The sequence below is a fragment of the Colius striatus genome, unplaced genomic scaffold, assembly GCF_028858725.1.
Source record: "Colius striatus isolate bColStr4 unplaced genomic scaffold, bColStr4.1.hap1 scaffold_44, whole genome shotgun sequence".
Classification (NCBI taxonomy): Eukaryota; Metazoa; Chordata; class Aves; order Coliiformes; family Coliidae; genus Colius; species Colius striatus.
In genome coordinates, this window is record NW_026908525.1 from 90,415 (window position 1) to 153,066 (window position 62,652).

General features: G+C 51.0%; 2 protein-coding genes across 2 annotated transcripts; one reads left to right on the top strand and one right to left on the bottom strand.

Moving 5' to 3' along the window:
* The first annotated feature begins 38,994 nt into the window (after positions 1 to 38,994).
* Positions 38,995 to 41,762, top strand: LOC133629427 (DNA-(apurinic or apyrimidinic site) endonuclease-like). Its single transcript, XM_062020067.1, has 3 exons — positions 38,995 to 39,031; positions 39,660 to 39,832; positions 41,181 to 41,762. The coding sequence occupies exons 1-3, from the start codon at positions 38,995 to 38,997 to the stop codon at positions 41,760 to 41,762; spliced, it is 792 nt and encodes a 263-aa protein (XP_061876051.1).
* Positions 41,763 to 46,356: 4,594 nt separating this feature from the next.
* On the bottom strand, positions 46,357 to 50,466 carry LOC133629412 (protein NDRG2-like). The gene is made up of 7 exons (XM_062020055.1): positions 50,450 to 50,466; positions 49,415 to 49,459; positions 48,654 to 48,704; positions 48,502 to 48,550; positions 47,943 to 47,978; positions 47,755 to 47,806; positions 46,357 to 46,493 (listed from the first exon to the last, which is right to left on the bottom strand). The coding sequence occupies exons 1-7, from the start codon at positions 50,464 to 50,466 to the stop codon at positions 46,357 to 46,359; spliced, it is 387 nt and encodes a 128-aa protein (XP_061876039.1).
* Positions 50,467 to 62,652: the final 12,186 nt, after the last annotated feature.

The following is a 62,652-nucleotide window of genomic DNA, read 5'->3' on the forward strand; positions in this document are numbered from 1 at the left end:
GATGGAAAACAGCATCACACATTCCAAAACACTAACTAACTGTACTCTTGGACAGGACCAAGCAGCCACAAGAGGCATGTCACGATCCTGAGATGGAGGGGTGGCCTTTCTGATGAACTTGTCCAGGCAATTCAAAAATAACCAACTCTTTAAGCAAAACTCACCTCTAAGTGAATCTCCTACCAACAAGGTTTTGGGAGAACAGGAGAATGCTGAGAGGAAACACTCATTGCATGGAGGGCTGTTACCTTCTAGTCAGTCTTCCCCAGAAGAATATTTGCCAGTGCCTTTATTACAGGCCAGGGAACTGACAGAACAATACAAACATGGCACTGACTAATATTTTCTTTTCAGGAAAACCTGAAGAGTTGACTCTGAGAAAACCAATAATTAAAACAATTTCTTCCCATGCCTGAGATTATTGCCATGAGAAGTTATCTCAGTTTACCACAGAATGGCTGTGGCTGGAATGGCCCTCTGGAGAGAATTTCATCCAAACTCCCTGCTCAAGCAGGGACACCTAGAATCATGTGCCCAGGACCACATCCTGGTTGCTTCTGCTTATTTCCAAGGACAGAGACTCTACAGTCTCTGAGAAACCTGTTCCAGGGGTCAGACGCCACCACAGTAAATTATCCAACAGTATTACCTGAATACCGTGTGGAATCAAATTGAACTTGGAACGGACAGAAGCAAAGAAAAGAACAGGTGCTCTTGGTAAAGGAGTTTAGATACAAATATTTTGTAATGCTGCAATTCTATACCTCCCATTGGGTCAATCCCAGTTTGTGTTTCCCAAGGTCAGTACTACTTTTGCTTTGTGTAGTTCTCCTTTAACTTTTTGATGAATAGAATTAGTTACCTAAGGAAAAAAAGTCACTGCACTTGAGGTGAATTCCAACGTAACTTTACAATAACTGCAATGAAACAAATCTTCCAAGCTTAAAAATGACACGAGTATTAAACAAATAAAACCAGATTTTGTTACTCATTAAGGAAGGAGCTTCCTGAATGGGACAGTACTCAAACACAGTTTCATTTACAGAGGCTACCCTTCCCCCGTTGAATCCCCACAGATGCAAAAGCAGCAATAACGTTTTCTGGAAGAAGATACTGAATTCAGAAGAATTGAAGAAAAAAAATCACATAAATCTCACTTGATTTTGCAGGAAAACAAACCAAGAAAACTGACTTCTCAGAATCTGGCCAATAGTAGATATTTCTTGTCAATACTAATGAGGAGTTAAATTTGAAAACTAACTTTGCAGTTCATTACTGCTTTCTTACAGAAAATAACACACAAAGAGAAATAAAAGAACATACCATTGAAAATCTGATAAATATTACCTTTGGGTTCCACTCAAGTTCATTACCAATGGGTGTCACTCTACAAATTCCCCAACCTGAGGTGGCAGACACTGAAACTTGGCAGGTGAGTGAAGCAGCTGGTAACTTTGGACTTGACATGTTCTGCCTTCATCTATATAGTTAATTTTGACACTACAGAACATATTTTCCTCCTCTTTTGGGGAAATATCTAGCACCTGAGCCCTTCAGAGTTGGAGAGGAAACAAAGAAGTATTATAGTTGTAAAGTTTCTTCACCTACTTGTGTCTAAAAAAGATTAAACTTTCACAGCACAATGTTCAGTGGTGTGTATGTGGAGCCATTCTGGCTTCCCTTCAGCACAGGCAGCATGGGAGAGCTTTTTAAAGAACAATTTGTACAGCAGAGATTTTTTTGCTAGTTTTCATGGTGGGTTAACTTTAACTTAGCAGTAAAAGTTCTAAATTACTTTGTATTAAAAAGTGCACATGAATAATTTAAACCAAAACAAATCCACATTTTTACCTGTGAACAACTGTTTTCTGACACAAACCATGAAATGCCAGCTTCTCCACATTTTTAACAGCAATCTTATTACCAGGTTCCTTAAAATACCCATTAATTCCTTCAGCAAGAATTGTATATTGGTCCTTCTGCTGATCTACTATTTGACCAAAGTAGTTTGTTGCATTTACAACGTGGAGAGGCAGAATCTGAAAGCATAAAATACGTTATAAAGACAACTGATGGTTTCTTAAGTTAATGAGACGTTTTCATGTTGAAGGTGACCTACCTCTTTCCAGCCTAAAGAGATGACAAATACTGCTGTACACATGCATTTCAGAAGATGATGACCTCTTATTACTCCAAAGATTAGGAATAATCCTGAATGAATGAATCCTTATGAATGGTAACTGTCCATAGCCCAGTCCAGACTGGACACAAGTTTATAGAGCAAGATCTATTAGGTCTTGGTGGTATTCCACTTAAATGAACACTAGTGAACTACAGTATTACCTGTCAAGCTACTAACCACTAAGGCATTTCACATCATCCAAGCTTAATTTTAAGTGTTCTCCAACCTTACAATGAGATTTAGAAGAACTGACTGGGGAAGCGTGACGCCTTCCCTCTTTTTGCACGGAAAATGCTTGACATAAGCTATCAAGAACACCAATTCACAAAATGCTGGGTGCATTTCATCCAAAGGCTCATGCTAGGCACAAGTACTGAGATACAGCTGAGTGTATGAGGCCAGACAGAAAAGAAGACCAGAAAGGTAATTTCCACTTACTAAAACCCTAAAACTCTCACAGTGCAACTAGAGATTCTTAAAGGAAAGCAACATGATACCGAGTTCTAAACAAAAGAGACTGTGAACACTTATCCAATTGACAATGGATTTGTAAGGCATATATCCAGGCTCTGCAGTCAGCAGAAGCAGAACTAGATGAGGAAAGAGGCCACAAGTGCTGTCTTGAGTGCACAAAAGGGAAGTACAAGTTTATAACAGGAGTATTATGAAATCTGTCCAGGTTTCAAGCACTCAAACTGTATCTATAGGTTATCAACGAGTTTCAACTACCAGCTGCCAACAAAAGCTTCTTTATTAGGCAGAAATGGAGTGACACCAAGGAATCCACCCAGTTTTTATTGTCTATTGTCACAACCTATGATTTTTGGGAATGGGGAACACCCATTGATTGCATGACTTGAGCACACCTGAATTCTAGCTAAAGACAGGACAGGAAGAAAGTGTAAGCAGCTCATCCAAAAAGGAAAGCACCAGCAGTTCTCAGATCCAAGTACTAACCTTGAAAGAAAGCACCAGTGTCTACACATTATCCAAGGTGGAGATGAGACAGACTCTACAGTACTGCTGTACAGGAAGACTATCTAGTAAAGTCGGGACTGAAAAGCCAAGTGAAGGGAGTTTTGACATACAAACTGTTACTGAGACGTGAAGAGCCACTATAGCAAAGTCAAACCAGTAACCAGGAAGGTTTCGTGACTATTTAACTACTAAAAATGGCAGTCTGAATGTAACAGGATTCTATCAAAACTGTTTTCAAAACCACAATGACACCTTAGTAGGAAGCAACTGCTCCATCTAGAAGAGAGAATTTATAGCCCATGTCTATGGACAGTGCAAACAGAGAAAATATTTGTTTTAATTGACAAGGCCAGAATATACTCATTTTTCAGGAAGTCTGCATCAACGTAACAGAGAAGGAAAAATCCTCCCTTCAACTCTTGTTAAACAGGCATGATCTTCCACTGCAATGTTTCTTCACTCCAGAGGATTGTGTTTGCTCTACTACAAAAATAATGACATTTACGGGACCTTTAATCTTTGCCTATTTTGGTTTATGTTCTAAATAGATAGAGGAAAGGAATAAACAGAACAAATGCCCTCTTCCCATAGAACATGAGGCTCCAATGCAGGAGAAAACCTAAGGTAAACTCAGAACCACCTACAAAACAATTTTAGGATTATGGGAAAATCTGACACACACTTAAGCAACAGAGAAACTAAAAAAGCTAAAAATATCCCACATCTCTTGGGTATTTGGGAGATGTACTACATTAACATGAAGGTAATATGCTAAGGAGGTATTTAAGATGTGTTCCTGGTACATCAAACCAAGGGAAAAAGCAATAACTGTAACTTACCATCAGATATCCAGGTGTTTGTGTCACTGTATCTGGGATATGCTGGGGCACGTCTATTTGTAAATTAACTTGACGACGATCCAGACACACTGTTCTGTTTCTACATATTTAAAAACTGGTTTTAGAACAAAGCCCTTTTACTTGTAAACTATTTTTGATGTGGCTTACAACATCTTTTAACACTAACATTTCATCAGCCCTCAGTATTCAATTTCTGCTTCAGGTAGCACCAATGACTGGAGATTAGACAGAAGTGGTCAAAAAGCTCTTGTTGGAAAAGTTTATACAATAAAACCAAAATCCACCAGGAAACTAGTTTCAGAATAAAACAAAGACTAACACTGAATTTTGTGTTACTCTCAACAAGGGTCATCCACACTAGAAGGAATATCTGAGGGCTTCATCCAAGGCCCTGTTAGAATCCAGTTAGACACAGCTCAGAGAAGTCATCTACTTACCTAATCTGGAGGGACAGAAGACAACAGAGGAGAGAGCAAAGCATAAGCCTTGGGCAATTATGGGCTAGAATCAAAAAAGAGCCTGAAGTTCCCTCAAGAACACTTGGGCAGGAATGATAATGAATTATGATATCTTGTCAGGCTACATGACATTGGTCTCCAGAAAATGTTGGTATTTTGATTTTCGTAGCAGTATCTAAGAAGAGTGAAACTGATGCAAAAGTAACCACAAGAAAAAGAGTCATGAGCAAAAAATGGTTTCATAAAAGTATCCAACAGGAAAATTGAGCAAGAAAACAGAAGCAGCCATCATTGAGGCATATACCACCTTCCTACACCAGTATGGGTGGTAAGAAAGCTTGGCAATTCCTTACCTGCAGGCCCCAAATGTTTTAAGATGGGTACACAGTGGCCTTGACAATTTCTGGTGTTCTTCATCTTTTAGCACCTTGGCAGTCAAACCAGGCAGTTCTGGGGGAACTTCAGCTTCTGCCTGCTGCAAATAGCGGAGGATCCCAAGTGCATCACACTCGTTGTTTTCTCTTAACAGAACGACTGACTTTGCCTTTGTGATCTCTTGGTCTACAGAAGAATCCTAAAACAAATACACACGTATTTTTAACAGCTTCTGTGTATCCACTACTTTGTGATCAAATGCACTATTAACCTGGTAACGCTTTGTCAAACCTTTATCGCATTACAGAAGTTGTCAGGCATGTTGTGTACACGATCAGCAAAGATTCTTGGAGAGGAAAACTGAAATGTGTCACACAAGTGGCATCTGTAGCTTCCAAAGACTGCATGCATTCAGCTGTTAAAGCTAAGCACACGGTTTATACACACTTGTAAGTGTACTGCTCGAAGCATGTGAAGTGTGACATCACTTTAACAGTGGCTGTTTCCATCTCTCCATCCACTGATTTAAGCATTAAGAAAAAAGGTCCTTCCCAAACCACTTTGTCATGGTTTGCCATGACAGCCTTTTCTGGTGAGGGGGAAGGGGCTGTAAAGATGGCTCCTGTAAGAAGCTGCTCGCAGCTCTCCCCAGCTCTGAGCCAGACCCACTGCTAGGGCTGAGCCAATGAGCCTCCATCATCACTTTTTAAGAGAAGCCTGAAGAGGAGGTTTCTTCCTCCATTCTTCTTTCTTCTGCCCTTTCTTCTTCTGGCTGGTGGTGGTGCAAGGAGTAGGAACAGTGAGAGAAACAACCATGCAGACTCCAAGGTCAGTGATGAAAGAGAGGAGGAGGTGTGCTGGAACAGAGACCTCCCTGCATTCTATGGAGAGAAGTGGGGAAGCTGAGGTTTGTTTGCATTTCTTTAAAGACCCTACAGCAGCGGTAGAGACTCATTTTGCTAAAGCTGGCCCCAGTCCAGGGGCAGCGATTCACTTCATTAATGGCCCCGAGCCAGGGGCAGTGATTTCCTTCTTTATCACTATGGCCAGAGCAGGCCGTGTCCCGAAGGAGGGACCAATATCCACAGCTGTAACTGTGGGGAGGAACCATATTGGGATTTATCAAAATGAGACAGAACATAGTTAAAAATGTCATCATGAATGCATTCTGTGTCAGACATTCTTGCTTCCTCAGATTTTCACACTTTTAGCTGCTTCTTTGTTCTGCCCAAGTATTAACAACATTGGATGAAGCTGCCTGGAGCATCTCTGGTATGTTTTCAGTAGCTCAAAAACAAGTTGTGCCTCCTTCCACACAGGACACAAGATAAGTGCTAGTGGCTAGGTGTGTATGTACAAAACAGTTACAGTAGAGCATGAGACAACTGTTTAGAATCTTAGTCATTGTACTATTTCAGAATTTAGGGCAAAACTAAAATCCGCAAAACAGGCCTTTCAATGCTTCAAACAGAAGCTTTTAACACCATATCACCTCTTCAATGCAGATGGTACAGGCCCGAGGAACCATGCACCAAGCTGGGGACAAATGGATGTGCAGCAACACACGGTGAAAGGTCCAAAAGTTTCATAGAAGCAGAAACATCTTGTCTTACTTGGAGCTGTGTGAGCCATTTTCAGTGGTCCCTTACAGCCTCAGTGAGTCTATGTTTCTGTGATCTAATGCATTAGAAAATGAATGACAATGTTTTAAAAATCAAACCAGACATTTCCATTTCACTATGTAACAGCCCCTTAAAAATCAAGCTTCATCGAGTATCAAAGTGATATGACATTGTCATGGTTTGACATGACAGCCTTTTCTGGTATGGGGGAAGGGGCTGCAAAGATGGCTCCTGCAAGAAGTTGCTCACAACTCTCCCCAGCTCAGAAAAGGCTCACTTCTGGGGCTGAGCCAATTAGACGCCTCCACGATCACTTTTTAAGAAGAAGCCGGAAGGGGAGGTGTCTTCCTCCATCTTCTTTCCTTTTTCTGCCCCTTCTTTTCCTTCTGGCTGGTGGTGGTGCAAGGAGTAGGAACAGTGAGAGAAACAACCATGCGGACTCCAAGGTCAGTGATGAAAGGGAGGAGGTGTACTGTAGCAGAGACTCCCTTGCATCCTATGGAGAGAACTGGTGAAGCTGAGATTTATTTTCATTTCTTTAAAGACCCCGCATCAGCGGTACAGACTCATTTTGATAATGAGCCCGCATCAGGGGCAGAGACTCATTTTGCTAAAGCTGACCCCGGACCAGGGGCAGCGATTCACTTCATTAAAGGCCCCAAGCCAGGGACAGTGATTTTGGCCGGAGGAGGCCTTGTCCCGAAGGAGGGGCCCTTTATCACTATGGCCGGAGCAGGCCCTGTCCCGAGGAAGGGACCCAATATCCACAGCTGCAACTGTGGGGAGGAACCCACGACAAAGCAGCTCATTAAACTTAGGCCCAGAAGAGGCCTTGTCCCGAGAGAGGGACCTTGCAACTGCAGAAACTGCAACCGCGGTGAAGAATCCATGTCAGAGATATTCACCAAGGACTGTGTCCCGTGTGAGGGAACCTGTATCGGCAGAAGCCGCAGCTGCTGGGAACAACCCACACCAGAGAAGTTTGTTAAGGACTGTGTTCCGGGGGAGGAACCCCGTGTTGGAGCAGGGGAAGAATGCCAGGAGTCATCCTCATCTGAGAAGACAGAAGCGGCAAAGCCCATCTGTGAGAGACTGACCGCATCCCCCACTCCCTACCCCCCTGAGCTGTTGCGGGGGGAGGAGGTAGAGATATCGGGAGCAGTGAGCTGGGCCCGGGAAGAAAGGAGGGATGGGGGACGGAGATCTTAAAGTGCTGGTTGTAATTTTCTCATCATCCTACTCCCTTTTTGCTTTTATTCTGTTCTGTTTCTTGTAGAATAAACTTTCCTACTTTCCTCTCTAAGTCGAGTACTGGAGTCTGTTTTGCCCAGAACCATAACTGGCAGTGAGCCCTCCCTGCCCTTGTCTCAATCCACAACAATCTTGCTTATCTTTTTACTCCCATTTCGCTGGGTCCTCCGCCATCTTAACGAGGGTGGGGGTGAATGGGGGCATCGAGCGAGAAACTGTCGTGGTGCTGTTGTGCTAGCTGGGCCAAACCACGACAGACATTAACCACTTGTTAGATATTACTTGATAAATAAGTTACAGACTGCCACACTCATGCAGTCCATCTCTGTCAATGTCTAAGCAGATGGCCTAAATAACCTGGGAAGCATCATGAAGACACTCTAAGACTACATCAGATGCACCCGTTCTCAACATGCACTACCTTTTGGATCATTCATTGACATTTGCACCTTAGAACACAAAACCTGCAGTACTCTAATATATACATCCTCCACTCCTGTTTCTCAAAGCTTTGTAGCAACTGCTCGACTGCAAAAGTGTAAGAATTGGTGGAATATACAAGAAAGGATTATTTCCCTGACATGAGACGGCAACTACATCACATCCTTGAGCTATTGGTGGCCAACAGTAAGATTCAGTGGAGTTAGGGCCTACAACTTTTTTCCAAGTAAGTTCCTACAGAAAGAGAAATAAAGAGTTCTACCTGAAAATCGTGTGCTTGAAACACCAACAAGGCAACACAAAGCACTGAGCAATTTAAAAGCCTTTGACCCACTGCATAATACATTTCCTTAACACACAATATGATAAGAGTTCTTCTGGGATGAGGAGTTAAATTCTTACATCTAATTCAAATGCCATCATTTGTAGCAGTGGTTGATAGATCAGATGAAACTGTACAATTCTACAGTCTCTCTGAAGCATAATTTACTCAACCGTATGAACAACCTCCTACACATTCCTCAATCAAAATTAGCTACTATAGTATTTAGTATCTGAAAGTTAAGGTATGATACTAGTCTTAAAAATACTAAATGTAATGTATAACATTAGCATTACCCGTTCCAGATGTTCAAGAAGTGGTGCTGTTTCCAGAATTGATGGTGGCTTCATTTTCTTGCCAAGAAAGACAAAGTTTCTTTCTTCAAGATTTTGAAAACTCTGAAACCATATGAAATAGATGACAAAGGCAATACTTAGTAGATGGGTTTGAGCTTACATCCAACTTAAAAACTATTTTTTTTGAGAAGAATTAGCCAAAGAAATGCTAAACACAAATGAAGTACAACTCACACACACGTCACACAGAACAGTGCTGAGACTCCTACTGTCCCCTGACTTGGCCATTGCCTCTGTTTCTTGCTTTTTTTCTTTTTGTCTCTTCCCCTGCATTTTTTTTTCCCTTCATATTTTCACAGAGGCACCATCAACTTTGCTGGCTTGCTGACCTTTGGTCTGGTCTTGTTGCTGATGTGGCTGGATTCGGTCCCTGATGTCCCTCCACAAAGACCACTCTTGTAGCCTCAACACTACCCACACCTTCCACATATATGACACATACCTGCAGAGGTTTAAATGGAAGTTATATCCTGGAATTACCTGTTGCTCATTTTCAGTTCTATGTGTCTTCAAAGGATCAGAATTTAAGCACTGCTGAAGCCTGAGAAATATACAAATATTAAATTCAATGTAAATGCAAAAGGAAAGTGTAATCGATAAATATCACCAATATTTCTAAAATGGCACGAAACAGTTCACCTACAAAATATCTCTGATGTATTACCTGTGCCAACAAAAACCCTCAAATATAAAAGAAGAAATCAAAAAGTACCATTTTGGATGTAAAATTTACTATTAGGTTTTAGGTATCTGAAAATAACCTGAAGGGTTTTTTAACCAAGACAATTGGTGGGTTCCTCAACTTCAGAAGAAAATCAGACTGGACTGCAGGAAAAAGGTGTCTTAAAGTTGCAAAAACATGAAACAATGTATCTTTGCAACAGTTAAAACTTGAATTAAAAACACCCCTCAGCTTGTTTACATATGCAGCAAGTGATTTGCAGCATAATAAAAGCCTTGCACAAATCAACTCAGTCAGATTTCATTCAGCTTGAAAACTTTATAAATCACACTAAGAATAAAAGAAGGCAACTGAATATGCTGAGTGTGCAGAAACGTACTGCCTCATCACAGCCTTGTTTTCAAGCTACTGTTTAGAAAGAATTGCTATTTTTACTGTGGTCTGGATAAGTATCAGCAGCTTCTAATGGCCTCCTTCCCCAATACCATGTGCACACATCTTGTCTTATCCTCTGTGCCGTGATTGAGAGACGGAGACATAGCTTGATGCAAGCAAATGTCCGATTTTATTGTACATGTTCGAGACATTTATACTTTTTACTGTCAACGCGTAACAAAATGATTGGTTACTAAAATAATCATCACATACATATTGCAAAAACTGAGCTCCTTATAGGTTGACTTAATTAGCTGATTTTTAACAAAAAGATCATTAATCTATAAGACAAGACAAGCCTCAAGATTTGTTTCTCAAGGTCATAACATCCTGTTAGTGAGCAGGCTGTTCTTGTTCCGCCACCGCAACTCCCTTGTTCTCTTGCCAAATCCCCGCTTCACCACATGTACTTCTTCATATCGATAATTTTCCACTGTCCTTCGGCATTCCCTCCTTATCTTATCCTGTAGGCCTAAAAAGACTCAAATCCCACTCAGTCATTAACACAGCACCACCCACATCTCCCCCTTTTTGTTTTAATCTTCAGCCATCTTCCAAGGTTTAAAATCAGCCTGCTTCTCCACATCAGGACCTTTCGTCGAATCTTGTCATACAAAAAAAATCTTATTAACAGAGGCGGTTAATGATTTCTGCAAACATTGCAAGATACATGGAATCATGATTATTATTACACAAACAATTATAACTATTACAATTCCTTGCTTAAGCAAATCTTTCAGCCATCCCGTGATTCCCCAGGAAGCTAGCCATCCATCAAATCCATCTATCCCTTCCTGTACATCATGAATTCTGTCCCTTAATTCAGCAATTTGCTTGTGGATACTCACAGAATGATCAGACAGATTCATACAACACATTCCTTCAAATTCCTGACACCCATGTCCGTGAGCTAGCAAAAGAAAATCTATAGCGGCCCGATTTTGCAACACGGCGTGTCGCAGACTATCTACATCTTGAGCTAATCCTGACAAAACGTCAGAAGTCGTATTGAATTCTTTGACAGCCCAACACGCCAATTTTTTTATGTTATTCCAATTTCCGGCAGCCTGAGCACCAGGCATAAAAAGAGATAGAGCCACAGTTGCTCCCAAAGTTCCAAGTTGGACACGGTCATCACAGTCTGGTCGTAAATACCGAAGCTCTCTTTTCGTTCTATCATGAGAACGGTTAATCAAATCTCTCATACGAGGTGCAAACAGGGTGAGTTTCCCAATATAACATGGTCCACCTATAGGTCGGGCAGGGATTCCCGGCCAGGCTCTATCTCCACAAATTAAAAAATACCCTTTTGGCAATCGCACCTGTCCGGGAATATTAGATACGTCACTAAACCCAAACCCTACATTCCTAGAGATGTTCCAATGGTCACACTTGCCTGTGATGTTCTGATAATATATTAATGAGTCCAATGTTTTCTTATCGCCACTCTGGATTAAAAATCTTTTCCATCCATCACCAAAATAAACTACTCCAGTCCCATTTACAGGTAGAATTGTGGGGCGCATACCGGTACAGTTTGTACGATTTGAAATGTCTTCCCATTCTCCTTGAGGAGGGAAGGATCCCCAAAGTGCAAGTTCTTGAAACGGCAATGGGTTAGAGACATTAAGCATCTGGATCAATCCTTGTTGAAACATAGCTCCCTGTATCACAGGCCAATAATTACTCTTTATACATTCTCCCTGATCATTGTTTCTTCGCCATTGCCGATAGGCGTTATTAAGGTTATTCGATAAATCAGAGTCGGTTACATAACCTAAAAAATCATCCAAGTTTACATAAGGGTAACCAATTAAACATGTTCTAAATGGATCACCAACCTGTGCTAGGGACAGGCAAAAGTCTGTAGTACCAGTGCGATTGGCCCATGTAAGCCACACATTGGTACGAGGGTCAATATGATGCAGATCAAATCCTGTTACAATGTTTACAGCCATACTCACAACAAGCCCAATTATTCTTCTATACATTTTAAACATGATATCAAAACAGAATGCTAGGCTTTATGCTTAATAACCTCCAAAACTGCCGTTACTCAGGGGTGATGTTCTCATCTTTGTTCATCAATTCTGAGGTTTCTTCTGACGGTTGCTGCTGCAATGTCTCTTTGAAGGGTCTCACACTTTTTGCTGGAATCCAACGAGGACCTCTTTCTGTGGAGACACAAGCATAACCTCTGCCCCATGTAATAAGGGGATAGGGTCCCATTATCTTACCTGATTCTGGATCTCGAACCAAAACTGGAGGTTTCACCCTGGGCTCAAAAAGGTTGTTTGTGCTAAAATGTCGAACTACCGGGGGATTGTTATCTAACAAAGAACAATTCAAAAAATTAAAAACGTATAAGGCTTTTTGTAATCTCTCCTCTGGAGTGTCAGTTCCTACTCCCCCTTTTTGTTTTTGTAAAAGCCGTTTGAGGGTTTGATGGGAACGCTCTATCAGAGCTTGACCCGTGGGGGAGTGAGGAATGCCAGTGGTATGTGAAACTCCCCAGGATACAAAAAAGTCAGTCAAAGATTTAGAGATATATGCAGGACCATTGTCTGTTTTTATCTGGGAGGGTACTCCCAGGGTAGCAAAAGCACGCATTAGATGTTTGCGTACATCTCGTGTCTTTTCTCCAGCATGACAAGAAGCAAACAGCATCCCAGAAAATGTATCAATAGAACAGTGAATATACTTTAAACGCCCAAATTCGGCAAAATGGGTAACATCTGTTTGCCATAATTGAAGGCTTTGCAAACCCCTGGGATTAACCCCTCCTGCTATAGAGGGAAAAGAATGTCTTTGACAGTCGGGACAAGTGGCAATAATGCTATTAGCCTGCTGAGGCGTAAGGTTAAACTGTCGTTTTAGGCCTCCGGCATTTTGGTGAAAAAAAGAATGGCTAAGTCGAGCTTGCGCTAAACGGTCAGGTAACACCTGTACAGGTAACGTAAGCACATCAGCTTGTCGGTTTCCTTCTGCAATAAACCCAGGTAAGGAGGTATGGGACCTAACATGCATAATAAAATAAGGATGATGACGAGAGTTCAAAAGAAAGATAAGTTCTTGTAACAAAGTGAATAAGGCGACATGAGAGACATCACGGAGTACCGAGGCCTCTGCTCGTTGAACAATTCCTGAAACATAAGCAGAGTCAGTAATTACATTGAGAGGAATAGACCATTTCCGAAAAACACGAACCACAGCCGACAATTCTGTTATTTGAGGAGAGCCCTGTACAGTTTCTACATCAGAGTCCCAACGTCCAGACTTATCATCCCACCAAAGAATGACAGACTTGTGGGTTTTTCCCGATCCATCTGTAAAAACAGTAAAAGCCTGCAGAGGCTGATCACTTCTTTTTGGCATCGGCAATAGGTGAAAATCAGCGTGTAACAGTTTATGAGAAGGTGGATGCGAAGTAAGTTGACCTGCATAGTTGACTAAAGCTGTCCCCAAAGCATCTGATTGTTGCAATAACCATTGCAAATAAACTGCTGTTACTGGTAAGCAAATAAGGGTAAAATCTGACCCTGTCAAAGTTAACAGTCTCTGTCGAGCCTTGATAACAAGGGATGCAAACATTTCATGCTGTGTCGAAATAGTTTTTGTAGCTTGGTTGGGTAGAAAAATCCACTCAATAATTAACAAAGGGTCCGGTTTCTGGTTGTCCCACTGAAAGATTAACGCATGAGGTTGCTGCACAGGGTTTAGAATGATGAGTTGAAAAGGCAACTCAGGTGCATACCGCTGCGCTTGTCTGCTGGTAATTGCTGTGGCAACCTTTTGTAACGCATCCATAGCTGCACTGTCAAGGCTTCGTGGAGCGCACAAGTTTGTGTCCCCTTTAAGCAGTTGGAACAATGGATTCAAATCTGCATTTGTAATACCAAGTAAAGGCCGCACCCAGTTAATTGTTCCCAACAATTTCTGTATATCGTGTAAATTTCTTACATTAGCTCGTATCTGCAAAGGCTGGGGAACAACAGTCTGTGCCCTAATACGCCATCCTAAATATTTCCAAGGTGGTAACTTTTGTACCTTTTCTGGCGCGACACAGAGGTCTGCTGATTTTACAGCAGCCATGACAAGGGCTACGGCTTCCTCCATGATTTCCTGGCGCTGAGCGGCCACTAGAATATCATCCATATAATGATACATTAATACTTCAGGCATTACAGTTCGAACAGGGCTAAGCACTTTTGCTACAAACCATTGACATATTGTGGGACTATTTTTCATTCCTTTTCATTTTCATGTGGCAGCACAACCCAGTGGTATCTCTGTAAAGGAGCTTGCATATTGATGCTAGGGACTGAAAAGGCAAATTTAGGGGCATCGTCTGGATGCAGTGGGATATTAAAAAAACAATCTTTTAGATCAATGACAGTTAAATGCCAATCACGAGGAATCATGGTTGGTGATGGCAGCCCGGGTTGTAGGGCTCCCATGTCCTCCATAGCATCATTAATTTTTCTCAAGTCATGGAGCAAGCGCCACTTGCCAGTCTGTTTTCGGATAACAAAAATTGGTGAATTCCAAGGACTCGTAGAGGGAACAATATGTCCCTCAGAGAGCTGTTCTGCAACTAATTCTTGGAGGGCGTGAAGTTTTTCTATAGGCAGGGGCCATTGATCGACCCAAACAGGAGAATCAGTTTTCCAAGTTAATTTTAGGGTTTCACGCCCTGCAATGGCCCCACCTAAAAAGGCTTTTGGGTAGTTTGAATAAACATTCCCCATTGAGATAACACGTCTCGTCCCCATAAAACCATAGGGACAGGCAAAACAAACGGTTTAACAGAAGCTGTTTGACCATTCGAATCCTGAATCTGAATCAAATCAGAGCTTTGTCGGCTAGTTCCATAGCCCCCTATCCCAGCCAGCGCCTGAGAAACATTTGCTAGTGGCCACTGTGGGGGCCACTTAGCTTGGGAAATGACTGTAACATCCGCCCCTGTATCAATGATCCCACTTAACACCACTCGGTGATTTCCGCGAACTAAAGTACAGCGACACATGGGGCGCTTCTGGGTGATAGATTGGACCCATAAAATCTCAGGCACTCCTGTAGAGCCAAAAGCTCCCTGTCTTTGTTTCGGCTGGCCATCAGACCGGAGGCTAGTTACTTTAGGGATTAAGATCAATTGTGCTATTTTACTATCTTTTGGTATGGTACAAGGTGGAAACGGAGTCCAAACCATGATTTTAATTTCCAATTCACTATCAGAGTCAATTACTCCTGGCAATACAAAAAGACCCGACAGGGTAGCAGACGACCTTCCTATTAATAATGCTTGAGTCTGTGGTGGTAAAGGGCCAGTAACTTCAGTAGATAACAGATGAACAGAGGAATCAAGTAAAGTTACTGTGTGGGAGGTTGCCAGGTCCAAGCCGGCACTCCCTGTGGTTGCTGGGCAGAGGTCAGAAACCCTCCGGTCTCCGGCTCTCTCCCCTGCATATGAAAGGGCGCCGGAGCTGGTCGCGGAATTTGTGTCTGCACGCGCCGCGAGTTCGCGTTCAGCTGCCGGTTTCCCTGTATGGGACGCCCATTCACATCAAACTTAGATTTACACTGATTAGCGAAATGCCTACCCTTTTGACACTTAGGGCAAACATTAGGCACTGAGGGTTTCTTTCCACTGCCGTTATTACGACAATCCCTTTTGATATGCCCTGGTTGTCCACAACCAAAACAGTTTCGTTTTTCACCTCCCCCAGGTCCCTGCATAGCTGCAAAAGCGGCGGCCATAGCCTCATATTTATGGTCCATCGTGCCAATCCTGTTACAAGCCTCTATCATTTCAACTATCGTGGGGTTTTGATTCGGGAGCGATTTTAAAAGTTTTTTGCAATCAGCGTTAGCGTTTTCTACCGCTAATTTCAGCAATAGGATCTCCCGAGCTTCGGCATTATCTATTTGCCGATCTAGAGCCTGTTTCAACCTATCAATAAATTGCATGTATGGCTCTCGGGATTCTTGAGTAATGTTAGTAAAAACCTTTTGAGGTTTCTCAGAGTCAGGGATTTTCATTAAGGCCCATCTTGCTCTCTCTCGAATTGCTTCTAAGGCATCTCGGGGAATATTTCTTGCCTGAGCGGCAGGGTCTGCGTGTTGCCCTGTCCCAGTAAGGTGTTCCATAGTCAAAGCAGCTAGAGCAGCATTAGCATTTCCCACATGTTCCCTTAATAGCGTTTGTAATGCCGTTCTCCATTGAGATTCCCACATAGTATATTGTGTTGGAGTTAACAGCAACCGTACAAGAGATTTCAAGTCATGCGGGGTCATAACATACGTATCAAACACAGAGGACAGCAAGCTTACAAAATAAGGAGAAGAGAGCCCATGCTCCGTAATCGTACGGCGCAGTTCCTTTATGACCGAGAAAGATAAGGGTTCCCATTGAGCTGCTCCCCCTCTTCCCTGATAGACTACAGGAGCCACTATAGTCTGAGCTATTTCTAATTCCCCCTCTTTCAGCGCCTGGCGCTTGATTTCTCCCCAGACGTCATGAGGATCGGGGGGGAATAGATCAGGCTCCTTTTAAGGGTCTATGGGTCCGGGGTCAAGAGGGTCATCCTCAGGCGGGCAACCCACAGCACAGGCAACTGGTGGTGAGGAGACTTGCGGAATCGGCACAGCTACAGACTGCGAAGCTGGTGGTGCAGAGGGCGTGGGGGGCTTTTCCTTTTCTTGACTCTGTGCTTTTATCGTTTCATAAATTAGCCTCCATCGTGGGAGCATCCGCTGAGCCTCCTCGTTTCCAGAGGTGGCTGCATCCCAAAGTTTCACTCCCACCTCATCCCAAGCGTCTTGGGTAAAGATCGAGGAGGCCGTAATAGTAGGAATTTTTACCTGGACCCACTTTAGAATTAGCTTAAGGTCCTGGCCTGAAATAGTCTTTTTGCCATGCTTTTCAAGCAGGGCTTTCATCAAGTCATATACGTCTCTTTCTGGGGAGCTCATCTGATTCCCCATTTCCCAGTTTCCCGCAGCTCACCTCTCGTTCCAGACGGGGGTGATTGGCCGGCCTCTCCCGCTTTGTTTCAGCAGCTCCTCCAGTTCTGCAGGACTCGCAGCCGGCACCGTAAAGGCGTTAATCTGTCTCCGACAGCGTCTTCACATGAATCACGTCGGGGTCACCATTTGCCGCGATTGAGAGACGGAGACATAGCTTGATGCAAGCAAATGTCCGATTTTATTGTACATGTTCGAGACATTTATACTTTTTACTGTCAACGCGTAACAAAATGATTGGTTACTAAAATAATCATCACATACATATTGCAAAAACTGAGCTCCTTATAGGTTGACTTAATTAGCTGATTTTTAACAAAAAGATCATTAATCTATAAGACAAGACAAGCCTCAAGATTTGTTTCTCAAGGTCATAACATCCTGTTAGTGAGCAGGCTGTTCTTGTTCCGCCACCGCAACTCCCTTGTTCTCTTGCCAAATCCCCGCTTCACCACATGTACTTCTTCATATCGATAATTTTCCACTGTCCTTCGGCATTCCCTCCTTATCTTATCCTGTAGGCCTAAAAAGACTCAAATCCCACTCAGTCATTAACACAGCACCACCCACACCTCTGCCCTTTTAGCTGTCTAAGAAGAGTAACTGGAAACATACTACAGCTCCTAATTATCTGGCTACACAATTGGTTCAAATATGTAACATACTGTACCATATCTGTCTGTGTGAACTGCTGGATTTTCCTTGAAAGGCAATCCTGGGATTGTTTTGACAATCTATCAAGAAAAGACAAACCCTTTTCTGACAGTAAAATACTGTTTAAGAGCAACATTTTAGAAAAAAAACATTACTGAGCTCAAGGTGGTTTTCTTACCTAACTGAATTTTCTTCATTAAGAATCAAGCATGCAACAAGAACATCAACCACACAGGAGAATCAGTTCATGTTCACAGCTCAAGCTATAGCTTCTGGCAGCTCTTTCTTTGAAGAATCTGCCCCTGTAGTCCCCCAACAACTACCAAAAGCTGGCCACACAAAACCACTACACATCTTCACAGCACTAGAGCAAGTGAGCACAAAAGGAGACACAACCTGTTCAAAGTCCATCGTTGCAATCTAAAAAACCAAAACCACCAGAACCACAAACTTGAAGGACAACGTTCTCTTTTAACTAGATCAAGAGTTAGTCCCAGATTTGTTACAGAAAAGGACGTGATAGCTGACTACAGTATTCCTAATCTGCCTTACAGATGCTTCACTTCATTCATTCTGACATTTGAATAGAAAATCTAACACTTACAGATGTGGTAGTTTCACTGTCATCTGTGTTGGAGCTTTGTCATGTCTTTTCAAGAACAGAACCAGATACAGCAAGATCTAGAAAGACAATTTTAAAAGATGCAGAAACACGTTTGGGATTATCTGAATCTATGAAAGGCCAGTGTTTTTACAGTTGGTTGCAACTGACTTCTTTCTTTGCTTGTCTCATTTTCTAATGGCAAAAAGAACAACCAAAAGACAGTTGTATTTACATAAAGATATGCAAATGAACCGAGTGAACAAGGACAGAGGATATTTATAGTGATTCAAGTCTGTTTTAAACAAGACAACTCACAGAAAACATTCAAGTTACCTCTGTGTAGAGAAATCCCTCTAAACTCAAATCAAACAGTAAGGTATCACTGGTCAATGCTACAAGTTATTTCAACGGTATCTAATGCTTTTCAGCATATCAACAAATGACCCTGCAACTGTCAGTGCACTGATTTACACCACACAGACACAGACAGCAGTCGAAACTCCTTAAGTTCTAATTCTGCAAAAGCAACATCAATATTTCTTACACCCGGGGCACCATGGGAAGGGGACATCCCCTCCCCCCCAAAAAACAACCCCCCACCAAGTCACGAGGCAAAGGGCAAAGGGCACAAACCCCCCCAAATGACCCAAGACGCCTCCAAATGAACCCCAACCCCTCCAAATGAGCCTAAAATCCCCCAAAATGAGCCCAAAACCCACCCAAATGGCCCCAATCCCCACTCAAATGACACCAACCCCCCCAAATGAGCACAAAATCCCACAAATGAGCCCAAAACGCCCCCAAATGGCCCCAACCCCCCCAAATGAACCCCAAATCCCCCCAAATGAGCCCAAACCCCCCCAATTGACCCCAAAACCCACAAAATAAACCTAAGCCCCCACAAAATGAGCCCCAAGCCACCAAATGACCCAAAATTCTGCAAAATGTGCCCAAAACCCCCCAAAATGAGCCCAACCCTCCCCAAATGAGCCCAAAACGCCCCAAATGGCCCGAAAACCCAACCAAAATGGGGGTTTCGAGTCACAAAATGAGGGCGGGTTGGTCACAGGTTCGGTTTGAGGCGACAACGGCCGTTTCAGGGGCAAAACCGCTGCTGTGAGGTGGGAAAAGGAGCTCGTGGGAGGTACAAATCACCCAACATGGCGGCTGTGCGGACGCCGCCATGTTGTACGGACGCCGTTACGGTGAAGGGGGCGGGTGGTGTGAGGGCGCCGCCATGTTGGGTGAGGACAGAGGCGGCCGCCATTTTGTGCCGAGCGCGCGTTTTCCCGCTTCCGCCCGGCTGAGGGGAGGGAGGAGGCGGAGAAAAAGCGGCTTTTGACGCCAAAAGCCTAGGCGAGGTACAGCGGGGAGGGGCACGGGGAGGAGGAGGGACGCGAGAGGGAGCCGGAGAAAGGTGTTGGGAGGCGCGGGGCTGGCAGGAACCGGAGAGAATGGTTTAAATTGCTCCATTTTACCCCAAAAAGCGGTGGGTTGTTGACCTTAGAGGGACCGTTTTGCCCTCAGAGATTAGATTTCCCCTCACACCTTCGTTTTCTACCACAAATGATTCCCATTTTCGCCCTCAAAGCGGCGATTTTGCCCTAAACCAGTAGTTTTAGCCTCAGAAAGGCGCTTTTCCTCCCTCAAAGGGATTTTCCCCCTATCAGATTAACTTATTTTGCCTCAAAGCAGCTATTTTCCGGAAAAAAACCCTGTTTTTCCCCAGAGAACAGCGATTTTTTTGCCTTAAAGGGATTTTTTCCCCCTCAGATAACTCAGTTTTCCTCAAAGCAGCGATTTTCACCGAAAAAAGAGGTTTTTCCCCTCAAAGAGGTGCTTTTCCCGCCTCAAAAGGATTTCTCTCCCCTCAGATGCACTTAATTTGCCTCAAAGCAGTGATTTTTACCCTAAAACATAGATTTTTTTCCCCCTCAAAATGTGACTTTCCCTTATGTAAAGTGGCTTTTGACCTCACACAAAGCCTGGGATCAACTTCATTTGCCTCAAAACAGCGATTTTCACCCCAAAAAGCAGTTTTTCCCCTCAGAAAGGCAATTTTCCCTCCTTAAAGGGACTTTTCTCCCCTCATATTAACTCAATTTGCCTCAAAGCGGTGCTTTCCCCCCTAAAAAAGGTGATTTTAACCTTAAAAGGCACTTTTCCCCTCAGATGAGCTAATTTTGCCTCAAAGCAGCAATTCCCCCCCAAAAAAAGCAGTTTTTACCCTCAAAAAGGCAATTTTCCCGCCTCAAAAGGATTTCTCCCCCCTCAGATGAACTTAATTTGCCTCAAAGCAGTGGTTTTTACCCTAAACCAGAGGTTTTTTCCCCTCAAAATGTGGCTTTCCCCCACACAAACTGGATTTTTTTCTCACACAAAGCCTGGGATCAACTTCATTAGCCTCAGAACAGCGATTTTCACCCCAAAAAGCTGATTTTTTCCTCAGGCGCTTTTCCCGCTTTAAAGGGATTTTTCCCTCCTCAAGTGAGTCTAATCTGCCTCAAAGCAGCAATTTTCACCCCAAAAATCATTTTTCCCCCTCAGAAAGGAACTTTTCCTCCTCAGATGAGCTAATTTTGCCTCAAAGCAGCAATTCCCCCCCAAAAAAAGCAGTTTTTACCCTCAAAAAGGCAATTTTCCCACCTCAAAAGGATTTCTCCCCCCTCAGATGAACTTAATTTGCATCAAAGCAATGATTTTTACCCTTAAACAGAGCTTTTTCCATTCAAAATGTGACTTTCCCTTACGTAAAGTGTCTTTTTCCTTCATATAAAGCCTGGGATCAACTTCATTTGCCTCAAAGCAGTGATTTTCACCCCCAAAAGCAGTTTTTCCCCTCAGAAAGGCGCTTTTCCTGCCTCAAAGGGATTTCTCCCCCCGTCAGATGAACTTAATTTACCTCAAAGCAGTGATTTTTCCCCCAAAAAAGCACTTTTCCCCCTGAAAACGTGACTATCCCCCGCACAAAGTGGCTTTTTCCCTCACACAAAGCCTCAGGTCAACTCGGTTTTCCTCAAAGCAGCGTTTTTCACCCAAAAAGCGTTTTTCCCTCTCAGAAAGGCGCTTTTCCCGTCTGAGAGGGATTTTTCCCCTCTCAGATCAACTTAGTTTGCCTCAAAGAAGTGATTCTTACCCCAAAACAGTTTTTTCCCCTCAAAAAATGTGAGGCAGCCGGAGCCTGGCAACCAGCTGGGCCTGTGGGGTTTGGCCTCACAGGGGGCTGCGGCCTGAGGGAGCCTCTGGGTCAGGCACAAGCAGCTCTGTCCATGTCCTGTCTGTTCTCTGCCTGGGAGCTGTGTGTTGTCTCAGTGCCCCACAGAGAGCACAGACACACTGAGGCACAGACAGTGCTGCTGGGTGGGGGAAATGAGCCGTCAGTGCCCTTGGCTGGCCGTGGGGGGCTGAGAGCTTGAGCAAGGGCGAGACACGGAGTGGTGTGAGGGGGATCCCTCTGCTCTCAGCAGGGGCTGGGGCTGTGCAGGCTCACAGGGGACGGGCAGAAAGGGACAGGAACAGGGCGCTGGGCACCAGGCAGGGGCACAGCCCGGCTGCCCTGGCTCTGCTCTCACCCACAGCCCATCCTCTGGCCTCGCAGCCCTCGCTCTGTGCTCCCTGAGGGCAGCAGAAATGCTGAGGGCTTCTGACATCCATGAACACTCCCTGTTGTGGTGACGGGAAGGAGCTGGACAAAGCCCAGAACCCCAAAAGTGCCCCATGCCCAGAGGCAGCAGATGTCCAACAGCAGCTCCATCGCCCGCTTCCTCCTCCTGCCCTTTGCAGACAGACGGCAGCTGCAGCTCTGCACTTTGGGCTCTTGCTGAGCATCTCCCTGGGCATCTCCTTGGGCATCACCCTGGCTGCCCTCCTGGCCATCAGCACTGTGGCCTGTGACCACCACCTCCACAGCTGCATCTGCTTTACCAAGAGCAAGGCCAATTAGGCTGGTGCATTCAGTAGCCTTAATTCCTGCTGAACAGCATTCTCAACAGTGTGTTTTAAAGAGGCCATCAATACATCATAGTGGGGGGCAGACTTCTCCTCTGCTGTATCTGCAACTGACGCAACGGCAGCCACAACTTCACACGGGACACTTTGGGGTGGAGAAGCTTCTCTAACGTTCCCTTGGCTTCCAGGGGTGTTTTTGGACAATATCTGACTTTATTCTGGAGGATATTTACAGGGTTGCTAGATACAGAAGAACATCAGCTGCACTTGGGCTTGGCAGGACTTTGGTAGTCCAGCCACTGAGCAAATCGTCTTTCCACCAGCACTCTGTTTACTGAGACCACCTACAGGGAGGTGAGAAAAAAGCACATCAGAACACCAGCAGGAAACGTCAGCAAGTTCCTCATGAACAGGAGAAAGCCCCTAATCCTGGACGCTGACGGAGCTGCGGCAGTGGGTATGTCACACACGTACCTCATCTCCCGTCAAGCTCCACAGCTGAATCGGGGGCAGCCCTGTGGTAGGGTCGTAACTGGTGATGTGAAACACAGGGAAACATCAGCATGAGGCCGTTCTGGTCTGAGTCATGGAGAATGTAAGGCTGAACATTCCCTACAGTTCAGCTACTCCATCTTGGGGCGGGCTGGAGCGAATGTCGCTACTGCCAGCAGGCAACTGGGTCACCGCGCAGGCCACTTTGCTCTAGTCGCCGCAGCCCGTGCCCTGGACCAGGAACTGAAACCTAACAGTTCAGAACCTTTTCTTTACTTCTCGTCTTGTCTTAGGAAGCTGTTTTTCTATGGCCTGCAGGCAACAGCCTGATTTCTCCAAGCAGGTGAAAGCATTCCTTTCCCCTCCACTGATATCCAGAGCAGCAAACACTCAGGTACTGCTGGTGACATGTTCCTTTATTACATTTTCCCAAGGGCCATCCTCTCATTCATTCTTGTGTCTTTTGATTTTCCCTTTCAGTTTCCCTGGAAACCACCAAACAACTCCATGAACCTGGTCAACCGGACTCAAGGGTCAGGGGATCAACTCCCAGTTCAAACAGAAGACTAAACACAAACACAGAAACACAAAGCCAGGGGGAAAGGAAGGAGCAAAGAGAAGGGAAAGGCTGATTTGGCTGCTGGAGTGCCTTGTTTCACTGACGAGGGGGATCAGCCCTGCACAGAGCTCCCGCTGCACAGTCAGTCAGAGACCCAGAGAGAAGTCCGTCTCCTCCAGGCCCCGTGGAGCCGGTGCAGCAGACTGGGCCTGGAGGATGCTGTTCCATCTACAGCTGTCAGGATGAGCTGCGTTTGAGCCGACAGGTTCGCGAGTGAAGAGCTGATGTCACCTGGCATGCTCTGAAGGGCTGAAACACAGAGGAGCAGAGCTGAGCTCACAGCCCGGGCTGGCGGGCACCCCAGCAAGCCCTCCTGCCAGACCCAGCTCACCAGCCCTTCCCGTGGCCTGGAGGGAGCAGGGGCCAACGGCATCAGCCAGAAGGTGCTGCCCACGAATCCCCCCCATGCCCCTGACACCTCTGTCTGCTCTGCCCACACCAGCCCTTGTCTGCACAAGGGCAGAGCTCTCCCGCTTGCAGCTCCAGGCCCAGGGCCTTTCCTCCTCCCCACCAGCCTCTGCTGACACCCCGCTGCCCTCACTCACCCTCACGCATGGCCTGGAGCTCCTCCTGCTGACCCTTCAGGCCCTGCCCAGCAAGCCCTGAGAACACACAGCGGGTCACAGCTGCCCCACAGCGGCCCCTCCGGCCCGGCCACGCGCCCCCCTGACCTTGTCAGGGCCCAGCCCAGGGCCTTCCCATGCCAGCGAGCGCGAGGCCCAGGGCAGGGCTGGGAGAGGGCGCAGGGAGCCCCCAGCAGCACAGCCGGGGCTGGGGCCGAGCTGCGCCGGGGCAGGGAGGGACAGGGGCCGTGTCTCACCCATGAACCTGACGGCCACCTCTTGCACGGACGGCTTGCGGCTCTGCAGGCACCACAGCGCCTGCTGCATGTACTGGCTGGCTCTGGAGCTGCTGCTCTCGGAGAGCTGCAGAGGGTGAGGAGACAGAGCTGGCTTTGCTCAGAGGAGTCTTGTCTTCTACTTTCCCTGCACTTTGCTGGTTTTAAAAGGCTCTCCTTCAAAGGAACAGCAAATGCCCAACAGCAGCTCCATCAGCCAGTTCCTGCTCCTGCCCTTGGCAGACACGGGGCAGCTGCAGCTGCTGCCCTTTGGGCTCTGCCTGAGCATCTCCCTGGCTGCCCTCCTGGCCAACGGCCTCGTCATCAGCGCCGTAGCCTTTGACCACTCCCTCCCCACTCCCATGGACTTCCTCCTCAGCCTCTCCCTCTCGGACCTGGGCGTCACATTCACCCCTGTCCCCAAAGCTATCCGGCTTTGCAAGCACAGGGCGGGAGGGGCCAGAGCCCGCCCTGAGGCGCCGCCACCACTGATTGGCTGCGGGGCTGTCACTGCCCTGCCTGGTCCCGCCCTCCCTGAGGCGCCGCCGCCTCTGATTGGCTGCGGGGCTGTCACTGCCCTGCCTGGTCCCACCCTCCCTGAGGCGCCGCCGCCTATGATTGGCTGCGGGGCTGTCACTGCCCTGCCTGGTCCCGCCTGCCCTGAGGCGCCGCCGCCTCTGATTGGCTGCGGGGCTGTCACTGCCCTGCCTGGTCCCGCCCTCCCTGAGGCGCCGCCGCCCCTCATTGGCCGCCGCTCACACGTCAATCAGGGCTGTGCCCGCCTGCTGCGTTGCCATTGGCTGCCCCGAGGCTGGGCGCTGAGGGAGCCTCTGGCTCAGGCCACAGCAGCTCTGACTGGGATCTCTGTGCTGTGTCAGTGCCCCACAGAGAGCACAGACACACTGAGGCACAGACAGTGCTGCTGGGCGGGGAAATGAGCCCTCAGTGCCCTTGGCTGGCCCAGCAATGAACAGGGACAGCTGGCAGCCCAGGGCTACAGCTCCCACATGGCCCAGGAGCCAACAGCCAGTGCCCCAGGCCTACAGCTCCCACACGCCCCGGGGCCTCCTTCCTGCTGCCTGACCCTGCAGGGACACCAGCCCCTGGCCAGGCCCCCCTGACCCTGCAGCCCCATGGCCACCTCCCCAGGGCTGCACAGGCCCAGCCCCAGGAGGAGCCAAAGGAGGAGGAGGAGGAAAATACGGGGGAGGAGCAGGGCAGAGGGACAGAGCAGGAAAGGGATGGAGCTTAAGGAGACAGGGAGTGCAGGAGGAAAAAGAGCAACAAGCAGCAGCAGAGAGGGACAGAGAGAGGATTGGAAGGGCAGAAAGGAGGATGAGGGGGATACACAGACACAGGCAGGGAGAGGGAGTGGGACGGGGGGCAGAGAGACAGAAAAGGCAGCAGGACAGTGGAGCGACAGAGAAATGGGACAGGGATTAGGACAGAGAGACAAGGGAAAGGAGAGAGAAAGGGAGAGACAGGGACAGAAGGCAGGGACAGAGAGAAGAAGGAAAGGAAAGGAAAGGATCCGGAGAGAGCGAGGAACAGAGGGATGTGGATCAGCAGAAGGAGGCACAGGAGGGCAGAACAGCGATGGGCTGAGAGAGTCAGAGGAAGAGCTAAAAGGGGATGGGGAGCAGGATGGAGGCCTGGAGAGAAGAGAGAAGCTCCAGCCAGCTGAGCAAGAGAGATGAGCAGGAAAGTGGGGACAGGCCGTGGGAGAGAGGGAAAATAAGGCCAGGAATCACAACATGGTGATAGAAAAAGGCAAAGGACAGGGAGCAGGAGAGGAGAAAAAATAGCAACAGGATGTAGGACAGACAAGGAGGGGTTAGAAAACACAGACAAGGAATCCTACAGAGAAAGAGAAAGAAAAAACAGTGGTGGGGTAAAGACAGAGAGGGAGGAGGTGAAAGATGAGGGCAGGGAGCCAGACTGAGTGATGGGGAGAGACCAAAGCTAGCAATTATGGACAAGTGCCCTCATTCCCTGAGCAGTGCCAAGGAGCTGCATTAGCAGGAGCCTCCAGAAGTGTGGTGCCTGCAAAAGGCCTGTCCTGGGCCCAGCCCTGCACCCTGAGAGTGCTGCCGACCAGCACCTTGTCCAGTGGCCAGCCCTGGGGAAGGGAAATCACCAAGCTGTTTCTTTGGGGTTTTTTTGTGATGGTTTTGCTTTCAAAAAGCAACTGTCTATGTTCTAAATACCAGCTGCAAGGAAAAGGGAAGCAGGCTTCCCAGGTGGGACACCTTTAATGCCTGAACCAGGTACCAGACTTCAGAGATTTCATAGAATCATAGAACAGAATCAGAGAATGGTGGGGTTGGAAGGGGTCTTTAGAAATCATCCAGTCCAATCCCCTGCAGAAGCAGCTCCCACCTAGATCAGGTCACACAGGAACGTGTCCAGGCAGGTCTTGAAGCCCTCCAAGGAAGGAGCCTCCACAGCCTCCCTGGGCAGCCTGGGCCAGGGCTCCCTCACCTCATAGTAAAAGAGTTTTTTCTTGTGTTTCAATGTAACTTTTTGTGTTGCAGCTTCATCCCATCACCCTTTGTCCTGTTGCTAGCCACAACAGAGAAAAGGGATGTCCCAACCTCCTGACACCCACCCTTTAGATATTTGTAAATGTTAATAAGGTCTCCCCTCAGTCTCCTCTTCTCCAGACTAAACAGCCCCAGGTCCATCAGCCTTTCCTCATCTGAAACATGCTCCAGTCTCTGTGGCCCTGCACTGGCGTCTCTCTGGCAGTTCTCTGTCCCTCCAGCTGGGGAGCCCAGAACTGGACACAGGACTCCAGATGAGGCCTCACCAGGGCAGAGCAGAGGGGGAGAAGAACCTCCCTCATCCTGCTGCCCACACTCTTCCTCATGCCCCAAGAATGCCATTGGCTTCTTGCTCACGAGGGCACGTTGCTGGCTCATGTTCACTTTATTTTCAGCCAGCACTCCCAGGTACTTCTCCTGGAGCTGCTCTTCAGCAGTTCAACCCCCAGCCTGTCCTGGTGCAGGGGGTTGTTCCTTCCCAGCTGCAGGACTCTGCCCTTGTCCTTGTTGAACCTCAGCAGGTTCCTCTCTGCCCAACTCTCCAGCTGGTCGAAATCCCGCTGAATGGCAGCACAGCCTCTGGGGAGTCAGCCAGTGTTCCCAGTTTGGTGCCAGCAGGGAACTTGCTGAGGGTCCCTCTGTCCCCTTATCCAGGTGGTTGATGAAGATGTTGGTCCCAGGGCAGCCTTTTTTCAGTCTAGGCTGAGCAGACTGAATGCACACGAATGAGGAGAGCTCCTACACCAAGAGTAGGATGAAGGCAGACGTTTGTTGGCAGACAGGCTGCCATGGAACCTCTGAAAAGTGTGAGAAACCTGGGGCTGGGGGCTTTTGGGTGTCCCTCAGTGTCCACCCTGTCCCCTGAATCTCTCTTGGCTGCATCTGGGCTTTTTCAGTCTCTCCTGAGCAGATTAGAAAAAAAACAGGGGTGCCCTGCACAATCCTTTCTGTTCCTGTTTCAGGGGGTTTCCCTTTGGTCCCTGTAGGACCCACAGCGGTGCTGCCACGGCTCTTGCAATAAAGATGAGCCCATGACGCAGCCCTGGCCTGGGTGTCCCTGGCACTGGGGCTTGGCCAGGGGGGACACGCCGTAGGAAGAAGATTGAAGCCAGCAGCTCGGCACTTTGGCACTTTGACAGTTGCATGGCAAGGGGATGGGGTGGGATGGTAGTGCCCAGTGAGAGCACCAGGGGTCATGGACAATGGCTGGAACAGAAGTAGTTTCAGTGAAGGAAAAGCTGCTTTAGAGGAAGGGTGAGGGAGCCCTGGCACAGGCTCCCCAGGGAGGGTGTGGAGGCTCCTTCCTTGGAGCTCTCAGAACCTACATGGACACGTTCCTGTGTGACCTGATGGAGATGGACCTGCTTTAGCAGGGGGGTTGGACTAGATGATCTCTAAAGCTCCCTTCCAACCCCACCATTCTGTGATTCTGTGATTCCCTGACCATGGCCAGCTTTGAAGAATGGTTTGTTCACATCAAAGCTGGCACCACAAACCCAGTCACAAGGTGTCCATCCTACTGCTGTAGAGGGGTCCCAGGGCAGCCTTTATTTGAGTCTGGGCTGAGCAGACTGACTGCACACGAATGACGAGAGCTCCCACCTTCCTATTTCTTGTAGAATAAACTTTCCTCCTTTCCTCTCTCAGTCAAGCACTTGGAGTCTGTTTTGCCCAAAACACAAACACTCCCCCCACTGCTCTCACCAGTTGCCCCCAACAGAGAACCTGACGACTTGTGGTTCCCACTCAGACGGGCTGGCATTTGGACTGGCTGCCCTTCTGGGGACACTTTCACCACTGTCCCCAAAGCCATGGCCAATTCCTACTGGGACAATTGGGACATCTCCTACTTGGGATGTGCTGCCCACACATTGAGGAGTCTCCTTTTCATTTCAGGACAGCGTTATCTTCTCCCCATCATGTGCCACGGCCGCTCCCTGGCCATCTGCCAAGCCCTGCACTAGGGGCCCCCCTGGGCAGCAGAGCCTGTGTCCAGGTGGCAGCAGCTGCCTGGGGCTCTGGCTTTGCCTCAAGTTTCTGTACTTTACTTTCTGTCAAGTTTCCTTTGTTTCCTGTGTTTTTCTTTGGCAATATTAGACTTTATTTTGTAGTGTATTTACTACAATTACTACTATTTACTACAATTTACTACTATTTCCTCTTCTTTTTCTTTGCTGCAAGCGCTTGAGGCGTCTGGGACTTTGCAGTCCTAGGGACAGAAGGACGTGTCACCGGTGCAGGGGGATGCAGATGGTAGATGTTGTCAAGACACAGGTGTTTGAACCTCCTGCCAATCAGGCTCAGCGCTCCTTCAACTTCATGGGAGAGGCCTGGAAGACAAGAATCCCACCCAAGGTCAGCAGCACAGGTAGGCTGAGGACACCTCCAGCCCTGCCATGGGAAGCAACCCAGCTGCCAGAAGCCTCCTGAGCTGCACTGACAAGTTCAGTTGGAACAGATTGGACACAGACCCTGATATCAAACCAACATGAGCAACTCAGAGCCCCAGGCCCCACTTGGAATGGCTTTGGCCTCCAGCATAGACCCAACTCACTGACAGACACTTTTCAGCCCCAATTGCTCCAACATCGTTCCCAGACAAGATGCTGTGAAGCATCCCCTATCTGCTGCTTCAAGCCCAAAGGGATCCTGCAAAAGGGGCTGCTTCAGCTCCAGCAGCCAAAGCTGCTCAAATGCATTCCCAACCCTACAACAGAGGCTGCACATGCCCAGGCCCAGGCCACTTGCCACATCCCTCTGCTGGAACAGCCCTGAGCAGAACACTTGGGTAAAAGCCATGGTCTTGCCAAGCCACTGAATCCATTTCTAGTCTAATTAAAGCCCCCAAGCTACTTTCTAGACTCTGAACAAAGAGGCATTCCTCTTACCTTTGATGTGACAGACTTCGTAGTCTTCGACATCAGGGAGTGCTGAGAGAGAAATTTTGGCCCCAGACTCTCTCCTCAAGCTGTTAATAAACTGTCCTTGCTTGCCAATCAAGTATCTGACTGTATCCTTGATGAAAGACAAGAAAGCAAGAGTCAAGGACAGAAATGTAGATCAAACACCACTGAGCCCTGAGGCTTCTTTTGCCCATCTTCCTGGTTCCTGCAGCTCATTTGCACGGTGGATTTGGACAGGCAGCGGAAGCGTGACCCTCCTGCACAGTGGAAAGCTCCACAATTCATCCCCTGCTCTTAGGAGCTGTGAACCCTCAAAGCCTTCTGAGGGCTTTCAGAGCATCACCCTGACAGATCACGGTGGAAGGTGCTGGAGAAGGACTCCAACCACCAGCCCTGGGTGTAGCCCTAACATGCCTCTTCTTTCCATCTCTGCACCTCTTATTCATTCCTGTTGGGTCCCCATGGCAGCTGAAAGTGTCTCTGTAGAGCAGGGCAGGAGGCACGAGCAGGACAGTGGCTGCTTACCTTTGGCAACTCTATTGCCCAGACAACCACCTTGGATTTTCCTCTTTGGCCACGCTTTCGGGTCACTGTCTGCCACTCGGGACCATCTGTGTCCTCCGAGTGCTTGTCAGAGCCATTTACACCTGCAAGACAGGCACACAGGTCAGCATTCAGACAGCCCACACAGTGCAGCTGCCACACAGCAGGCCAGGCAATGAGATCCTTTCCTAGAGAGGTGACACTGAGCACTTGCTACGCATTGCATGGGGATGCTCCTCCATCAGGTTCCCCAGGATGTCGCAAAGAGTCAAGTCCCATCACACACCCTTGATGCCTGGGGAGAAACCAGCCCACCTCTGGGAATGCAACAGGAGGAGGCCCGAGTTCAGTAGCAGCCCCTCAAACCCAGTGACCCTTTCCCCAGCAGCAGAGGCAAGACAGTCCAAGAAGTGCTGAGCAAACGCTGCCCCAAGTGGAGCAGCAGCCGTTTGTGTCGGTGCCCCAGCCCAGTCAGGTGCCCAGCAGCCCGGCACAGCCCTTACCTGCCGCGCCACGCGCATGGCTGCCCGCCGCCAGCAGCCCCGCAGCATCCCTGCTGGCAGCCGTGTGCTCAGTCGCTGCCGCCGCCTCCGCCAGCCCCCGCTCAGGGGCAGCAGCGCCGGCCGCCTGCGGAGGGGCATCAGCTGGGGCGGCTGCAGCCGGGCAGAGCCCAGCGGGCACATCCCGCGCGGCACCCGGCAGCGCTGCCTCAGCCCGGGGCTCTGCCTGCGGGAATGGCGGCAGCGCAGCAGCTATCTGGGCATAGCTCGGCTTCTGCCCGGCTCCTGGCGCTGCCGGCGCTGCTGCCGGCCGCTGCTCTGCGTCGGCGCCTGAGCCTGAGCCCTGTGCGGGGCTGGCTGCAGCGCTGCCGGGACACTCTGTGCTCTGCACAGGGACAGAAACAGCAGCAGGGACGCTGCTTTCCCCTGCACATCCTGCTGGCTCGTCTCTGTCTTTGTCATCCTCCTGGGTGCTCGGCACAACTGGTGGTGTTGACACTTCTGGAAGCTCAGTCTCTGGGCATTCCTCTTCCAATGAGGAAGAGAGTCCCTGAGGGACACAGGCTTCTATCTGGGGCCACGATTCCTTCTCTGTGCCTCCTTCCTCCAGCGCTTCCTCAGCAGCTGTGGCCGGTTCCTCACGGTCTCTGGCCTGCGCTTTTCGGGAGGAATAGAGCCACCAGCAGCCCAGCAGTGCCAGCGCTCCGGGCACGACGTATGGGATCACGCTGCAGAAGCGCAGAGACATTGCACACAGCCTCAGCAGGATCTAGCAGGAGACAGAGACAGCACGTTCAAATAGACACAGGGAAAGAAACAGGAAGGCAAAAGTGGCACAAACGCCTTGAGGTATTTCCAGGAGCAGTTTTCCAGCTGCTCCTGAAACTCACAGCTCTGCTCTACCATATTGAGCTTCCAAACCCTCCTGTTTGGGCTCAAACCCTCCTCTGTAGCTCCCAGTGCCTCCTTTTTGGACCACAATCTAAACTAGAACAGAGCAACACTTCCCACAGTCATGGCCAGCCTAGGCAAGGGCAAGAGCTCAGCCTAGAGATAGAACTGGAGGTGCAGATTTGGTTCATCCTTACCTTTGGAAGTGGATGGAAGTTGAGGAGAAGTGGGCAGCAAACAAGCAGTCGTTGAAGAAAGCACAAAGGCAAATAGCTACAGATGGAGCTGCGTCCTCCCGAGGGCAGCTCAGCCCAACTGGCTCTGGCTGTCCCGCTGGGAGGCTCTACAGCCCCTGGCCAGGTGAGGTCACAACGCCGGGTGGGGTCTGGAACAGCCCCTGTGTGACATCAGCACTGCCCAAAGGTCTCCCTCTCCCTTGGTGACGGCCACAGCGCTGCCCCTTCCCTGGGATGGCCTCTGGAATCACTACTGGCCATAATTTAGAACTTCTGCTTGAGGCACAGCATTGTTCACACTGTCAGGAAAAGTCTGACACTGAGCAGGGCTGCAGGGAGGAGGCAGCTGGGGTGCAAGAAATCCGCTCCACAGTGGCTCCCTGGGACAGCAGCACGGAGGCTGAGACTCTGTGGGCAGGTCCTGTCAGCTCTTGCAGAAGAAGGGAGCTGCATGGTACTACAGAACTCTCCTGACAACACAAACATACAGCTTGTGAGTTCCAAGTGCCAATCAGGACTCAATAACCAGTGTGACTTTCAAGCAGGGATTCTTTTTGGCAGCGCTGGGCACACAGGGGATGGCTCCACCAAGTGTGTGCCCTGCTTAGAGCAAAACTTTCCACATGTGCCCAGACTAGATCTGCATGTTCATTGCACTTCTTCATGAGTTTCCCCCATTGTCCTGCCTCAGTCTGCCCAGGTCACTGACGACTTATTTCATAGAGACTGATGTCACTCACCCACATCAATGACAGCAGGTGGTTCTCCTTCACTCAGCTCCAGAGAGTAACCTCCAGGGGCATCTCCACTCAGGGAATTACCAGACATACCGCAATTGCCCTGGGCCCATGGCTCCAGCCTGGCCAGGGCCCTCTGAAGAGCCTTCCTGCCCTCAAGCACATCTACACACCTGCCCAGCTTGGTGGGATCATCATACTCCCTGAGGGTGGTGGTTTAGCCCTGACTGAGTGCCAGGTGCCCACCAAGTTCTAACATCACTCCCCCTCCTAACCTGGACAGGGGAGAGAGAAATATAACGAGTGGGTTTGTGTATTGAGACAGGGACAGGGAGATGGCTCGGCAATCACCGTCATGGGCAAAACAGACTCAACTTGTGGAGAAAAAGGTTGGATTTATTAAGAAACGATAAGAACAAGGAAATGAGAAACAAAATAATCTTAAAACACCTCCCCCCACCCCTCCATCTTCCCCTGCACCCCCCGCCCCCGCCTCAGCTACCTAAAACCTGGCCCAGGCAGAACCACTACAGGGGTGACCTTCACCTCGACCGGTGACAGCCAGGAGACCGAGACCTTGCACGACGATGGCCGTGTGGCCTCGATCTCGGCCGACTGTCACGGCTGCTGCCTTTGCCTCTTCATGGGGGTGGCAGCGAAGGGTTTTCTTAGCTTTTAAGGAACTTTCACATGATTCCACACACGTTCTTCAGCATCATTCCCCCTCTAAAGGTCTTTCATCAGTTTCAGATTTCCTTAAAAACGACCTTGATCTTGTAATTCTGGAGACAAAAACTGACCAATACTCACAAAAGCCACCAGTCTGCAGTCTGGGTGAAAGTCTCTCTGTGCTTTTACACGAGACAGACCAAAGAGGAGATGAAGACCATTTCTCTCACTGATATGCTCCAAAGTGCTTTGGGGTAATGGTTACTATCAGAACAGGGAGATGCAGAAAACCCAGCACCTACACCTTTTCACTTTCTCTCCTCCTCACGCCTGCCAGGTGGTGAACGGTGTCTTCACAGAGCAGATTTAGTCAAGAGACACCTGCTCCTGAGCAACTGCTGCCCCATTACAACTGTCAGCCAGCTGTCACCTCTGCCACACTGGAGCTACTCACCTACACAAGATTCCCCTATCACTGCCAATCACCTTGGATCATCCCTCATGATCCAGGTGTGGAGTGGAACTCCTCCCGAGTTCCCCACACAACCTGCTTCTCCACCACAGACGTGTCAGGCAGTTGGATAGCTTCTTTTCAGCCCTTCTGTATTCTATCAGTTCCTTTGCCAAATCCCTGCCAAAGCAGGCGACAGGTTCCCTGGCAGCCCGGCTGCCACAGATGCTGCACCAGGGCCCAACAATGGCAAAGCAGCAGCAGGCCAAGAAGCTGCAGAAGCTGGTGGGATGATGGGTGGATCCTGCTGGCTGGAAAGGGTTGGCTGGAGAAGAGGTTGCAGGTTGTGTGTTCTCGCTTGTCTGACGAGTGTGGCTGGAGGTGGAGGCGGCGGCAGCTGCTGCTGAGGCTGCTGCTGAATCTGCTGACTGCAGCCAGTGTCATTCCTGAAGTTGTTCACAATCTGGAGGCAGAAACACTGTTAGAAAAAGGCATCATGAAACTTCAGGAGAGTCGGGAACAAAAGCCTTCACAGAGGGAAATGATGGCTATCCCTGTAAGGGCTGTCAATCCTAAAATTAACCCAGAGACAGATACATGAGCACATCCCACTAAAGGCTGGTAAGAATGACTGGTCACCCAGAGCAGCTGCATTCAAAGCACTTGAGTGTTAACAGCCCATCGGAAAGGGAGGCAGTTGTGTGGAACAAGCGTGACCTGAACTGGCCAGATTGTCTGTAAGGAGCTGTCAGCTTCTCTAACAACAGATCATGGCCTGGAGAAGCCAGTTGGGCCTCAGCCCATTGAGCCTTGCCTAAGGGGACCTCAGTGAACATTTCCTTCCCTTCCAACTGTTTGCAAACAGACTTTCCTCACAAACCCTCTCCACCCAAGCCATGGGGCTACCTTGCGCAGGACTTGTTGGCCTCCTAAGAGTCAGGAGAAATGTCTGTCTGATGACACGTTGGGCACTGATGTTCCTCAGATTCCAGCAGTGCTGTTCTAATACCTGTGATGAATTAGAACCATCAGAATAGCTCTGAGCCAAACTAAGGAAACGTTTAGGGTTCAAGTCAATGATAATCAATTACAAAAGCATGTGGGTTAAATGCCTGCCTGTCTGTCTGTGGCAGACCCCAGTAAGTCACCAGAGCTGGCTGTACAGTTTTGTGGGAGACAAAAGGGCTGTGGGCAGCCCAAATGCCTTCCATATCCAATCTGGAATTCACCTGCACCATTATGCTCTCTTCTCATACTCGACCTTCCGCCTGTAGAGATCATTTAAGCAGAGACGTTCCAAGGGAAAAAAGAGCTGGCTGCCTTTTGTTTCTGTCTTTAGCACGAGAAGAGCCCTTTGCTGTTCTGAGGGTACTTCAGTTTTCAGTAGAACAGGTAACAGAGTTGCTGTGTCATCTATTTCAGCTTTCACAAGATCAGATGTGATGTTTGGAGTTAACAAACATGGCAGTAACACTTACAGTCGTCGCAGTCACCGTTTTGACAGCAGGGAATAACAGCTGCGTCCGTGATTAACTCTTTACACAGGGGACATAACAGCTCCTCAGGAACAGGAACATCTGAAGAGGAGGAGGAGGAGGATGGCTCCTGTGGCAAGAAGGGAGGCTTTTCCTTCTTCTTCCCAGCCTAAGCTGCCCTGGGGGGAGGGAGGGTGGGGAAAGAGAAACATTAAAGACTGGGAAAGGAAAAGTCATCCTCTCAGACTAGTAAAATCCCTTTCTGACAGCTGGAAATGCATGAAATGAATCCCACCTCTGCTCTGGAAGAGGGTCAGTGCAAAATGCAGGCTCACAAGGAGTTTAGTCTCCGAGTCATCACATTTCAGAGAAGGAGGAAGTCTTTGTAACAGCTTCTGCAAAAGGAGCCCTATGACAGAAAACCACAAGTGCTCCCAATCCCTTTCTCAAACAGCCACTCTTGTCAGCACACAGCAGCACCTGCTCAGTTCAGAGCAACAGCACAAATTCAGCCTGTTTCACACGTGCCATCTGATCAAAGGCAGAGGAAATCTCCAGCCAGCAGCCAGTGGTGAAAGTTGACAAGAAGCCTTTGAAATTTAAACCAGAGGCAAAAGGAGCTTTCCAAGAGAAAGACTCCCCAGGAACAGCACTGAACTCTTGGTCAGAAATGCAGGTTCTTGGCACACTACAAGATGAAGCAACTTCCAGGGGCACCAACAGCAGGACTGCACTGTCTTCATATTGGAACGGACGACAGATGGGAAGGTTGAGATACATTGACACTGCTGCCTCCCTCAGAAGGACAGATGCTGGCCCGTCTCTCTCTCACACACACACATGGTTCCTCTCGCTCACTCTCTGGCCAGTCCAATTAGCTCCCCACTTACGCATTAGTGGCTGGGATGGCGTATTTCCCGTCGCTCGTCAGCATCGCGCCCTTCGTGTTGGGATCATCCACCTCCACCATGAAACTCCTGGGAATTCCAGTGCTCCTTTTCATTCTGGGAACAGCGTCACAAGGGATCAGAACTTCAAATGAAGCACTTGCAGCTAGACTCTAAAGCCTGAACATCAAAATGCTGTGTTCTCAGAGTCCAGTGACTGTGGAAATCTCTCTGTGCACAGACACTGCTCTCTCGTGGTATATTCAGTGCAGCTGAAAGGCTTTCAGCCCAAAGTCCTGGGACTTGGGAGCCCTGTAAAGAAAAACCAGAACAACTCATCAGGCTGCTGTCTTGAAAACCAGCAAGAACAAGCCCAAGCACATCATCTGAAAGCTTCCCATTGCTGTGGTTTGCACCCTACGTCCCGGCAGGCCTAAAAGTGTAACTCTGCTGTGGGTGAGATCCATTCACATCTACTCCATGGTAAGAAAAGCTAACAGCAGCTGTAAGGAGACAGACAGAATCTGAATGCCTCTGCAAACCAACAGCCAGGAAGAAAGGTGAACATACTGAAACCCCTCCCAAAGAACGTGACGTTTCTTGGATATTCACAGAGCAGACGTTTGGCTGGTGGCTTCAACTCCTGCAGGCGGGATTCTTCTGTCTATAACCGATGAGTTCTTAGGGATCAAGGCATTCTCATTGGTGTATTCTGAAAGCAAAGTCAGCACAGAAAAAACTATCAGTCACTTTGTGAGCAAGTGGCTGAATGTGGAGTGTCAGAGCCCTTCAGAGAACCCCGCTACAGACAGGACAGCCCCATGTTACATCTAACATCGTGCACTTCTCATCTCAACACACGAGCTGCAGGCTGCAAGACATCTTGAGGTCTGGGAATCAAACACAAGCAGCAAAACCTTCATTTGTCCCAAGAGATGAGCCCCAAAGAGCAGGGCCCTGAGGCCCCGCGCCCGCCGCCCCCAAAACACTCACTAGAATAGAAAGAGAACAAAACTGCAACAGACTCAAAAGCCTCACACACCCACGTGTGGCAAGAGTAGCTGACTGCAATCCCACTTAGAGGGGTGCACCCTAAACCAGACCTGCAATAGAACAGGTTGTTGTCATACAAACAGGTACTGAGGAGAATTGAACTGGACTAGAACTATGAGCTCATTTCACAGATACTAAAGCACTGCTGTTGCACAGGAAAGGTCCCTCAGGACAGGAGATTACTGTCTTGTGCATTACCAACTGAAGAAGGGAAACCAAGAGCAAGCAGGTGTCTTGCTGAGGACAGCAGACCACATTACAAGGATCACAAGTGCATCTTGAGGACAACGGCTGGTAATGCATCTGTGACACCTCTGTCTCTGAGAGGAAAATCATGTATTTGAAATCCTTAGGAAAAGCTCTCCAGAAGCTCATTTCCACCATGGGTCAAATCCCTGCTCCTGAAGCCCTGCATTTAATTCTAATGGTTTACACACACTGACTAAACACCCAGTAGCGGGAAAAGTAAAGAAAATAGCGTCCCTGTTTTAAATTCACCTTCATACAACAAGCTGACACAAGACATGCCAGGGGATTTAGATGCACTAGACAGAAAACAGCAAGGCTGCTGCTGACTTTGAGCTGAATGTCATGACGGCATTGAGCTAGATCTTTGCCAGGCCCGGAGTGCTTCACCACCGGGGCACTCTCAGCAGAAACACCCTCTTTGTAGAGAAATGGAGAGAACAGGCAATCACAAAACGACAGGTGGAGACTGCCAACACACAAACAGTAACCCAAAAGTACTTCAGACTGCCGCTCAGTCATGGGGTTTGGAAGGCATTTGCAGTAGTTCTCCACACAGTGCTCTGTATTACACCTTGGTAGTTTAGACTTGGCTCTGCAGATGAATTACCAGCCTGGATAAGAGCTCCAGCTGCACTGTGCCTCACCACTACTACCTTGTCAAGTCTGGATGTTGGCTCACACACACAGGAACTGGACTGACCCAAAAACCACAACCTGGGCTCTGCAGCACCGATGATCCAAGTGAGTTCAGGTGGAAGCTCATTTCTGAGCCATGCTCCTTTCTCCAAGACTATACGTCCCAGTCAGAGACAAACTCAAACAGGCTGTGCAAACACCCCAGGAAGTCCATCCTATGAATACATCAAGCACTTCTGACTGTTTTAATTGTGGTAACTCACCTCTCCTGTCCTGAGCCATAGAAAAGAGCCAGAATGGCTGCTACAGTGAGTAGAAGCTACTAATTTGTTGTAGAAGTTGGAAATGTAATTATAGATGGTAATATGAAAAAAAAAATCACCTGAGATTTCCTGCACAAGGTCAATGGAACACAAACAAAACACTCCCAACAGAGCTGACTGAAATTCCCCAAGGTTAGGAAGAGACGCAGCACTACAAATGCCATGTCGAATACACGTGAACAGTGATCATGAGAAAAAGATCCAAAAAGGAACAACAGGAAAGTTGTAAAGATCACTTCTGAAAATCAACTCCTGATGCCTCTTATGACCGTGTTTACAAGGGCATGTGTCCCCCATCTCCCTTCCGCAAATGCACAGCTGGATTCCACACACCACACAGGAGAGTCACTGGGCTGCTGGGATCAGTCACACACAAGACTGAGGGAAACGAAGGCATCCGAAGGAAGGGATTTGAGCAAGGGAACCCAACACAGACAAAAACATCCCCTGTGTTGCTTTCACCAGCAAACAGAAATCATATTCATGTTCAGCAGCTGCACCTCAGGGCTGCAGTCAGCACGGGCTGAACTGGAAATGTCTGCTGAAATCCCAACAACTGCCTCTGAAAGGTCACATTGTTATAGAGGAATCAGCCTCTAAAGCTTTCTTAACCAAACAGAATTTTATTAAACCAATTGTAGCAAGTGATAAAAGGGCAAACAGCGCTGGGTGACCGGGGGAAGTGCAACAGTTCCCCCACGGCACACACATTCATCCTTTGCATGTCCTTATATATGTTTTCCCCCCACCTCGCCTTCATGGGCTGGGACACTGCGACGAATCGGTCTCTGGTTGGTCAGTTGACAGTGTCCACGCGTCGTCCTTGCTCATCTACCAGCTCCAGATTGGTGAAAAATGTTGCTGGGTGTTCCTGCCTTTGAAGTTTCGCTATTTTGTTGCACCTTCTGAGCGCTGCCCAGGTGTTGGCTTAACCACTTAACTACTATTACAAGGTTCCACAAAACATAATAAAACTTACACAAACAGAGTCATTGCTTATAACAACATGCACAACACAACTGCATCCCACTCAATTTGCTCAACAATAACAATTTTGACCATTATTTATTACAAAGTGACTTTTTGAACCACTAAAGTGTATTTTTAGGCCACTGGAGCCCATTTTTGACCTCTAAAGTGACTTTTTGAGCCTCTAAAGTGACTTTTTGGGCCACTAAAGCCCCTTTTTTGACCACTCAAGCCCCTTTTTGAGCCAATAAATCCCCTTCTTGACCTCTAAAGTGACTTTTTCGGCCTCTAATGCCCTTTTTTAGGCCTCTAAAGTGACTTTTTGAGCCACTAAAGTGCCTTTTTAGGCCATTAAAGTTGATTTTTGAGGACTAAAGTGACTTTTTGGCCTCTAGAGCCCCTTTTTGGGCCCCTAAAGCCCCTTTTTATCCCCGTCTGTGTGTCCCCTTGCCAGGTGACCCCGAGCTGGACGCCAAGGGCCGCGTGCTGACGGCCGAGTTCCCTGCCCTGCGCGTTGTCTGCATCTACGTGCCCAATTCCAGGCGAGGCCTGGGCCGCCTGAGCTTCCAGCAGGCCTGGGACGAGCGCTTCCGCTCCTTCGTGTCCCAGCTGGACCGGTCCAAACCGGTTGCCATCTGCAGCGACCTCAACTAAAGTGACTTTTTGGGCCACTAACATGACTTTTTGGGCCAAAAAGTGACTTTTTTGGCCTCTGGAGCTCCTTTTTGACCTCTAAAGTCACTTTTTAGGTACAAAAGTGACTTTTTAGGATTCTAAAGTCCATTTTTGAGCTACTAAAGTGACTTTTTAGGCCTCTAGAGCCCGTTTTTGACCTCTAAAGTGACTTTTTAGGCCTCTAAAGTCCATTTTTGAGCTACTAAAGTTACTTTTTGGTTACGAAAGTGACTTTTTAGGCCTCTAAAGGCCCTTTTTAGCTACTAAAATGATTTTTTGGCAACTAAAGTGACTTTTTGGGCCACTAAAATGACTTTTTCGGCCAAAATGTGACTTTTTAGGCCTCTAGAGCCCCTTTTTAGGCCTCTAAAGTGACTTTTTAGGTACAAAAGTGACTTTTTAGGCCTCTAAAGCCTCTTTTTGATCCAATAAATCCCCTTTTTAGGTACAAAAGTGACTTTTTAGGCCTCTAAAGCCCCTTTTTGGGCCTATAAAGCCCCTTTTTAGGTACAAAAGTGACTTTTTAGGATTCTAAAGTCCATTTTTGGGCCACTAAAGTGACTTTTTGGCTACTAAAGTGACTTTTTAGGCCTCTAAAGCCCCTTTTTGCCCTCTAAAGTGACTTTTTAGGTACAAAAGTGACTTTTTAGGCCTCTAAATCCCCTTTTTGAGCTACTAAAGTGACTTTTGGCTACGAAAGTGACTTTTTAGGCCTCTAAAGCTCCTTTTTGGCCACTAAAATGACTTTTTGGGCCAAAAAGTGACTTTTTAGGCCTCTAGAGCCTCTTTTTGGCCACTAAAGTGACTTTTTGGGCCACTAAAATGACTTTTTGGGCCAAAAAGTGAGTTTTTAGGCCTCTAGAGCCTCTTTTTTAGGCCTCTCAAGTGATTTTTTGGGCCTCTAAAATGACTTTTTGGCTACTAAAGTGACTTTTTAGACCTCTAAAGCCCCTTTTTGAGCTACTAAAGTCCCTTTTTGGCTTCGAAAGTGACTTTTTAGGCCCTCTAAAGCCCCTTTTTGAGCTACTAAAGTCCCTTTTTGTCTACGAAAGTGACTTTTTAGGCCTCTAAAGCCCCTTTTTAGTCCTCTAAAGTGACTTTTTTGGCCACTAAACTGCCTTTTTGGCCTCTAAAGTGACTTTTTAGGCCATTAAAGCCCCTTTTTGGCCACTAAAGTGACTTTTTGGGCAACTAAATGACTTTTTGGGCCTCTAAAGCCCCTTTTTGGGCCACTCAATCCTCTTTTTTGGGCCACAAAGTGAATTTTTAGGCCTCTAAATCCCCTTTTTGGCCACTAAAGCGACCTTCTGTGCCACTCAAGCCCGTTTTTATCCCCCCGTGTGTCCCCCCAGCAGGTGACCCCGAGCTGGACGTCGAGGGCCGCGTGCTGATGGCCGAGTTCCCTGCCCTGCGCGTCGTCTGCGTCTACGTGCCCAACTCTGGGCGAGGCCCGGGCCGCCTCAGCTTCTGGCAGGCCTGGGACGAGCGCTTCCGCTCCTTTGTGTCCCAGCTGGACCGGTCCAAACCGGTCGCCATCTGCGGCGACCTCAACGTCGCCCACCAGCCCTTGGACCTGATGAACTCGTCGGGGAACAAGAGGAGCCCCGGGTTCACGCGGGAGGAGAGGGAGGCGTTTGGGGAGCTGCTGGGGGCGGGCTTCCTCGACAGCTTCTGGGTGTTTAACCCCTCGCTGCCCAACGCCTTCACCTTCTGGACCTACCTGAGTGGGGCCAGGGCCAGGAACGTGGGCTGGAGGCTGGATTACTGCCTGTGGTCCCAGAGGGGCAGGAAGGATCTGTGCGACAGCAGGATCGAGCAGCGGGCCCAGGGCAGCGACCACTGTCCCATGGGGATCTACCTGGCGCTGGAGGGGGCAGGCTGAGGGGCAAAAATGGGGCGGGAATGGGGCAAAAATGGGTCAAAATGGAGGGAAATGGGGGGAAATGGGGCAGAAATGGGGCAAAATGGGGTGGAAATGGGGCAGAAATGGGGCAAAATGGGGGGAAATGGCTCAAAAATGGCTGAAAATGGGATAACATTGGAGGATAATGGAATAAATGGGTCAAAAATAGGTCAAAATGGGTAAAAAATGGGACAAAAATGGGTCAAAATGGAGGGAAATGGGGCAAAAATGGGTCAAAAATGGGGGGAAATGGGGGAAATGGCTGGAAATGGGGGGAAATGGGTCAAAATTTGGGGAAAATGGGGGAAATGGGGCAAAAATGGGTGGAAATGGGTCAAAAATGGGTAAAAATGGCTGAAAATGGGAAATGGGTCAAAAATGGAGGGAAATGGGGCAAAAATGGGTCAAAAATGGGTCAAAATGGGGGGAAATGGGGCAAAAATGGGTAAAAAAAGGCTGAAAATGGGGGAAATGGGTTGAAATGGGTCAAAAATGGCTGAAAATGAGATAAAATCGGAGGATAATGCAATAAATGGGTTAAAATAGGTAAAAAATGGGGGAAATCGAATAAATGGGGTCAAAATGGGTGAAAAATGGGGTCAAAATGGGTAAAAAATGGGGAGAAATGGGTCAAAATGGGTAAAAAATGGCTGAAAGTGGGCTGAAATTGGGGGTTAATGGAATAAATGGGGTAAAAAATGGGTCAAAATGGGTAAAAATGGGTCAAAAATGGCTGAAAGTGGGATAAAATTGGGGGTTAATGGAATAAATGGGGTAAAAAATGGGTCAAAATGGGTAAAAAATGGCTGAAAGTGGGATAAAATTGGGGGATAATGTAATAAATGGGTCAAAATGGGTAAGAAATGGGGCAAAAATGGGTCAAAATGGGTAAGAAATGGGGCAAAATGGGTAAAAAATGGCTGAAAGTGGGATAAAATTTGGGGTTAATGGAATAAATGGGGTAAAAAATGGGTCAAAATTGGTCAAAAATCGGTCAAAAATGGCTGAAAATGAGATAAAATTGGAAGATAATGGAATAAATGGAGTAAAAATGGGGGGAAATGGGTCAAAAATGGGTCAAAATGGGTAAAAAATGGCTGAAAGTGGGTCAAAATTGGAGGGTAATGCAATAAATCGTGTAAAAATGAGTTAAAATGGGTCAAAAATGACTGAAAATGCGTCAAAATGGGGGGAAATGTGTTGAAAATGGGTCAAAAATGGATGAAAATGAGATAAAATTGGAGGATAATGGAATAAATGGGGGAACTGGGTCAAATCTGGGTCAAAACCGGGTCAAAATGGGTCAGAAATGGCTCAAAATGGAGAAAATGGGTCACACTTGGTCAAAGATGGGTCAAAAATGGGGGGAAATGGGTCAAAATTGGTCAAAGATGGGTCAAAAATGGTCAAAAATGGTTCAAAATGGGTAAAAAATTGGGATAATGGAATAAATGGGTCAAAATGGGTCAGAAATGGTTCAAAATTGGTCAAAGATGGGTCAAAAATGGGTCGAAAATGGAGGGAAATGGGGCAAAGATGGGGGGAAATGGGTCAAAATGGGTCAAAACTGGCTAAAAATGGGATAAAATTGGGGGATAATGGAATAAATGGGTCAAAAATGGGTCAAAACTGGCTGAAAGTGGGATAAAAAACCAAAACCTCTTCGCGGTCCCTCCCAGTTCCCTTCAATTTGTCCCAGTCCCCTCCCAATTGATCCCAGTTCATCCCAGTCCCCTCCCAGTTCCCTCCCAGTTCATCCCAGTTACTCCCAGTTCCCTCCAGTTCCCCTCAGTTCCCTCCCAGTTCATCCCAGTTGCTCCCAGTTCCCTCCAGTTCCCCTCAGTTCCCTCCCAGTTCATCCCAATCCCCTCCCAGTTCCCTCCCAGTGCCCTCTCAGCTCATTCCAGTTGCTCCCAGTTCCCTCCCAGTTCCTCCCCAGTTCATCCCAGTTCCTCCCCAGTTCATCCCAGCCCCCTCAGTCCCCCCCAGCTCATCCCAGTTGCTCCCAGTTCCCTCCCAGTTGCTCCCAGTTCCCTCTCAGTGCCCTCCCAGCTCATCCCAGTTGCTCCCAGTTCCCTCCGAGTTGCTCCCAGTTCCCTCCCAGTTGCTCCCAGTCCCTCCCAGTGCCCTCTCAGCTCATCCCAGTTGCTCCCAGTTCCCTCTCAGTGCCCTCCCAGTTCATCCCAGTTCCCTCCCAGTCCCTCCCAGCTCATCCCCGTCCCTCCCCAGTTCCCTCCCCAGTTCATCCCAGTTCCCTCCCATTCCCCCCCCCCCCACCACAGATGCCGCTCCGCCTCAGCCAATCATCTCTCTTTAGTCCCGTTGCCGGGCAGACTCCACCCCCATAGCAACCGATCAGCGCTCGGCGCCCTCCTCTCTCCGTCCAATCAGCGCCCGTGGCCGCGCTCAGAAGCAGGAGCCGCTCCCAGTTGCCTCCCAGTTGCCTCCCAGTGCCAAAGGTCGGAGTCTGGGTAGGGCGCACGTCCATTCTGAGGGGAAAAGTGGGGGTTTGGAGGAGTTTTGAGGTGAAAAGTGAGGTTTTGGAGCAATTCTGAGGGGAAAAGTGGAGTTTTGAGGGGAAATGTGAGGTTTTGGGGCAATTTGGGGGGATAAAATGAGGTTTTGGGGTATTTCTGAGGGATAAAATGAGGGTTTTTGGCAATTCTGAGGGGAAAAGTGGGGTTTTGGGGTATTTCTGAGGGGAAAAGTGTGATTTGAGTGACATTTTGAGGGCAAAAGTGAGGTTTTGGGGTATTTCTGAGGCATAAAATGAGGGTTTGGGGCAATTCTGAGGGGAAAAGTGGGGTTTTGGTGGAGTTTTGAGGGGAAAAGTGGGGTTTTGGGGTATTTCTGAGGGGAAAAGTGTGATTTGGGTAAAGTTTTGAGTGGAAAAGCGAGGTTTTGGGCTATTTCTGAGGGATAAAACGAGGTTTTGGGGCAATCTGAGGGGATAAAATGAGGGTTTGGGACAATTCTGAGGGGAAAAGTGTGATTTGGGTGAAGTTTTGGGAGTTAAAGTGAGGTTTTGGGCTATTTCTGAGGGATAAAATGAGGTTTTGGGGCAATTCTGAGAGGAAATGTGGGGTTTTGAGGGGAAAAGTGAGGTTTTGGGGCAATTTGGGGGGATAAAATGAGGATTTGGGGCAATTCTGAGGGGAAAAGTGGGGTTTGGGTGGAGTTTTGAGGTGAAAAGTGAGGTTTTGAGGCATTTCCGAGAGGAAAAAGTGAGGTTTTGGTGCAACTTGGTGTGTAAGAGTTCCAGTTTGGTGGGGTTTGGATGCAAGAGTCTCCCCAGTCCATCCCAGTTCAACCCAGTTGACACACTGGAGCAGCAGCTTTTATTGAGCGGCGGAAGGATCCGCGGGGAAAGGGGCCAAACCTCGTTGGCGGAGGGATCCCATTGGGGCACATCTAGATCCGGCTCTGGGGGAGAAGGATCCTCCAAAGCCCCTCCCAGTAACCCCCAAACCCCCTCCCAGTAACTACCAGTAACCCCCAAACCCCCTCCCAGTAACTCCCAGTAGCTCCCAGTTACCCCAAACTCCCTCCCAGTAGACCCCAGTTACCCCAAACCCCCTGCCAGTAACTCCCAGTAGCCCCCAAAGCCCCTCCCAGCAGCTCCCAGTTACCCCAAACCCCCTCCCAGTAACTCCCAGTGACCCCAAACCCCTCCCAGTAAATCCCAGTAACCTCAAACCTCTTCCCAGTAGCTCCCAGTAAGCTCCAGACCCCTTCCCACTAATTCCCAGTAGCTCCCAGTAACTCTCAGTTACCCCCAAACCCCCTCCCAGTAGCTCCCAGTAACCTCCAAATACCCTCCAGTGACTCCCAGTAACCCCCAAACCCCTCCAAGTCCCTCCCAGTGACTTCCAGTAACCCCCAAGCACCCTCCAGTGACTCCCAGTAACTCCCAGTAACCCCCAACCCCCTCTCAGTCTCTCCCAGTAACCCCCAAATACCCTCCAGTGACTCCCAGTAACCCCCAACCCCCCTCCCAGTCGTTCCCAGTAACCTCAAACCCCCTCCCAGTCGCTCCCAGTCCCTCCCAGTAACCCCAAACCCCCTCCCAGTCGCTCCCAGTCCCTCCCAGTAACCTCAAACCCCCTCCCAGTCGCTCCCAGTAACCCTCAAACACCCTCCGAGTCGCTCCCAGTAACCCCCAAACACCCTCCCAGTCGCTCCCAGTCCCTCCCAGTAACCCCTAAACCCCCTATTAGTGACTCCCAGTAACCCCCAACTCCCTCCCAGTCGCTCCCAGTCCCTCCCAGTAACCCCAAACCCCTCCCAGTCGCTCCCAGTCCCTCCCACTAACCCCCAACCCCCCTCCCAGTAACTCCCAGTGCCCCTCCCGTCTAGATCCGGCGGTCGGACGTTGGGCGGAAGGATCCGATCGCCTGAGCGGCGGCGGAAGGACCCGAGAGGTGACGGAAACACCCGAGAGGTGACGGAAACACCCGAGAGGTGACGGAAACACCCGAGGGGGGGACGGAAACACCCGAGGGGGGGACGGAAGGAGCCGAAGCGCCGCCGGGTTCGGTTCGGGCGGTCCCTCCGTTACCGGGGAAGGGGCGGATCAAGGGCTCCCGGGTGCTCCCCCGACGCTGCCGCGGGACAGGGTTCGGCTCCGGCCCCGTTCGCCTTCGGCCGAGCCGGAACTGGCGGCCGAAGCGGTTCGGGACCGGGACAAGCGAGTCATGGTGGACGCGGCCACTGCCGGGAGGGGAGACACCGCGCTTTAACCCCGCCCACCGCCCCCGCCTCGGCCAATCGGCGCGCGTCTGTCCGCGCCTCAGCCAATCAGATGGCGAGGCGCGGCGGAGCTTGGCCCCGCCCAGCCGCTGCACCGTTCCATTCAACCCGGGGGGGGGGGGGGGGGGTGCGACTTAATTAATCGCTAATTAAAGGGTTAATTAAGGCGCGGGGGAAGGTCGCTAGGCTCCGAACACTCCCCCCCACCGTTAATTAGCTCCGCGGTGATTCTGGTGAATGAAGTGCCCCCCCCCTTAATTAGTCCCAGTGAGGCTCCGAGGGTTAATGGATTAATTAAGAGCTTTATTAAGCCGCGAGGTGGTTAATTAAGCGCCCTCCTAATTAATTAGAACCACCCCCAACACAATTAACCACAAGTCCTCCCCATTAACACACCGCTGGCGTGTTAATTCCCCTTTAATCACTAATTAACATATTAATTAGCCCCTGAAACAACTAATTAAGCTCCTCTCCTAATTAATTAGACCCTTATTAATTAGCCAAGCCCCTCACTTAGTTAATTAGACCCCCCCATCATTAGTGACGTTAATTAGCACACCACAGCGGCCTTACTCATTAACTAAGGCTTTAATTAACCCCTGAAGCTACTAATTAAGCTCCTTCCCTAATTAACCAGACCCTTATTAATTAGCCAAGTGTTTCTATTAATTAATTACTCCCCAACCAATGTCATTAACGATGTTAATTAGCAACCCAAAGCAGCCCTAAGTCCACTTAACACCTAATGAACCATTTAGTTAGCACCAGGAGCAATTAGTTAAGCTCCTACCCAATTAATTAGACCCTTATTAATTAGCTGAGCCTGTCTCTTAATTAATTAGACCCCTACCCCCATCATTAACGATGTTAATTATCAACCCAAAGCAGCCCTAAATCCATTTAACACCTAATGAACCACTTAGGAGCAATTAATTAAGCTCCTACCTAATTAATTAGACCCTTATTGATTAGCTGAGCCTGCCTCTTCATTAATTAGACCCCCACCCCCATCATTAACGATGTTAATTAGCACCCTACAGTGCATTAATGAGGTTAATTACCCCCCCCAAAGTGGTTCTAAGGCTATCTAATCTACATTAACCCTGCAATTAACCCCAAACCAACTAATTAAGCTCCTCCCTAATTGCCCACACCCCCTCCTTAACGAGCCCTTCGTTAATCGCAGTAATTAAGGCCGCTAATTAGCTCATTAGCCAGTCACTGTAGCCCATCCCCTGCACAAAGTACTTGAAGGCCTTGGTCAGCTTGGCTGGCTGCAAGGGGGGGGAGGGGGGGGGGGTGTGGCCACGTGACATGACAGAGGGGCGTGGCTTGGGTGTGGCCACTCCCCTTCTCTGTCAGGCCACGCCCACACCGTAAGCCACCCCCCCACATTCCCCCCCCCTTTACCTGGGTGAGTTGGGGTTGGCTGCCCCCGTCTGCCATCTGGGGGGGGCAAAGGGGGCACTGGGAGTTACTGGGAGGGACTGGGAAGAGGGGATTGGGGGTGACTGGGAGGAGCTGGGAGGGGGTTTGGGGGTTACTGGGAAGGACTGGGAGGAGCTGGGAGTGGGTTTGAGGTTACTGGGAAGGACTGGGAGGAGCTGGGAGGGGGTTTGGGATATACTGGGACGGGCTGGGAGAGACTGGGAGAGGGTTCGGGGTCACTGGGAGGGACTGGGAGGAGGTGGGAGAGGTTTTGGGGGTCACTGGGAGGAGCTGGGAGGGGAGCTGGGGGTGACTGGGAGCTAGTGGGAGTTACTGGGAGTCACTGGGAGACACTGGGGGGGGTTGGGGGTAACTGGGAGTCACTGGGACTCACTGAGAGATACTGGGAGGGGGTTTGGGGGTCACTGGGAGTTACTGGGAGTCACTGTGAATGGATTTTGGGTAACTGGGAGTCACTGGGATGGGTTTGGGGGTCACTGGGAGGCACTAGGAGTGCCTGGGGTCAGAGGTCAAAGGTCACCTTGAGGAAGGAAGTTTGGGTCGGGTCGAGCTTGACAATACACTCCACGGGGGGGGAGGGGCAAAGGGGAGAAGGCGGGGCTTAACGGGGTAATGGAGGGGTCACAGCGCGTGGCCACGCCCCCCACCCCCCAACCCCACCCATAACTCACCACGGCGTCCTCGTCGGGGAAGTTCTCACCGACCACCAAAAGCACGGGGCAGCTGGAGGGGTCAGGGGGTCACCACGGGGTCATGGGGTAACCAGGAGGTCACGGGGTCAGGGCGGGGTCACAGGGAGGTCACAGGGTCAGCGGGAGGTCGTTGGGTCACGTAAGGCCATGGGGCAAGGAGGGGTGAAAGGGGGAAAAGGAGGTCATGAGGGCTCACAGAGGGGTCATGGAGGGGTCACCAGGAGGTCACGGGGTCATGGCAGGGTCATGGGATCAAGGGGAGGTCGTGGGGTCATGCAGGGTCATGGGGCAATGGGGGGTTATGAGGGCGTCACACAATAAGGAGGGGTCAAAGAGGGATCATGTGCGGTCATTGAAGGGTCATGGGGTAACGGTGGGGTCACGGAGGGGTCACAGGATCAGGGAGAGGTCATGGGGTCACATAGGGTAATAGCGCAAAGAGGGGTCACAGGGGCAAGGGGAGGTCATAGGGGATGTGTGGGGTCACAGGAGGCATGGGGGGGTCATGAGGGGTCACAGAAAGGTCATGGGGTCATGGAGGGGTCATGGGATCACAGGGGGAAAAGGAGGGTCATGGAAGGGTCTTCGGGGTCACTAAGGGATCCTGGATGAGTCATGGGGGTCACAGAGAGTAAGGGGGGTCATGAAGGCTCATGGGTCATGGAGGGGTAAGGGGGAGCCTGGGGTCACCGGGGGTCACAAGGGGGTCACGGGACGACTCAGAGGTCAGGGGTGACTCACTGCAGGCTGCTGGCTCCGCTGCGCTGCAGCCTCAGATCCCCACGGCTGGGAAGGGGTTAAATATACCTGGCCTCTCCACAGCTCCCATACGCTGTGGTATAATTTAAGAGGGGGCATGTGTTATTTGAAAGGGAGCTGAGCAATCCAAGTGAGTGGGTATGAAGATAGCTGCCACAGGAAAGCAGCTGCCAATGTGACACTGTGCTGGCTGATAGACTGCGTGGGGACCTACTTACTACTGTAGCTGGGGTCTGCCTTCCTGCTTTCCTGTAGCTCCCATACGCAGTGGTATAACTTAACAGACACATGTATTTTTTCAATGGGAGCTAAGGAGAAAAATGTGGTATTTAAGATACCTCTCACAGGAAAGCAGCTGTAAATATGACACCGTGCTGGCTGATAGACTGCATGGGGACCTACTTACTACTGTAGCTGGGGTCTGCCTTCCTGCTTTCTTGTAGCTCCCATACTCAGTGACATAACTTAACATACACATGTATTTTTTCAATGGGAGATGAGGAGAAAAATGTGGTATGGAAGATAGCTCCCACAGGAAAGCAGCTGCAAATGTGACACCGTGCTGGCTGATAGACTGCATGGGGACCTACTTACTACTGTAGCTGGGGTCTGCCTTCCTGCTTTCTTGTAGCTCCCATACTCAGTGGTATAACTTAACAGTCACATGTATTTTTTCAATGGGAGCTGAGGAGAAAAAGTGTGGTATTGAAGATAGCTCCCACAGGAAAGCAGCTGCAAATGTGACACGGTGCTGGCTGACAGACTGCATGGGGACCTACTTACTACTGTAGCTGGGGTCTGCCTTCCTGCTTTCTTGTAGCTCCCATACTCAGTGGTATAACTTAACAGACACATGTATTTCTTCTATGGGAGTTTAGGAGAAAAAGTGTGGTATTGAAGATAGCTCCCACAGGAAAGCAGCTGCAAATGTGACACTGTACTGGCTGATAGACTGCATGGGGACCTACTTACTATTGTAGTTGGGTCTGCCTTCCCCCTCCTCTTCTCCGCCGTCACCGTGACAACGGTTTCATTGTTACGCAGGCCGACCGCACCCAAACCCTGCAAACCCAGGCCTACTGTGAGCCTTGGGTCTGTTGCCCCTCTCCGTCGTCACCCCAACAACAGGTTCATTGTGATGCAGGCCGCCCCAGCCCAAACCTTGCAAACGCAGGCCTGCTGCGGGCCCTGGGTCCGTTGCCCCTCTCCGCCGTCACCTCAACAACGACTTCCTTGTGACGCATGCCACCCCTGCTGAAACCCCGCAAACCCAAGACCGCTGCGAGCCCTGCTTTTTTTGCCCCTCTTCGCCGTCACTCTGAGAACGGCTTTATTGTGACGCAGGCCTCCCCCGCATAAACTCCGCAAACCCAGGCCTGCTACGGGTCCGGGGTCCGTTGCCCCTCTCCGCCGTCACCCCAACAGCGGCTTCCTTGTAACGCAGGCCGCCCCCGCCCAAACCTTGAAAACCCAGGCCTGCTGCGGGCCCGAGGTTTTTTGCCCCTCTCCGAAGTCACCCCGACAACGGGTTCCTTGTGACGTAGGCCGCCTCCGACCAAACCCCGCAAACCCAGGCCAACTGAAAGCCCTGGGTCCATTGCCCGTCTCTGCCGTTACCCAGACAATGGCTTCCTTGTGACGCAGGCACCCCCCACCAAAATTCCGCAAACCCAGGCCTGCTGTGAACCTGGGGACCGTTGCCCCTCTCAGCCGTCACCCCGACAACAGGTTCATTGTGACGCAGGCCGCCCGCACCCAAATTTCGCAAACCCAGGCCTGCTTCAGGCCCGGGGACCGTTGCCCCTCTCCGCCGTCACCCCAATAACGGCTTCGTTGTGACGCAGACCGCCCCTAACCAAACATTGCAAATCCAGGGCTGCTGCGGGACCTGGTTCTGTGGCCCCTCTCTGCCGTCACCCCGACAACAACTTCCTTGTGACGCAGGCCGCCCCCGCCCAAATTCCGCAAACCCAGGCTTGCTACGGGGCCCAGGTCCGTTGCCCCTCTCCTCCGTCACCCCGATAACAGGTTCATTGTGACGCAGGCCGCCCGCGCCCAATCGTTGCAAACCCAGGCCTGCTGCAGACCCTGGGTCCCTTGCCCCCTCCGCCGTCACCCCGACAGCGGGTTCATTGTGACAAAGGCCGTTCCCGCTCAAAACTTGCAAACCCAAGCCTACTGCGGGCCCGGGGTCTTTTTCCCCTCTCCGTCGTCACCCCAACAACGGCTTCCTTGTGACACAGGCCGCCGCTGACCTAACCTTAAAAACCCAGGCCTTATACAGGCCCGGTGTTTTTTGCCCCTCTCCACCGTCACCCCGACAACGACTTCCCTGTGACGCAGGCCACCCCCACCCACATTCCGCAAACCCAGGCCCGCTGCGAGCCTGGGGACCATTGCCCCTATCCGCCGTCACCCCGACAACAGGTTCATTGTGACGCAGGCTGCCCCGCCCAAACCTTGTAAACCCAGGTCTGCTGCGGGCCCTGGGTCCGTTGCCCCTCTCCGCTGTCACCCCGACAACGGTTTCATTGTGACATAGGCTGCCCCCGCCCAAACCTTGCAAACCTACACCTGCTGCGAGCCTTGGGTCCATTGCCCGTCTCCGCCGTCTCTCCGACAATGGCTTCCTTGTGACGCAGGCCGCCCCCAGCCCAAATTTCGCAAACCCAGGCCTGCTATGGGCCCAGGATCCGTTGCCCTCTCCGCCGTCACCCCAACAGCGGCTTCCTTGTGACGCAGGCCGCCCCTGGCAAAATTCCGCAAACCCAGGCCCTCTACAGGCCTGGGGACCTTTACCCCTCTCCACCCTAACCCCAACAACAGGTTCATTGTGACGCAGGCCGCCCCCACCCAAATTCCCCAAACCCAGGCCCGCTACAGGCCCGGGGTCAATTGCACCTCTCCTCCGTATCCCGACAACTGATTAATTGTGACGCAGGCCGCCCCTGCCCAAATCTTGCAAACCCAGGCCTGCTGCGGGCCCTGGGTCTGTTGCCCCTCTCCTCTGTCACCCCGACAACGACTTCCCTGTGACGCAAGCCGCCCCCGCCCAAATTCCGCAAACCCGGGCCTACTGGGATCCTGGGGACCGTTGTCCCTCTCCGCCGTCACCCCGACAACGGCTTCCTTGTGACGCAGGCCACCCCCACCCAAATTCCGCAAACCCAGGCCTGCTATGGGCCCGGGATTTGTTCCCCTCTCCTCCGTCACCCCGACAACGGGTTCATTGTAACACAGGCCACCCCCGCCATAACCTTGCAAACCCAGGCCTGCTGCGGGCCCAGTGTTTTTTGCCCCTTTCCGCCGTCACCCCGACAGCTGCTTCCTTGTGACGCAGGCCGCCCCCGCCCAAATTCCGCAAACCCAGGCCCGCTGCGAGCCTGGGGACCGTTGCCCCTCTCTGCCGTCACCCCGACAACAGCTTCCTTGTGACGCATGCCACCCCCGCCCAAACCCAGCAGACCCAGGCCTGTTGCGGGCCCGGGCTTTTTTGCCCCTCTCCGACGTCAACCCAACAACGGCTTCCTTATTGCGCAGGCCGCCCCGACCCAAACCTTGCAAGCCCAGGCCTGCTGCGGGCCCTGGGTTCGTTGCCCCTGTCCGCCGTCACCCTGAAAACGGCCTCCTTGTAACACAGGCTGCCCCCGGCCAAATTCCGCAAACCCAGGGCTGCTATGGGCCTGGGGTCCGTTGCACCTCTCCGCCGTAACCCCGACAACGGGTTCATTGTGACACAGGCTGCCCAGCCCAAAACTTGCAAACCCAGACCTGCTGCGGGCCCTGGGTCTGTTGCCCCTCTCAGCCGTCACTCCAACAACCGCTTCCTTGTGACGCAGGACACCCCCGCCAAAATTCCACTAACCCAGGCCTGCTACGGGCCCCGGGTCTGTTGCCCCTTTCCTCCGTCACCCCTACAACGGGTTCATTGTGACACAGGACGCCCCCACCCAAACCTTGCAAACCCAGGCCTGCTACGGGCCCGGGGTTTTTTGCCCCTCTCCGCCGTCACCCCAACAACGACTTCTCTGTGACGCAGGCCACCCCCACCCACATTCCGTAAACCCAGGCCCGCTGCGAGCCTGGGAAGCGTTGCCCCTCTCCGCCGTCACCCCGACAACAGGTTCATTGTGACGCTGGCCGCCCCCGTGAAAACCTTGCAAACCCAGGCCTGCTGCGGGCCTGGTGTTTTTTGCCCCTCTCCGCCGTCACCCCGACAACGGGTTCATTGTGACACAGGCCGCCCCCGTGAAAACCTTGCAAAACCAGGATTGCTGCGGGCCCTGGGTCTGTTGCCCCTCTCCGCTGTCACCCCGACAACGACTTCCTTGTGACGCAGGCAGCCCCCGCCCTCATTCCGCAAACCCAGGCCCGATACAGGCCTGGGGATCGTTACCCCTCTCCTCCTTCACCCCAACAACGGGTTCATTGTAACGCAGCCCGCCTCTGCCCAAATTCTGCAAACCAAGGCCTGCTGTGGGCCCCGGGTCCGTTGTCCCTCTCCGCCGTCACCCCGACTACGGCTTCCTTGTGACGCAGGTCGCCCCTGCCAAAACCTTGCAAACCCAGGACTGCTGTGGGCCCTAGGTCTGTTGCCTCTACACCGTCACCCCAACAACGACTTCCCTGTGACGCAGGCCGCCCCAACCCAAATTCCGCAAACCCAGGCCTGCTGCGAGACTTGGGACCGTTGCCCCTCTCCGCCGTCACCCCGAAAACGATTTACTGGTAACGCACGCCGCCCCTGCCCAAACCCCGCAAAACCAGGCCCGCTCCGGCCCCGGAATTTTTGCCCCTCTCCGCTGTCACTCCGACAACTTCATTGTGACGCAGGCCGCCCCCGCCCAAATTCCGCAAACCCAGGCCTGCTAAGGGCCCGGGGTCTGTTGCCGCTCTCCTCCGTCACCCTGACAATGGCTTCCTTGTGACGCAGGAAGCCCCAGCCCAAACCTTGCAAACCCACGCCTGCTGCGGACCTTGGGTCCATTGCCCCTCTCTGCCATCACCACGACAACGGCTTCCTTATGAGGTAGACCCCTCCCGCCCAAACCTTATAAATCCAGGCGTGCTGCGGGCCCGGGGTTTTTTGCCCCTCTCTGCGGTCACCCCAAAAACGGGTTCATTGTGATGCATGCAGCCCCCGCCCAAACCTTACAAACCCACGCCTGCTGCGGGCCTTGGGTCCGTTGCCCCTCTCCACCGTCACCTGGACAACGGCTTCCTTGTGACGCAGGCTGCCCCCGCCCAAATTCCGCAAACCCAGGCCCACTCCGGCCCCGGGTTTTTTGCCCCTCTCCGCTGTCACTCCGACAACAGCTTCATTGTGACGCAGGCCGCCCCCGCCCAAATTCCGCAAACCCAGGACTGCTACCTGCCCAGGGTCCGTTGCTCCTCTCTGCTATCACCCCGACAACAGGTTCATTGTGACGCGGGCCGCCCCCGCCCAAATTCTGCAAACCCAGGCCTCCTGCGAGACTGGGGACCGCTGTCCCTCTCTGCCATCACCCGAAAACGGCTTCCTTGTCACGCAGGCCGCCCCCACCCAAACCTTGCAAACCCAGGCCTCCTACGGGCCCTGGGTCCATTGCCCCTCTCCGCTGTCACCCCGATAACAGGTTCATTGTGACGCAGGCCGCCCCCGCCCAAACCTTGCAAACCCAGGCCTCCTACGGGCCCTGGGTCCGTTGCCCCTCTCCGCTGTCACCCCGACAACAGCTTCCTTGTGATGCAGGCAGCCCCCGCGCAAACCTCGCAAACACAGGCCCGCTACGGGCCTGGAGTTTTTTGTCCCTCTCCGCCGTCACTCCGACAATGGCTTTATTGTGACGCCGACCGCCCCCGCCCAAATTCCGCAAACCCTGGCCTGCTGCGGGCCCGGGGACCGTTGTCCCTCTCCATTGTCAACCCGACAACAGGTTCATTGTGACGCAGGCTGCCCGCGGCCAAACCTTGCAAACCCAGGCCTGCTTTGGGCCTGGGGTTTTTTTACCCTCTCCGTCGTCACCCCAACAACGGGTTCATTGTGACACACGCCGCCCCCGCCGAAACCTTGCATACCCAGACCTGCTGCGGTCCCTGGGTCCGTTGCCCCTTTCCGCCGTCACCCCGACAACAGCTTCCTTGTGAAGCAGGCTGCCCCCGCCCAAATTCCGCAAATGGAGGCCTGCTACAGGCCTGGGGACCGTTGTCCCTCTCCGCCGTCACCCCGACAACGGCTTCATTGTGACGCAGGCCGCCCCTGACCAAAGCTTGCAAACCCAGGCCTGGTGCAGGCCCGGGGTCCATTGCACCTCTCTGCCGTCACTCCGAAAAAGGGTTGATTTTGGTCCAGGCCGCCCCCGCCCAAACCTTGCAAACCCTGGCCTGCTGCGGGCCCTGGTTCTGTTCCCCCTCTCTGCCGTCACCCCGACATCGACTTCCCTGTGACGCAGGCCGCCCCCGCCCAAAGTCCACAAACCCAGGCCCGCTGCAGTCCCGGGGTTTTTTGCCCCTCTCCTCCGTCACCCCGACAACGGGTTCATTGTTACGCATGCCACCCCTGTGAAAACCTTGCAAACCCAGGCGTGCTGCGGGCCCTGGGTCTGTTGTCCCTCTCCGCCGTCACCCCGACAACGACTTTCCTGTGACGCAGGCCGCCCGCACCGAAATTCCGCAAACCCAGGCCCGCTGCGAGCCTGGGGACTGTTGCCTCTCTCCGCTGTCACCCCGACAAAGACTTTCCTGTGACGCAGGCGGCCCCCACCGAAATTCCGCAAACCCAGGCCCGCTGCTAGCCTTGGGACCGTTGCCCCTCTCCACCATCACCCCGACAACGGCTTCATTGTGACGCAGGGCGCCCCTGACGAAACCCCGCAAGTCCAGGCCTGCTGTGGGGCCGGGGTTTTTTGCTCCTCTCCACTGTTACCCCGACAACGGTTTGATTGTGATGCCGACCGCCCCCACCCAAATTCCGCAAACCCAGGCCCGCTGCGGGCCTGGGAAGCGTTGCCCCTCTCCGCCGTCACCCCGACAACAGCTTCACTGTGACGCAGGCCGCCCCCGCCCAAACCTCTCAAACCGAGGCCTGCTGCGGACCCTGGGTCTGTTGCCCCTCTCCGCTGTCACCCCGACAACGACTTCCCTGTGACACAAGCCGCCCCCGCCCAAATTCCACAAACCCAGGCCTGCTGCGAGCCTGGGGACCGTTGCCCCTCTCCGCTGTGACCCCGACAACGGGTTCATTGTGACACAGGTCACCCCTGACAAAACCTTGAAAACCAAGGCCTGCTGCGGGCCCGAGGTTTTTTGCCTCTCTCCGCCGTCACCCCGACAACAGGTTCATTGTGACGCAGGCCACCCCTGACCAAACCTTGAAAACCCAGGCCTGCTGCGGGCCCTGGGTCTGTTGCCCCTCTTTACTGTAACTCTGACAATGGCTTCTTTGTGACGGAGGCCGCACGCACCCCAATTCCGCAAACCCTGGCCTGCTACGGGCCCAGAGTCCGTTGCGCCTCTACGCCGTCACCCTTACAACAGGTTCATTGTGACGTAGGCCGCCCCCGCCCACACCTTGCAAACCCAGGCCTGCTGCGGGCCCTGGGTCTGTTGTCCCTCTCTACCGTCACCCCGACAACGGCTTCCTTGTAACGCAGACCGCCCCTGCCCAAACCCCGCAAACCCAGGCCTGCTACGGGTCCGGTGTCCGTTGCCCTTCTCATCCATCTCCCTGACAACAGGTTCATTGTGATGCAGGCCACCCCCGACAAAACCTTTCAAACCCAGGCCTGCTGCGGGCCCTGGGTCTGTTGCCCCTCTCCGCCGTAATCCCGAAAACACGATCATTGTGACGCAGGCCGCCCCTGACCAAACCTTGCAAAGCCAGGCCTGCTGCGGGCCCTGGGTCCGTTGCCCCTCTCCGCTGTCACCCCAACAACAGCTTGATTGTGACGCAGGCCGCCCCTGCCCAAACCTTGCAAACCCAGGCCTGCTACGGGCCCGGGGTGTGTTGCAGCTCTCTGCCGTAACCCCGACAACAGGTTCATTGTGATGCAGGTCGCCCCCGCCCAAATCTTGCAATCCCAAGCATGCTGCAGGCCCTGGGTCTGTTGCCCCTCTCCGCCGTCACCCCGACAACGACTTCCTTGTGACGCAGGCCGCCCCCGCCCAAATTCCACAAACCCACGCCAGCTACGAGATTGGGGTCCATTGCCTCTCTCCTTGGGGGAGAGGGGTGTTTTGCCTTGGGGTTTTTTGCCTCTCTCCGTCGTCACCCTGACAACAGGTTCATTGTGAAGCAGGTCGCCCCCGACCAAACCTTACAAACCCAGGCCTGCTGCGAGCCTGGGGACCGTTGCCCTTCTCATCCATCTCCCCGACAACAGGTTCATTGTGATGCAGGCCGCCGCCGGCAAAACCCTGAAAACCCAGGCCTGCTGCGGACCCTGGGTCTGTTGCCCCTCTTTGCTGTAACCCTGACAATGGCTTCTTTGTGACGGAGGCCGCACCCACCCCAATTCCGCAAACCCTGGCCTGCTACGGGCCCTGCGTCCGTTGTCCCTCTCCACCGTCACCCCGACAACGGCTTCCTTGTAACACAGGCCGCCCCTGCCCAAACCCCGCAAACCCAGGCCTGCTACAGGTCCGGTGTCCGTTGCCCTTCTCATCCATCTCCCCGACAACAGGTTCATTGTGACGCAGGCCACCCCCGACAAAACCTTTCAAACCCAGGCCTGCTGCAGGCCCTGGGTCTGTTGCCTCTCTCCGCCGTCACCCCAACAACGACTTCCATGTCACGCAGGCTGCCCCCGCCCAAATTCCACAAACCCAGGCCTGCTGCGGGCCCTGGATTCGTTGCCCCACTCTGCCGTCACCCCGACAACGGCTTCCTTGTGACGGAGGCCGCCCCCGGTCAAATTCCGCAAACCCAGGCCTGCTACGGGCCCGGGGTCCGTTGTCCCTCTCATCCATCACCCCGACCATGGCTTCATTGTGACGTAGGCCGCCCCCGCGAAAACCCCGCAAGTCCAGGCCCGCTGCGGGCCCAGGGTTTTTTGCCCCTCTCCGCCGTCACTCCGACAACGGCTTCATTGTGAGGCCGACAGCCCCCGCCCAAATTTTGCAAACCCAGACCTGCTGCGGGCCCTGGGTCTGTTGCCCCTCTCCGCCGTCACCCCGACAACGGCTTCCTTGTGACGCAGGCCGCCCCCGCCCAAACCACGCAAGTCCAGGCCTAGTGCGGAGCCGGGGTTTTTTGCCCCTCTCTGCCGTCACTCCGACAATGGCTTCATTCTGACGCCGACCGCCCCCACCCAAATTCCGCAAAACCAGGCCCACTGCGAGCCTGGGAACGTTGCTCCTCTCCGTCGTCACCCTGACAACGGGTTCATTGTGACACAGGCCGCCCCCGCCCAAACCTTACAAACCCAGGCCTGCTGCATGTCCTGGGTCTGTTGCCCCTCTCCGCCGTCACACCGACAACGGGTTCCTTGTGACGCCGGTCGCCCCCGGCCAAATTCTGCAAACCCAGGTCTGCTACGGGCCTGGAGTCTGTTGCAGCTCTCCACCGTAACCCCGACAACAGGTTGTGACGCACGCCGCCCCCCGCCCAAACTTTGCAAACCCAGGCCTGCTGTGGCCCCTGGGTCCTTTGCCCCTCTCCGCTGTTCACCCCGACAACAGCTTCATAGTGATACAGGCCGCCACTGCCACAATTCCGCAAACCCAGGCCTGCCACAGGTCCGGGGACCGTTTCCCCTCTCTGCCGTCACCCCCGGCAACGCCTTCCTTATGACGCATGCCGCCCCCGCCCAAATTCCGCAAACCCAGGCCTGCTACGGGCCCAGGGTTTTTTGCCCCTCTCCGCCGTCACCCCGACAACGGCTTCCTTGTGATGCAGGCCGCCCCCGCCCAAACCCCGCAAGTCCAGACCGGCTGCGGGCCTGGGGTTTTTTGCCCCTCTCCGCCGTCACCCCAAAAACGGGTTCATTGTGACGCAGGCCGCCCCCGCCCAAACCTTGCAAACCCAGGCCTGCTGCGGGCCCTGCGTCCGTTGCCCCTCTCCGCCGTCATCCCGACAACAGCTTCCTTGTGACGCAGGCCGCCCCCGGCCAAATTCCGCAAACCTAAGCCTGCTACGGGCCCGGGGTCCGTTGCCCTTCTCCACCGTCACCCCGACAACAGGTTCATTGTGACGCAGGCCGCCCCTGACCAAACCATGCAAACGCAGGCGTGCTACGGGCGCGGGGTCTGTTGCCCCTCTCCGCCGTCACCCCGACAACGGCTTCCTTGTGACGAAGGACGCCCCCGCCAAAATTCCGCAAACCCAGTCCTGCTACGGGTCCGGGGTCTGTTGCCCCTCTCATCTGTCACCCTGACAACGGGTTCATTGTGATGCAGGCCGCCCCTGCCCAAACCTTGCAAACTGTCCTGGTTTGAGCCAGGGTAGAGTTAATTCCCGTGAGGAACCAGGAAAGAGCACAGCCTGAACAGCTGACCCAGGCTGGCCAGCAGGTATTCCATACCATCCTAACCGTCATGCCCAGGGTACAGGTGGGGGTGGCCGGAATAAGCTCTTGCCCCGGAATAAGTTATTCCGGGGGGGCGGGGGGCTCTCAGTCGCTGGTCGGGAGCGGTCGTTTACGTCTGGTCCCGGGTGGTGAGCAACTGTATCACTCACTAGTTTTTCTTTGTAATATTCCCTTCTCTTTGTTATAGTTGTTACTCCTCTATTTCCCCAGTAAACTGTTCTTATTTCAACTTACGCGGGCTCTTTTACTTTTTTTTTTTTCCTCCCTCTCCGATCCCCTCCGCATTCCGTCGGGAGGGGGAGGGGGAGGAGTCGCGGTTTTTCTTCCCCTTTGCTCCGGCTGGGCAAAACCACGACATTTATTGGCGCCCAACGTGGGGCCCGCGAGGTTGAAATAGAACAGATTGGGTTTAAACAAAATCCTTGTGTACACTCCTGACACTAACTGATTGCTGATCACAATGTTGGTTGATATGCTCGTATGGTGGTATTACATGTCCTCTTATCTGCATCATGTATGTCTTGTGATAGTGTTTCTCATCGGTGGAAAGTGTATAAAAATTCTCATGCTACTGCACTGGATGGGATTGGCTTATGATATGATTTTGTCATGGTTTATTAAGTTGGATTGGTATGTGTACATGGCTTTTCTATCTCTTCCACACTTTCTCCTAGAACTTGATAATGGCACTCAATTTATGGGAAAAGCTGACATATGTAATTCCTCTCACTATGTCATTTACCCTCATTTCAATAATATTTGGAATGTTCTAATTACCATGTCTGTATTATTTTCCCATGTTTCTACCTTGGCTTGGATTGTAAAATTTTTTTTGAGGGCTGTGAGGAAAGGCATACAGAATATGGACAGGTGTCCAGGGAGCTTTTTACCTGTAAAGATTTGGAGAACACAGGAACCCATTCCTAACTCAGCTGTGCCAGAACCAGTTGCTGTTACAACTGCGGCCATTCAAACTGAGACAACTGATACAATTGCTGTTGAATCAGTGTCAATCTGTGCTAGTATCAGTTGCCCCTGTACAGAAAAAGAAATATACAAAAAAACCAGTTCGCAGCACTAAGGATGAAGATGAACAAGGGACACCACAGAGGGAAGAAGAGTTGGAGCCAGAGATAATCAGCCGGTCCTTGTCCCTGAATGAACTGTGAGATGTGTGGAAAGATTACAGCCGTCACCCAGGTGAGCACATTATCACCTGGATGCTCCGATGCTGGGAAAATGGAGCCCACAGTTTGGACTTAGAGGGCAAAGAAGCCAGGCAATTGGACTCCTTGTCCTGGGACGGGGGCATTGGTAAGGCTATGGGAAGACCGTCACAAACCCTCAGCCTCTGGAGGCGACTTTTGTTGGGCGTGAGGGAAAGATACCCCTTCAAGGAAGATATCACATGCCCCCCAAGTAAGTGGACCACCATGGAGAAAGGCATTCAATATTTGAGGGAGTTAGCTGTGCTGGAGATTATTTATAATGACTATGCACCCACACACCCAGATGAAATTCAATGCACACGAGTTATGTGGCGAAAGTTCCTACGAAGTGCACCACCAAACTATGCCAGTTCGTTGGCAGTTGTCTCCTGGAAAGAAGATGAGAGACAAACGGTGGAACAACAAGCTGCTCAGCTTCGGCAATATGAAGAAAATGTGTCTTGTTCCCTACAGGCTGTTATTTCAGCTGTAGAGAAAATGTCACAGAAGCTTGACCAATTCGTGTCTCGCTCTCCACCTGCCAGTACTCCAGCTTTTAAGAATAAGCGTCCCCGTGCTCAAGAGCAGGAATATAAGGAGTATACACCCCAGGATGTTTCGTGGTCCCATCCACAGGACCAAGGAGAGAATATGAGCAAGTGTGATAGGCCACCTACCCCATCTACTCCAAGAGCACAGGCACAGGAGTTGCGTAAAGGAAGGGTTAAAAGAAGTAACTCTCCTTGGAGGAATGTCGCTCCAGTTTCCAGTGAGCAACCCCCTAGACAAGATAGGAGGGTTGATTTCAATTCTGATTCCCTCGAGGGGACCTCTGGTGTTTCCTGGGAAACAGTAAATGATGACTGCAATGACCAGTATTAGGGGGGTCCTGCCTCCAGCCAGGTGGAGGAAAGGGATAATCGGGTTTATTGGACTGTGTGGATTCGTTGGCCTGGCACATCAGATCCACAAGAATACAAGGCTTTAGTGGACACCGGTGCACAATGTACTCTGATGCCATCAAATTTTAAAGTGACAGAATCCATTTGTATTTCTGGAGTGACAGCGGGATCTCAACAGCTATCTGTATTAAAAGCTGAAGTGAGTCTGACTGGCACAAATTGGCACAAGCACCCTATTGTGACAGACCCCAAAGCTCCATGCATCTTAGGTATAGATTATCTTAAGAGAGGGTATTTTAAGGACCCAAAAGGATACAGGTGGGCCTTTGATGTGGCTGCAGTGGAGGCAGAAGAGATTGAACAATTATCCAGTACGCCTGGCCTTTCAGAGGACCCTTCTGTTGTGGGTTTGCTGAAGGTTGAGGAGCAACAGGTACCAATTGCAACCACAACAGTGCACCGTCGGCAATATCGCACCAACAGAGACTCTGTGATTCCCATTCATAAGTTGATTCGGCAATTGGAGAGCCAAGGGGTGATCAGCAAAACTCATTCACCCTTTAACAGCCCTATATGGCTGGTACAAAAGTCTACTGGAGAGTGGA

What these genes read in the sequence shown, in the direction of transcription:
- LOC133629427 (XM_062020067.1), top strand. Translation starts at nt 38,995, where the DNA reads ATGGGCTGGGACACTGCGACGAATCGGTCTCTGGTTG. An exon ending in GACGAATCGGTCTCTGGTTG is followed by an intron (nt 39,032 to 39,659) that starts GTCAGTTGACAG and finishes TCCCCTTGCCAG; the next exon opens with GTGACCCCGAGCTGGACGCC. An exon ending in AGCTGGACCGGTCCAAACCG is followed by an intron (nt 39,833 to 41,180) that starts GTTGCCATCTGC and finishes TGGCCACTAAAG; the next exon opens with CGACCTTCTGTGCCACTCAA.
- LOC133629412 (XM_062020055.1), bottom strand. An exon ending in TTCCCCGACGAGGACGCCGT is followed by an intron (nt 48,551 to 48,653) that starts GGTGAGTTATGG and finishes CCCCTCCCCCCC; the next exon opens with CGTGGAGTGTATTGTCAAGC. An exon ending in GCCAACCCCAACTCACCCAG is followed by an intron (nt 47,807 to 47,942) that starts GTAAAGGGGGGG and finishes CCCCCCTTGCAG; the next exon opens with CCAGCCAAGCTGACCAAGGC.